At 46.4% G+C, this 60,948-nt stretch overlaps 2 protein-coding genes across 2 annotated transcripts; both read right to left on the bottom strand.

The window, feature by feature from the left end:
• Window positions 1–389: 389 nt before the first annotated feature.
• On the bottom strand, window positions 390–28,911 carry LRP11 (LDL receptor related protein 11; the record flags this gene model as incomplete). The annotated part of the gene is made up of 7 exons (XM_084257841.1): window positions 390–544; window positions 4,509–4,604; window positions 14,000–14,206; window positions 14,881–15,006; window positions 17,792–17,933; window positions 19,475–19,632; window positions 28,299–28,911. 7 exons carry the CDS (start codon window positions 28,909–28,911, stop codon window positions 390–392), a joined length of 1,497 nt encoding a protein of 498 aa, XP_084113967.1.
• A 27,926-nt stretch (window positions 28,912–56,837) lies between these two features.
• On the bottom strand, window positions 56,838–57,901 carry LOC311186686 (retinoic acid early transcript 1E-like; the record flags this gene model as incomplete). The annotated part of the gene is made up of 3 exons (XM_084257829.1): window positions 56,838–57,121; window positions 57,374–57,640; window positions 57,880–57,901. 3 exons carry the CDS (start codon window positions 57,899–57,901, stop codon window positions 56,838–56,840), a joined length of 573 nt encoding a protein of 190 aa, XP_084113955.1.
• Between the last annotated feature and the right edge of the window lie 3,047 nt (window positions 57,902–60,948).

The raw sequence follows: 60,948 nt of genomic DNA, 5'->3' as shown, positions 1-60,948 counted from the left end.
GTGCATTAAATGGACAGGGCTTCTCAGGGCCAACTGTTGGTTTCTAAAAATAAAGGGTTACCTGACTCTCTCATTCCAACATCACCTCTTGAGATAACTGAATTTTCAGCCTGGCTATGCATAAATTTTCAGGAATAGCTTACATAAATCAAAATTTGATTTGTAAAAGCCTTTAATCATGGATGCTTCTAAATTTCAAAATATTTCACATATTTCCCAAGGAAAATAGCTCTACAATAAATAAATACAAGGATTTGGGATTTGCAGGATCTTCTGGGTTTACAGTAGTTTTCTTCGCCCAGTAAAAAACAGAAGCAGTTGTAACTATCAGAACCCAACATATGTATAAATTATAAGTGAAATATGTCCTTGCCCCAGCTGAATGACAATTAGAGATACATCCCATTTATGAGGTAGTCGGATTCCTCAGATGTAATGGGACGAGCTTTTTTAAGTTTCTGTTTTACCAGTCGTAGTCGGCAAGCAACCATGAGAAGCAGCAAAGCAGTGATGGCCAACCCCAGAGCCAGCGGCAGCACTGCGCCTGTGTGAGGTGAGAACCAGGGGGAGGTCAGTGATCGTAACCATGACAGCTGCAGTTCACTACAGGATGCGCTTTGCCTGCACTCCTTTATCTGAAGAACTCCATTAGCAGGGACTAATATAAAGTCACGTTTGCAGATTAGCTGAGGTGCAGAGATTATCTGATTGGCCTAAAGAGCACAGAACTTATTAAGTTGCAGGTCTAGGTCTGTTTTGCAACCATCCCACGTAGGTTCACCGTCAGTTCTTAGCATATAATGGTGTAGTGGGGTAACCAGGTGCAGGGCGGGCAGGGAAGCTGGACGGCCCAGGAGACAACCAAGCGAGCCCCCCAGGCCCCTGGGAATCTTTATGCTTTCTCTGGGCTCTCTCTGGCATCGTCTCGTGGCCTTCCTCTTCTGTAGTCACTCGTCCTCTTGTAGCCGTGCCCCTGTAGCCATCTTTATAACCCTGGCCTCTAGGCTCAGGTGTGCACACTTGCACATGTGCACACGCCCATGCTCAGGTGTCCATAATCAGGCACAAGTGTCCCAAACCCACACGCCTTCTACGTTAACAAGATCAAGGCCTCAGCTGATAGCCACAGAAGCCAATGGCATAAAAAGCCTTATTAACTTCATTTACCCTACAAGGTCTCAAACCCAGACTTCTTTAAAACCAAATTCTGCACCAGGTTCCTACAAAAGGTATATGACGTTTATACAAATGTTGCTGCCAGGTCATGCTTCTATCTAACTCTGCTGACATTCGCACATAGACAACTCTAAAGACATGGTGATCCTAGAACCCACTCACTGCAGTCAAGATGACACGTCTAAATTCACACATGCTTAGTTTCTCAACATAAATATGGACTAATTCCTGACTTCTTGTTTTGGTTAGAACTTTAAGATATTTATTTCCTTTTCTAATTCAGGGAACCTACTCTTCCTCTTTGCCAACAGAACTGTTATGAAAAACCAACTTCAAAACTTACTGATACAATTTTGGCTAAAGGAAAAATTCTCTTTCCTCCTTCCTATTACTTTCCTGTTCGGTTGGTCCCCAGACACCCAGACTAGAAACCCCCCCCCCCCCAAGAGGCCGATAGGACTGGAAGTGACAGGATGTGCTCCAGATTAGTCTGGGTTGTCAAATCCAGCAAGCTCTCAGTCTGATCTACTCTCTAGTCAAGACAGGCTTGAGATATGTGTGAACTATTTTTAGCTGCAGGGGTCTTGCCAAATTATGGAACTACTGCAACTTATGCAACTATTTTCATTGCATAAGTAAATTCTAGGCCATTGTCTTTCACTCACTCATTCTGCATTAAGAGCCTCAAGCCTCACACTGAGCTAAGTGCTTGGCAAACAAAGTTCATAAGTGAATGCTAAAGAGTGCATTGTCCTAAGGGTTTGTGGCTTCCACCATTTAATTCTCACAGCCAGCACATGAGCTGGTACTATTAGTATCCCCATTTTACAAATGAAGTGACTTCTCTCCATTTGTAGGTCAGTGGTGGAGCCAGGATCTGGCTCCAGAGCCACTTGGCACAGAATGATCCGAAAGTTAAATGAGATTGTTTTTAATGACTTGAAGTCTGGGTGGATAAACTTGAATGAGATAAAAATGATGGGGGTGTAGTTTTCGGGAGACAGGCAGGCAGAGGACTAAAGGGTTTTTCCTTAGATGGAGAAAAGGGACTTTTGAAACTACCTGTTCTATCTTTTAAAAGACATAACAGGAGCATTACAATGTTCTCTAAGCTCTTAAAGAGAAGAGGCTCAGGGTAAGTGGGGGTTGCCTGTGGACTTTTTTTTTTTTTTGCATAGAAGAACTGAGGTGTAGGCCAGAGGTGTGGTAAGTGAGAGGATTCACCAGAGACAGAGTGGGGAGCAGAACAGGCAGATCCACTGAAATACACAGCTGAGGGGAACAGTGGGCGAGATAGGAGCGGTCTGCTGCACCATGTGGGTCAGCTCCCTGGCTGGGGATGGAACTCAGGCCGTAGTGGTGATGGTGCTGAGACTTAACCCCTAGGCCACTAGGGAGGCCCTGTGGACATGTATTCAACAATAAAGTAGAAAGATTCAGACAGAAAAAAACAAAAATGAAGAAAACCAACAAAACATTGGGAATTAATAGAAGATATGAAAACATATCTCAGGAGAGCTCTGCTTCTGCTTGTTCAGGCAGGAAGGGGATTAGAGGCTGCCCCTATAGATGTGACTTGTGTAAGACGGGCACAGGTGCTAAAGTGACAGGGAAGGGAGCTGTGGCTGAAAATCCCAACCCCAAGTCTGGGACCAGATGGTACCCATAAAAGGGCCATAGACTGTTGCCAAGTCAGATTGATGTTCATTGCTGAGCTGTCAAATCTGATTGCTGTTTAATGCACTGATGTCAAGGAAAATTAAATCTCCCATAAAGTACTTGCTGGAATCCTGAAAATCATTCTTGACTTTTCAATACTCAGTTGACATTGTCTCTTTAATGTTTTTTTAGTTTTGGTAATCTGAGATTTAAAATTTCCAATCCTGGGACCTCCCTGGTGGCGCAAGGGGTTAAGACGCAACCTATGAAGCTAACTGCAGCCACTGCAGCAAGAGTTCGATCCCCGGCCAGGGAGCTGCCCACATGGTGCAGCAGACCTCTCCTGACTCGCCTGCTGCTCCCCTCAGCAGTGGATTTCAGTCACTCTGCCTGTTCTGTTCCCCAATCTGTCTCTGGTGAATCCTCTTACTCCCTGCACCTCTGGCCTGTATCCCTGTTCTCATATGCATAAATAAATAAATCTTTAAAATAAATAAATAAAATGTCCAATTCCTCATCATGATAGTTTTCTCAGAAACCATCTAAGGGAATGAGTGGACATCATGTCCATACGACTAGAAGTGACATGCAAAATCTGCAACGAGAGAGGGCACCAGCCCGTAGAGCTGAGGCTCTCCGGAATCACTGGGTCATGGGGTCAGGCCTGGTTTCCCTTGTATGTCAGTGGGTGGTAGGGTCCTTTTGATTTAGTTATCTTGGGACAGGGTGTTTGGGTAGCATCCAGGCATTTGACATCTGGATTAGTTTAATCATCTACTATTTAAAAATTATATTTAATCTCATTCAGATAGAGAATACTGCAGAGTAAATGAGTTTCCTCAATGTTTAGATCTACAACTTAAGAATCATATTTTGTTCTCCTACATCTTTTACTAATTAGTTTGTAGAACTTAAGACTAAAACCTGCTTCTACATGATTATGTCAACATGTTTTCCTTCTAGTTAAAAATAACCAAATTTATGGGAAATAACCAAAATTATGGAATTGTGGAAACAATTAATCTTCCACTTATCAAGTAATCACTCCACCTCCTACACCTTTCCTCATTCCTAGTGTCCGTGTTTGTCCCTAGAATGCTTAGAGTGAGAACTGGGTGCTCTAGGATCTTTATTCTTGTTGTGCCATAAATAACCCTAATAACCATCATTTACACGGTTCATTGCCGCATGCTGATTGCTTTCTATTAATTATCCCATTTGTTCTCCCTGACAACTCAGTGAGGCAGGTATGGTTGTTATTTTCATCTTACTAATGAGGATATTAAGATCCAGAGATATAAGATCATCTGTCCAAGGCCAAAGAGTTCACTGGTGGAGCAAGGATATGAAACCTTGGCATCTGATTCTAGAATATGTGTTCCTAACTACAATGTGGTGAGTAATTTCCATAGAGTCACACCGGGAAGAGACTGTGATTATCTAGTCCAATCAAAAAGTCTATGAAAGAGGAAGCAGAGGCCCACAGCTATACTGGTGCTAGCTCAAGAGCCCCAAGACCAAGCATGACCAGGCAGTAAGAATCCAGTTCTTCTGTTCCATAGGTCAAAGCTCTTGTCTTAAGCTCTTACAGCTTCATCTAACATCCTCACCTGGAAGGTACATGGTTCTACAAATGTTTAAACTCTGCAATGAATTTCCAAGGTAGGCGTTACCTGTTTCTGGGGCTGGGTGTTCCCTTCCTCCTTGATTGCTCTTCGACTCAAAAATATATTTGTCCTCTTTTCTGTTCTTCTCTGAAGAGCCACTACCTGCAGAAGACAAATAGAACATATATTGAAGTGCATCAGAAGCTTCAGGAAACAGACATGAAAATACAACTGAAGGGGGCGGGAAGGGCAAGAGCAGGTTTTCTATGATTCTATGCAGACGGGGTAAAGGAGAGAGAGAGTCCTGGAGTCCTCAGTGGATTTTCAGGCTTTTATTGGGATTACCAGGTACACAGTAGGCAGGGGTGCCGGGGGGCCGGGAGGCTGGCAGGCCTCCCAGCCCCCAGCAAGTCTTCACTCTCTCTGGGCTCTCCGGCCTTCTCTGCTTCCCTGCTCTCGTGGTTCTCTCGTGGTTATTCTTCTGGCGTCCCCGCGACGCCGCCCTTATAAGCCCAGTCTCAGCCCAGGTGAATCCCATCTACACATGCCCACACCCCACTCCAGGTGCCCGCCATCAGGCATGCATTCAGGACCGCGAGGATCCATCATCTATCCTGATGGCGGGAGGGCAGTGAAGCCTGATACTTTACTTACTCTACAACAACTTTAATTTTTTTTAGGATGGTCAGGATTTATTTCCTTAGTAAAACAGAGGCCTATGTTTAATACTAAAATGCCAGATAACTAGCGTGACCAATTATTAGAGCAGAGTGTGTGGCTGGTACAAAACCACGGGAAGTGGGGGAACACTGTGCCACCTCCCATCCTGCCCCAGAGAAGGGTAGGAGAGTCGGGGTGGTCTTGGACTTCAGACCGTGGAAAGCACAACAGTCAAGGAAGGTTTGTCTTTAAAAAAACAAGCCTATAAGGCACTCAGGCATGTTCCTTCACTTTCTCACCTCAGCCCCGTTTTCCACGGTGCCCCCCTAAATTCCCCCACTCCTGCCCTCTCCTTGTCCCCACCTCCACGGCCAGGTCTCCATCTCCGCTGTGGAGCACAGCAGGAGCCTCCTTCTCGGCCTTTCTGCTTCCAACATTCCTGCCAGAGCATCTGCAGAGGCTCCTCATCCCACTCACACAGCCACCCCATCCGTGAGGCTCTGGGCCCGGACTCAGCCTCACCTCTCAGAGCAACAGAGAGCACCGTGCCAGCCGGCCTATGGGTGCCAGGACTTCGGGCTGCCTTCATAAACACTGAGCTGATAGAACATCAGAGAGATGCCAAGAGCACAATCTCTTGTTAGCTAGAGAACCACATTTACCTTTCAAGCTGACTTCCATACTGTCCGCCTTGCTGTAGTGCTGCGAGCCCCCACCCTTCCATGGAGTAATGAATTAATCAGGCTTTTTACCACTCTAGCCTCTGTGGCTATCACCTGTGGCCTTGATAATCTTAACGCAAAAGGAGCTTAGGAGCGTGGGCGCGGGGCTTGCATGCCTGAGTGTGGGCACCTGGAGTGTAGGTGTGCGCACCTGAGCCTAGAGGCAGGATGAACGTCATGGCCTTGGCAGTGAGAGGATGAGTGGTGTGACTGCAGAAGAGGCGACACGACAGAGAGAGAGAGAAGAGAGAGCGAGAAGAGAGAGGAGAGAAGAAGAGAGAAGAGAGAAAGAGAGAGGAGAGAAAAGAGAGCTCACAAAAAGGTATTAATTTCTTTTAAAAATAGTGAATACAGGGCCTCGCCGGTGGCGCAGCGGTTGAGCGCTGGGTTGTGAAGCTGCCAGCAGCTTCTGCAGCGCCAGTTCGATCCCCAGCTGCTCCCCGGCCACCACTGGAGGAGGGTCTTGCATGGCGTGCAGACCTCTCCTGCCGCCCGCTGCTCCCCTCAGCAGTGTACTTCGGTCCTTCTGCCTGCTCTGCTCCCCGCTCTGGCTCTGGTGAATTCTCTCACCCTCCCGCGCTTCTGACTGTACCCAGTGCTTGTATAAATAAATAAATAAATCTTAAAAAAAGTGAATATAATGATAATGAATGGCAAATTGAATCCAGTCTGTATTATATTTATCCTACACCAATAGAGTTATATTGAGTGTGTGAGAGTGTGTGTGTGTGTGTGTGTAGGAAGGGACCCATGAAAGTCATAATGGAGGACCAGGTAGCCCTCCAGGGAGCCAAACCCAACTACTCCAGTGCTACTAGATTCCTTCCTCCAGAGCTTCTAATGTCCCAACAGAAAGTACCAAACAAGCAGATTGTAGGGTAAAGAAAATGTCAGGCTTTTCTGCCCTTCCGCCATCAGGATAGATGATGGATCCTTGTCCTGAATGCATGCCTGATGGCGGGCACCTGGAATAGGGTGTGGGCATAGGTAGATGGAATTCAGCTGAGCTAAGACTGTGCTTTTAAGGGCGGCGTCACGGGGGGACGCCAGCAGCCCCAGCCAGCAGCAGCAGAACCTGAAGGAGAAGCCGAAGCAGAAGCAGAGAACGCCAGAGAGCCCAAATAGAGTGAAGACTTGCTGGGGGCTGGGAGGCCTGTCAGCCTCCCAGCCCCCCAGCCAGCACCCCTGCCTGCCATATGCCTGGTGAACCCCAAATAAAAAACCTGCAAAACTACTGAGGACTCTGACTCCTCCTTTACCCGATCTGCATGGGATCAGAAAACCTGCACAGTGCCCAGTCCTGCCCTTACACAGATCTTAGGGGAGCCTTAGATGATGCTCCCTCTTTGCAGCGGAGACAGAAGGCCCCTGAGCACACAGTGAGATTGCCGCATATGCCAACGTTCTGCTGGGGCTGGAGAAAAAGAGAGGCACCTGCTTAAATCCCGGGTGGACAGGAGAGCTGCCGCTCCTGTTTTGCAAAGGGAATAGGTTTGTAAAAAGAAACAAGTGCGGGGCCTCCCTGGTGGCACAAGGGGTTAAGCATCGCACTATGAGCTATCTGCAGCCACTGCAGCACGAGTTCGATCCCCGGCTGGCCAGCGAGTAACCCACATGGCGAAGCAGACCTCTCCTGTTTCACCCGCTGCTCCCCTCAGCAGTGTATTTCAGTCAATCTGCCTGTTCTGTTCCCCACTCTGTCTCTGGTGAATCCTCTCACCCCCCTCCCCCACCGCGTCTCTGGCCTGTACCCCTGTATGCATAAATGAATAAATCTTTAAAAAAAAAAAAAAGAAAGAAACACCCGCATAGTCACAGGCGGGCAGGAGAGCTGTGATCTAAGTTCTTGGCCTGTCTGTTCATCCATAAAATGGGGATAATGATGTCTACACAGTGCACATGACGGGGTGCACGGTGCCAGGCACTCAGTGAGTATCCTCTCCAATCATAAATTGGAAGTGGAACAACATGGCCTACTTTTACAAAATAGTGAGCTGGGAATAAAAGCAAAATGCCCCAAATGACTGATCTCCAGTTCTATCCAGAGGATTAATTGATTAGTCCTTCACTCAGTGAAAAAATATATGGGAACAATACCAAGATGGATACCACAATTTCTTCTCTTATAGAGCTTCTATTTAAGTAGGAGGCAAAAGATTAGCACTAAAATAGCCACAAAATCAAAATATATGCAGAAGAGGTATAGTAACAATGACATTTTAACAGGACAAAGTCCTGTTTGATTTCAGGAAACAATGTGAAGAAATCAGAAACAAAGTTAAAATATATATATACATATATATATATTAGTATTCTTGGAAGTTTATGCTGCCTCCTAATAATTACACCATTAAGAACTGAATTATTAATTATTAATGTAGTTAATAATTGGAATTAAGCTATGATCACTAGTTTAATTTTGTTGAGAGATTATGCTCACCTCACTTAAATGTCATCGTTTTAGCTTGACTTTTAAACTAAAATTTTAGCAAAATATTGTCTTTATAAAATATCCTTTCAAGAGAATCTTGCATCTTGCATTTTTTTGAAATAAAAATGATGTGGTATCCTGTTTCCTTCTGTTTGATCAGCCACAAACTTACACAATTACTCCCAGTGCCCTTGTAATATGCTGTTTAAAAAATATGTACTAAACTCAATGCCTGTTCTTACACACTTGACTGCCTTGGGTGCTAACCTCACCCTATCTTACTCTCCACATCTTTCCCCACTGTGTAATTTGATAAATCAATATAAATGAATTAGCAAAGGAAAGTGGATAAATAAGTAGGAAAAAGTAACTGCATCCCTCCGCCCCCATCCCCGCCTGGGACAAAGTTTCTTAGGGATGCAGTAAGGAAACAGGTTAACTGATCCTGGAAAGGGGACCTTGCCTTGGAGGTGGGTTCATTTGAAAACTCATAAAGTTCCTTTTGAATCTTCAGTTATTGAATTTGAGAAGTACTTTCTTAAAAATGCCCTCAGCCCCTGGGAGAGGAAGCCAGGGCGCGGGAGATGGGAGAGCCAGGTGTCAGGAAGAGGGCGACGTGCTCAGGAGCCTTGAGAGGACAACTGCCAGGGACTCTGCAGTTTCCTGGGTGACTCGCCCTACTCTCTTGGTATCTGAAATGTCAGTTTCTATTTTCTCCGTTTCATGAAAGAATTCGTCGTGATTTCCCAGATTTCCTGACTCACTTTTGCTAGACTTGAGCATATGGAATGCCTTAGAGAAATGCTTCACTTCCACACATCCTGTCACAGGTTCCCCCCAGGGTGGGAGTCAGAACAACATAAGACAATTACATCATCTGCTTTTGCAAATAACGTGTTTTGATCCTTCTAGAAGAGTTAATGTCTTAGGAAGCTACTTTTCTCTTTGGAAAGACTGACTCTGTTATGTTTACCATGAGTAGCTACATATGCAGAGAAGAAACTGAAGCTGGTTGGGGGGTCATTTTATTAATAGTTCCATTTATTAATAGTGGCCATGGAACATGCAGGGGTGTTCTGGAAGGAAGCTGGAAATACCAGCTGGGAAAGCAGCTATCATATGGGCCTGTCTGCCAGAATGCGCTATAGTTTCGTGACCACCTGATAACAGAGACAACAGAACTGTCCTTTCTCACTATTCACTGGCAGACCACACTGCGTTTCTACAAAAGTACATAAGAGGGGGTGCGCTTGAGAAACTGCTCCTGCACGGAACACCCTGAGCAGGTCACAGCCAGCATCTCAGCCTGCGTGTCTGCTTATACTGGCTGTGTTATTTATTTATTAAAGATTTATTTGATTTATTTATGTATACAAGAACTGGGGTACAGGCCAGAGGTGCGGGGGGTGGGGTGAGAGGATTCACCAGAGACAGAGTGGGGAACAGAACAGGTGGACTGACTGAAATACACTGCTGAGGGGAGCAGCAGGCGAGACAGGAGAGGTCTGCTGCACCATGTGGGTAGCTCCCTGGTTGGGGATGGAACTCTGCTGCAGTGGCTGCTGATAGCTTCATAGTGCTGAGACTTAACCCCTTGCGCCACCAGGGAGGCCCACTGGCGATGTTATTTATACCATAAACTCCTCTGTGCTGCAAAACTCACTGACATTCTCTTTGTACATTTTTTTCTATTGTTTATACTAGTCAGCCTTGAAGAAGCCTCTACAACTTTCTAAGGTTAGTTAAAAGGAGTTCTAAATTGGTGAGGACAGGTTAAGAAAAAGATGGCTTTTCTGTATATATTTTTATTTGGTTGTGAGCACAAATTTAATCCTATCAGAATGCTCGAGGTACTCAACTAATTTCCAGACAAAATTAACTGTCCTTTTGTTTCAAACCAAATGTTTCCTTGGGGCTGACCTAAGTGGGCCAGGTTATAAGGCAGAATTGACTCCATAAACCACCTGCAGATCTCAAATAATACAAAATTATGTCATCCCCATTACAGGGCCAAAACTTTCAGATTGAAACCTTGAAGGCAGAGGAGTCCTTTTCCAGGACCAACATTTCTCTAAATGCCCCAGAACAGGGGAGGGTGCTTAAAGGCACTGCCTAGTATAGCTGTATAGACAGCATTTGCCAAAGAAGGAAGCCGTCAAAGTGCGCCTGCTGCCCTCAACACGCGTTCCTGAAGCCACCCTCTGATGGTCTCCACTGTGACCAGTGAATCTCAGTTCACAGGTGCCTCCTTCCAACAGGACAGCTGCCTCCATACGCCTCACCTGAGGCACAAAAGCTGCCATGGAAAGAGAAACCGCCTGCCAGGGCCCTCGCTCACATTTCCAAAGGTCTCTTCTACCTGCCTTTCACCCTGGATTTTTCAAAAATCGTCTTTTTGGTGGATATTTAATAACACATAAAAATGCCTCTAAGTTGAAATATAAAAGTTCTGTAAAAATATCATTCTAAATATGTATATATGTAAATAAAAATAACCCATGGAAACTGCCAGAAATGTTAATGGTACGTTTCGTTAGATGATTTTAATTTTCTTCTTCATATTTTTCTGCATTTTTTAAGTTTTCTGCAGTGAACAGATGACTTTAATCATCAGGAAAAGGCAATCTACTCTCAGTATTAACTGGTTGCTCCCCCTCTGCATCTGTGAAACTCCACTGCTCCTTACGTGGTCATCGCCTAAGTCAAAGTCACCTTCTCAAAAAGGACAAAAACAGAGACAAATACTTTTAAAACTGGTGGTGGCCACCTGGATCATTATTTTCAAAAGGATCCATAATTGGGATCCTCACTCCCCAGGAGAGAAGGCTGGACTCACCCAGCAACATCCAGCATAGAGAAGCGCTGAAGGAGTGCGAGGGGTGTGTGTGTGTCTGTGTGTTTGTGGAGGGGAATATGTGTGTGTGTCTTGAGGTGTGTGTGTGGTGTGTGTTAAGGTATGTGTGGGCTGCTTAGCGTTCCTGAAACAGGTGGTCAGTGTTAGAGGGTGCTTTGTGGTTGTCAGATTAAAATCCCTTATTAAAAAAAATCCCTTATTAAATGATAAGAGAAATGAGGTTGGGGCCTCCCTGGTGGTGCAAGGGGTTGAGCACGGCACTATGAAGCAATCCACAGCCTCTGCAGCGCGAGTTCGATCCCCGGACAGCCAGGGAGAAACCCACATGACGCAGCAGACCTCTGCTGTCTCCCCCGCTGCTCCCCTCAGCAGTGTGTACACACACACACACACACACACACACACACACATCTCTGGCCTGTACCCCAGCTCTTGTGAGAGAGAGAGAAATGAGTCATAGGAAGCAACTTCCTGGAGGCTCCACAGGCAGAGCCGAGACTAAGTCTGACCTCTGGGCTTCACTCGCCTTCGGCTGGTTCGCCCAGGATCTCACGGGCCTCAGCTCCTGCAGCTTCACCTCCCAGGACTCAGTTCTCTGCAACCATTCTTCACCCGCCCTGCCCCAAACACCGGGTCTCCTCTACTCGGTTTCTCAGGTGACTCTTGGTAGAGAAAACCCGGGCCGAGCAACCCAGTCGCCCGTAGGTGGCGGTATCGACCAGGGCTCGCCCCAAATCAGCCTGAAATGGGCGTCCCCAACCTTCCAAAAAGAAAACGCCTTCACTGACTGAAATGCACTGCTGAGCACTCCAGCTCTTGTGTGCATAAATAAACAAATCTTAAAAAAAAAGAAAACGCCTTCATGGAATATTTTAACATATCTGTAAGGCACTGACAACCTACAAAGTGGATAAAGCAAAGATAGGAAGGCAATATTTCAAAATTTTGAAAATTGTGTTTAATAAAGGGTGGCGTCTTAAGCCTTCCCCTTTTTCTTTTGAATTTTTTATTTTTTACATCATTGCTCATTTTTAAACAATATTTGCTTCCCCCCACCCCCTCAGGTGTGGTCCTCATAGAGTTTCCTTCCCCAAGGCGCCCGTGCACCATCCCCTCAGTCCCTTGTGCTCCTCCCTCCCTCCCTCCCTCTGATCCCTCTCCCTAATCCTTTTCTTTTAAGAGCTGCATCTTCTGTTTTCTACAAGGGAGTTGTCCTAGTAAAAGTTATTAAAATAGTGACAAATTATTTCAGTGAAATGTATGCAAAGTTTGAATACAAAAAGATATTAGCAATGAACAATGATGTAAAAAATTAAAAAAATTAATATATAAAAAATTTTTTTAGGGCTTCCCTGGTGGCGCAGCGGGTTGAGCGCAGTGCTGTGAAGCTGTCTGCAGCCTCTGCAGCACAGGTTCAACTCCCAGCTGGCCAGGGAGATTCCCACATGGTGCAGCAGACCTCTTCTGTCTCGCCTGCTGCTCCCCTCAGCAGTGTATTTCCATCCTCTGCCTGTTCTGCTCCACGCTCTGTCTCTGGTAAATCCTCTCACCCTCCTGTGCCTCTGGCCTGTATCCCAGCTCTTGTATAAAAATAAATAAATCTTTAAAAAAATTATTTTAATTAAAAAAATTTAAAAAAAATAAAAAATAAACAATAATTTTCAAAAAAAACAAAAAGATATTTGCAAAAGCATTCAGAAATCTCATTATCTGTATTCGCATGTCATCTAATCATGCAAATATAAATTTGTAAGACAAATTTATGACAAGAGAGTCCTGTAATATCTCTGCAGGGCAAATGTATTTTTAAAATATTATTAGCTTTCTTAAAAACAAAAAAATGATAGATTTAGTTAAACTGGAGGCATAATACTAAATTAGTAGCAGGTGCAACCATTTCAAGATGACACAGTATTTTCTTTGCCTTTTACTTGTTCAGTGTGAAGAGGATTTACATAAATATCTGCTACTTCATTTCAGTACAACCTAAAATTTAAATCTCAGCCACACCCTAGTATGTCATAACTTTTCTAAAAATTCATCAAAACAAAATGTAGGGGCCTCCCTGGTGGCCTAGGGGTTAAGTTTCAGCACTATCACCACTACAGCCAGAGTATCATCCCATACAGTGCATATGACCCATATGGCGCAGCAGACCTCTCCTGTCTTGCCTGCTGTGAGACAAAATTTTGAAATACTGCCTTCCAATCTATTTCAGTAGATCCACCTGTTCTGCTCCCCACTCTGTCTCTGGTGAATCCTCTCACCTCCCGCACCTCTGGCCTGCACCCCAGTTCTTCTATGCAAAAAACCCTATAAAGGGCCTCCCCTGGTGGCGCAGGCGGTTGAGTGCCGCGCTGTGAAACTGTCTGCAGCCTCTGCAGCGCCGGTTGGATCCTGGCCGGCTGGCGAGGGTCCCACATGGCACAGCAGACCTCTTCTGTCGCGCCTGCTGCTCCCCTCAGCAGTGTATTTCTTCAGTCTGCCTGTTCTGTTCCCCGCTCTGTCTCTGGTGAATCCTCTCACCCTCCCGCACATCTAGCCTGTACACCGGTTCTTGTATAATAAATAAATAAATCTTAAAAAAAAAAAACCCTAAAAAACAAATGCATTAGTTTTCTTAATATGGGTATTTAAACTTCCTGATTTATTTACTGCTGCATGTATCGGTATCTCTGGAGTATGTATACAGGTGTGACTGCATTAGTAAGTAGGTGTTCCTTACCATAAATAATCAGTGCAACTTCAGGTGCTTTTTTCTCTTTGGCCAAATTTTAACTCCCTTCTTTTAAGTTATTCCTTTAACATCCTGCTAATATAATCTTAATTTTGAGCCGGGTTTTGCTTAGAAAATGAAGCTCTTTGTAGAGAATCTGCTTCAAGTCCTTACCTGACATGATGGGATCACTTAGTTGCTCTGGCGCCCAAAAAGCAGAATGATTCCTATTCTCTGTGTTTGATGACACAGGTGGCTGCTTCAAGGCAGTGATTTTCTGGGGCTTTTCCGACAAGAAGCTCCTTCCTGCATCTTTGCTTGGACCTGTGGTTTTCGGCTGGGTAGTGGCTGTGTGGGTCACCAGCTTCCGCTCGAGATTCACTGAGGCATGGAAGAGCTATATTAGTTGTGGAATTTCTTTTGTAAACTTTAACTAAAACCACTAAATTTGTGGTAGACTTAAATTCATGCACGTTTGGGGATAACAGCCCATCTGTCTCAGACAGGTCAGAGCCCCAGGGAAAGCTTTCACTCTAGTTTTCTGTTCTCTCTTCTTCCAAGAATGATCTTTCTAAAAGTGACACATAAAGTGACTGAGTCAAAACTTCAATGTCATGTTGTGAAATTCTGCATCTTCAAGGCAGTACTTCCAGCCCTTCCTCTTTCCTGGGGTGCATGTTTTTGACATTATAAAACGACTTTGCAGATAGGACTTAGCCGCACATAGTGTGTCATAATTTCTCTAAAACTCATCAAAACAAAATGCAAACTCACTTCAGTTTTTAAAAAAGCAAATGCTATATAGCATTTTTAGGATGGGAAAGAAACTTTTGGAAAGCTAGAAGTAATTTCTTAAAAACAGCAATATAAAAAATTCGACATCTGCAATTTGAACTACAAGCTCACAGTAAATTTTCTTTTAAGTCACAGCTCATTCATGTAGAGTTACACCTGGCATGAGAGGGAACAGGAACGATATCGAGTTTGCATTTTATTACTAGATTAGGGACATTCCTTCTACCCCTTTACTTGAAAATGCAATGCGGCTGACTCACGATTCTGACAGAAAGTTTCATCAGAGCCGTCAGGACACTGCTCCACTCCATCACAAGCCAGCGTGATGTCAATGCAACAGCCATCGTCACAAAAGAAGTGGTAGCGTGAGCAAGTGTTGGAGCATCCTATTTATAAAGAAGTCTCAAGTCACAGGAGAGCAGGGGGTTAAGGCTCAGCCCGGTGGAATGAGCAGACTAAATCTATGATGAAGACTCTTGGGTAAAGAGATGCAAACCATCTGCAAACAGCTGGGAGTCTGAGCTGGAGCAATAGGTTCTGGGAGGGTTAGGGTATCTCTTCTTCACCCTCCTGACTTCACTCTTAGGAATGGATTTTGGTCACAGGGTCAAGCTGATGCGGCTAAGAGGTGGAGACAGAAAATACAGCAGCTCTGGTCTTGCCCTTCCAGACCTGAGTTTCCTCCCTCAGGGGTCTCATCCCACCTTCATCCCATTCATTCCTCAGCAGGCCCCCTACTGCTATTACACCCCCTGCATGACCATGTTTGATTTTTTTTTATTAAAGAATTATTTATTTATGCATACAAGAACTGGGGTGTAGGCCAGAGGTGTAGGGTGTGAGGATTCCCCAGAGATAGAGGGAGCAGACCATGCGGATCTACTGAAATCCACTGCTGAGGGGAGCAGCAAGCGAGACAGGAGCGGTCTGCTGCGCCATGTGGGTAGCTCCCTGGCCAGGGATCAAACTCATGTTGCAGTGGCGGGAGATAGCTTGATAGTGCTGTGTCTTTAACCCCTGCACCACCAGGGAGGCCCATGACTGTGTTTTATTAGAGACATTTTATACATGCTGTGTTTTGAATTCTTGATTCCTTAATAAACATTTGTACTGGGATTAACTTTGTACAACTGGACCCTATTTGTGGACCACCAAACATACTTGGTGGTGCTATAAAAAATTAACAGAATCTTTAGCTAATATCTGGTATAGGTTTATTTCTTCAAATAAAGAAATTCTCTCCCTTTCAGATCTCTTGGGAATTTTAAATCCACAAAGCTACATGTGTTTTCTTGAAATGCATCACCCTCTCACTCCAGGTTAAGCCAACTTCACAGACTTGGCTACTTAACATCTGAGTCACCTTCTGGCACTGGTGACTCAGAGGTAAGGCATCAGGCTGGAAGTAGGTTATAAAAATTTATAGGGACAGAATGGACTGGGCAATTCTCTCAGGGCATGGGGAGTGGTCAATGAAGACTTTCACTGAGACAAGTGGCTGGTGTGGTACACGTGCCCAGAGAGATCCTGGAAGGAAAGGAGTCCCATGTGAAGCTCTCTTGATCCAGGAGGAGGAAGAAAGTAAAGAAAAATGGTAGAAGTTGCTGAGAAAGAAGAGGAAGAAGGAAGCCATACTCTGAGAAAGAAGGAAGGAAGCTGCAGAAAGGAGAATTAGGGGGAAGGAAGGAATTAGGGGGAAAGTGAAAGGAGAACACAAGTTCACAGTTATTGTGCAGGTTTCTTAGATACATAACATGAAAACACCAGACCTCCCAACATCTTATGGCTTGGTAGTTTGGAGATAGATTAATATTTGTAACAAATCCATCGTGTCTGGATGAGTGATCTCCAGGCGTTTTAGACTATACATCCTGATCAATAACATTAGTGAACATCCATCTCCAATCTGAAAATAATATGCATGCACTATTGTACCAAACCATTGTGAACATTGTAAAATATACTGAAACATTCAAAGAGGAGATTAAAATAAAAACCTAAGTGTCTGACTACCCCTCACTACCTCTGGGGGATTCTCTTTGGAGACCACTGATCTAGAACATACTGGAAGAATTTGATGGTTTATTTGAATAGATTATTTTTCCCAGTGTTTGAAAACATGCAAGCCTCTACATCTAAAGCTGAGCCAAGTTACTGTCACATATGCAGGGTTTACATGCTTGAGTGTTTATCCCAGAAGGTGCTGCCCTTAGTTCCCAAAACAGCTGAGTCATTATCTGCAAAAGCAAAATATATAAGAGGACACACACCTGGCCTCCTTGCCTCCAGTTTCAACGTCTCTATGTGGTGTCTGATTGACTTTAATATCCCAGTCTAACCAGTGAGTGATTCCCAGCGGCAGTTAGTACTAGAGCCATTCTTCTTATTGTCTATATAGACTTATGTCCAAAAGACCTTTAACCCAAGTGGACTTTCAGTAATCACGTGACTCACTCACTCCCTGCCATTTCAAATGCATGTTATTGTTACCTTGGACAAGGCCAGACACACACAACTGGCAATTTATCTCTGGAGTTCTGGAAAACTGACCTGAAAAACTGACCTAACCAACCAGGGCAAACAGCGGCTGGAGAGGTGAGAGCCACTTGCTTCAGCACAGGCGCTGCTCTCTCCCAGGCACCTGGGTGGTACTAAAACAGTCCTTCCCTAATTTCTGTAGGGGATGGCGGGGTGTCTGGCTTGGACTGGCACCCGGGACTTGGGGAACACACAGAGGAGAGACATGGAAGGAGACATGTAGAAACACTCAGATGAGACACTTGCAGAGGCCAACAGCAGCAGTTACCTTGATTTGTACTTTGATTTTGCTCCTTCTGTAAGACTTGCCTGCCCCTTCTGTCCCTTTCATGTGGCTCCCGCCAGAAGGTGTCTTAGACTTCTGGCGAGCTTTCCAGCCTCAGCGGCTCCACTTTGGGCCAAACCTGTCTGGCTGGGCATTCACCCACGAGGGAATGGGTAACTTTGGGTGTTTCATTGGGAAACCATATCCTGTCTCTCTTTATGTGCAGTAATCCTATTAAAGTTCTTTTCTATTGAAGGTCTTACAAAAAGATAAACAAAAAACATGACGCAGACCCAAGGCCATCCTCCCATAAGCAGCCAGGTTTCTGTTGGGCCCCATGAATGGCGTGGGCAGGGCTTTCTGCTCACCTCCCAGCGAGAAGGCCGTGGGAAGCACCGTCACCGAGACGTTGTCGGAGCTCCTCTGCCCGGCCGAGTCCGTCACCGTCAGCTGGAAGGTGTAGGTTCCTTCTTGGAGGTGGGACAGCTTCACGGTTCCTGACCGAGGCACCTGTCGCCGAGATGGGAGATGGGCAGCATCACATTTCATGAAGAGTCCAGGACCCCGAAGCCGGCACCACGTCCCACGACAGCCTCGCAGGCCGCCCTTTGAATTCACATTTCTAACTTTAGGAGCCAATCCCAGGACTGACAATCCTTCCCTCATCCTTAGCAGCATCTGTTCCAACCATGTCCAGTCTCCCTACGCTCCACACCTGACATGTGCCCCCGCCCCCCCTTCAGGCGACCTCACCTACCTGGGGAGAAAATGAGGATGGTAGAGTCCTCACTCTGCACCATCACCCCATCCTGGCACTGTGCTTGCGTCTCTGTTCCTCAATTGTAGTAAAAACTCTTTCGACAACAATCAAAAATAAAATGGGAGAGCCCTTTCCTGCAGCCCCAAGCTGAGGGGCGCCTCTTGCCACCCCCAAACCTAGCCCTTGACTTTGGCTCCTTCTATTAATTACTTCCTCTTTAGTCAGTTCTGGTATTAATAGCTCTGCTCAAATTTCTCTTGCCCTAAAAAACAAAACAACAACATAAAAACAACCTAACCTCCCAGATCTTCTCTAATCACAGTTTTATTTCCTTCCCATTTCAACTTAACTTCTTGAAAGTGTTGTCTGTGCTGGTTTGCTGTTCCCACGGGCTCATTTTCCAATTATCCTCTACCCACCATCCCCTAGGACTGTGCTGGAAAATGCACTAACTGGCCTAGCAAAGGTCACTTACTCTCAAGGTCAACAACTCTTATTAGTCTTCTCTCTCTCTCTTTTTAATCTTAGACTTCCAGCCTCCAGAACTGTGAGAAAATAAATTTTTGTTGTTTAAGCCACCCAGTCTTTAGTACTACATTACGGCCACTAGCACAAACCAAAACAGATTTTGCCCACCTCTCTACTGAAGTGTTTGGATGACGTTAATTTGCCTAAGCCAAAAAATAATCCTACTTAGAGGGAGTCCGGAAAAGGTCAATAAAGAGCCATTTGCCTCCTGCAAGAGTCACTGTTTGTATGGGGCTGTTGGACCCGTGAGCTGATTAAGTCCAGCTTCAGCCCAGCTAAGGCTGATGGAAAGCAGCATGGACCTCCTAACCTCCTAAGGTCCTCACTCAGGGACTCAAAGATCTTGGGCAGCCTCCCTGTAGATTAGCACGTTGCCTTCTGGCTCATGTGAAGAATGAGTTCATTCTATTATTATCTTCCTCTTCGTATTTTTCATATTTCTAAAATTGAAAACAATCTGAATCATTAAAACAAAGCATGTATCCTTTTCCTCGAGGTGTTTTAATATCTGGAGAAGTCAATAAAAAGCAGGCAGAACAAGGGAAAGCTTCAAATCAAAGGATCAGTGTCAGTGTTTACTCAATGATTTTCAACAATCAGTGGAATACTATGTATAACAATCAGTGGAATACTATGTACACCTCGTTACCCACTGTATACCTCTTCTGCGAGCTTATGGACATTTTGGGAACAAAAATCTGGTCATTACCAAAGACCATGTCACTGAAACATTAGCTTTCGTTACAATGACAACATGAGTTACCTTCATGTCCACCGAGGGGTCACCTTGCAGCAGTGTCCACTCATATCGGACGATGGCGTGGTCATCTGTGCTTCCTCGCCCATCCAAAATCACCCTGTCTGTGGGCAGATGCAAAACCACATCCTGCCCAGCCTTGCTAAGTGGAGGCTCATCATTTGCTGTGAAAGGAGATAAATAATTTGTAAGAGAGACAAATCCTGATTTTTTCTAATTTATTAAAAGAGGCAGCTTGTTTGCTGGAATAGTCCAGTAAAGAATTGCTGAGCGAATGCCTAGTAACTGAAAGTGATTTTTTTAATTGATTTTTATTGTATTCTCTTAATAAATCAATAAAATAGCAACATATTATGACTATGGACTCTAGCTATCACCTGGGGAGGAGGAAGTGTGGAGTGTCAGCCACGAGCAATAGCTCAGAGTGGAGGGAACAGGAGAGTAGCAGGCCCTCCCCTATGAACATCCGGAGAAGCATTTTAATTCTCTAGAATGAAAATTTTTATTAACTTACAAACAACTTAAGTTTAATATTCTATTAAATGGATTTTTAAAAAAAGATTTATTTATTTATTTATACATGCACTGGGCACAGTCAGAAGCGCGGGAGGGTGAGAGAATTCACCAGAGCCAGAGCAGGGAGCAGAACAGGCAGAAGGACCAAAGTACACTGCTGAGGGGAGCAGCGGGCGGCAGGAGAGGTCTGCGCGCCATGTGGGACCCTCCTCCGGTGGCCGGGGAGCAGCCGGGGATTGAACCGGCGCTGCAGAGGCTGCGGGCAGCTTCGCAACCCAGCGCTCAACTGCTGTGCCACCGGGGAGGCCCCCCACATAAGTATTAATATTTAACAGCTGCTTCACTAATGGCTGATGGGAGAAGCTGTATACAGAAAACATTTCTAAGGGTTGTGAATATTTTAATTGCTTTAAGCTTCTCACTTTGAAATGTACCCAAATGCGCATATATTTTAAGGAAACAGTAATATAACTGGGGAAAAACCTCTACAGGTTCTTGTAATACTTTGTTTTTCTGTGTGTGCTGTTTCCTTCCTCCTCTGGTGCCAGAGCTCTAGCCCAGATGGCAGCCTGGACTTACTCCTTAATGCTGCCGCTGCTGCCACGCAACGGCCTCTCCTTGGCTCCCTGCCAATTGCTTATCTCTGTATCAACTGTATGAGTCAGTTTCTGCTGTCCCTGTCAGTGCCTGAAGTCTGGGGCCAGCTGTTATCCTGATAGTGTCCTCATTAGGCAACAAAAGTTGTTCACTCTTAATATATGGCAAGATAAAACAATTCTTCTAGATGCTAATCTGATGGGATCATTCCCCTGGTTAAGAAAAATTCTTCAGCCAGTTACTTTCACTTTTCGATAAGTTACCATGAACTAGTCAGAGACCCACCGAGCCAGTCCAGCCACCTTCCTCATCTGCCTCAGCCTCTCAAGGCCCACCTACGGCAAATGCAGAACTTGTAGCTCTTAGAGCTGTGGCTTTTCTCAGTAAGAACGCTGCTGGCAGCCTCGGAGGAAGAGGACTGTTCTCTGAGGGCACACGTGTCTAGTGTAAAGGTGAATCTCATTTCTAGAGTCATTTAAAACAATGAGGACTAGTAAATATGAATTAAATAAGCAACACCCTGCCTAAAAAGAACTGTTTCCTGCTTCTTCCCTCTGAGCAAAGATCCAGTGCCTGCTATCTGTATTCTGCTTCTCCCAGGACCATTGCTTTACTAAATAGGCTCTTTTTTTTTTTTTTTTTTTTTGTGGGACCCTTGCCAGTGGCCAGGGATCGAACCAGCACTGCAGAGGCTGTGGGCAGCCTCGCAACCCAGCGCTCAATTGCTGCGCCACCAGGGGAAGCTCTAAATAGGCTCTTATATAGAACTCTCTTTCGGTTCTGGAAGGTTCATCGCTTTCCACAAAATGGTATATTATTTTGTGATTCTGGAAAGCATCTCATACTTCAGTAGTAACCCATTAGAGTTATCATCCAATTGCATTAAAACATATTATAAAATGCTTTTTTTAAGTAAACAAAAAAATATAACTATATGCTATAAACAGCAATGAATGCTAACAGTTTTTTTAAGCCTTCAAAAATTTAACCCCAAATACTTAAGATGGAAGAATCAGAAAATTGCTGAAATATCCCACATATTATAAAACTTATTCCTCTTGCTTCTCTTGGAAAACAACAACAACAACAACAAAACACAGCTTATCCTTTAGGTAGGTGACTTTTAAAATATAATGTGTGAGGGGCCTCCCCGGTGGCGCAGTGGTTGAGCGCTGGGTTGCGAAGCTGCCCGCGGCCTCTGCGGCGCCGGTTCGATCCCCGGCTGCTCCCCGGCCACCGGAGGAGGGTCCCACACGGCGCGCAGACCTCTCCTGCCTCCCGCTGCTCCCCTCAGCAGTGTACTTCGGTCCTTCTGCCTGCTCTGCTCCCCGCTCTGGCTCTGGTGAATTCTCTCACCCTCCCGCGCTTCTGACTGTACCCAGTGCATGCATAAACAAAACAAACAAACAAACAAATAAATAAATAAAACATGCCTCTATTAAAAAAATAATAATAAAATAAAATATAATGTGTGAACACAGTGAAACCCTCATATCCTCTAAACTGATTACTGTTGTATTTTTTTTTTCAAGGCTAACTATTCCACTTTAATGTAAAAATTTAATTACAACATCACACTTGTAAATAAAACTAATTCTGAGCTTTCAGTACACATGCAATAGAATCAAAATCAAGGACAGTTTCCCTGTCCTTGTACTTTGATTACACAGGGGAAACTAACTTTATAAACCTTAGAGTGAATATAACTTCACCACAAAATTCTATGTGCTTACAATGTGTCCTTTAATACCCTTGTGAATGCAAACTGATGATGATTCTAAATAACAGTTGTGCTTCATGTAGTATGTATAAAGATGTTTGCTAAGCATTTTTACAATTTTTTTTATATTCCCCATACAATTGCAACCCCCCCCCATTCTGACCCCAATCCCTCCCCTCCCGCCCCCCACCCCCCAAAAAGTGTCTCTGGTTCATAGTTTTTTGTTGATTTTGATTTTCACTTTCTTATAGTTATTCATTTTCCTGGTCCCTTATTTAAGGTTTCTAGATTCCTGCTATGAGTGAGACCATCCGGTATTTTTCTTTTTCTTTTTGGCTTATTTTGCTGAGCATGATCCCTTCCAGTGCCATCCATGTTGCTGTAAATTGCATGTGTTTATCTTTTTTGAATGCTGATACTGTTGTATTTGAATAACAATTTAAGTCCTCAGTTTAAGTCCAGGCAAATGACAATGTATAATGTGTTTAAGGTGAATCTGAATTTACCTACCTAGAAACAGGCCTTAAAATTAACAATGACACAGGAAGAGAAAGAATGTGCTATCACTAAAAATATTTGACATGCTCATGAAGAAAACATGTAATTTTGAACTTCTGCCACAGAAACATAACAAACCAATGTTATATACTAGAAACAGATTTTTTTTGAAAACTAAACGTACTTGGTAAGCTCTACAGAGGTGAAAAAGACTCGTACTGACTTGTTGAAGCCTATCAAGGTAGCATTTATCCAGAAAAGAATGTTAGTGTTAACTAATTTGGTTTACAACACACTGCTGTGAATAGAGCCTTAAAGACAAGGAAGAAGTTCTGGGATCTGGGTCTGTACTGCCAGGACACAAACCACATGGGGGTGGCTGGTGGTCAGAGGGCCCCAGAGAACAGGATACAGAGGTGGGGTCATGTGACAGTCAAGCCCATTGTGGTTCTGTAACAGGGTGGTTTGGTTGTGGCTTTCGATAGCAACACTTTTTAGAAAAAATTACTCATAGGAAGGCCAGTTTTTTTTTTCACCGCTATAAACAATGCTGTGATAAGCATTTTTCTGTTCATACTTTCTCTTTAGTATAAACATTTTCCTAATAGCTATTCCAGAAGAATGAATGACTATTTTTAGCTACATATATCCTGTTTGATTTCCAAAAGATGGTACCAATTTACACTTCCAGGACCAATAAGATTGTAAGTTTTCTCCCTGGTGGCACAAGGGGTTAAGCACCACACTGTGAAGCAACCTACAGTCTCTGCAGCACAAATTTGATTCCCAGCTGGCCAAGGAGCAACCCACATGGCGCAGCAGACCTCTCCTGACCCACCCGCTGCTCCCCTCAGCAGTGCATTTCAGTCAGTCTGCCTGTTCTGTTCCCCACTCTGTCTCTGGTGAATCCTCTCACCCCCGGCATCTCTGGCCTTTGCCCCAGTTCTTGTATGCATAGATAAATAAATCTTAAAAAAAAAATAAAAAATTACTTATAATCACAATATGAGAATCAGCATTTTGGGTATATATTGTGTTAGCCCTTCTCCAATGCTACTGCTGCGCTAATGATTTCTGTGTACCAAGCACTATGCTAAGTGCTTCTGAAGCATAATTTCACTTACCTTTCAAAGGCCTCCAAGGTAGGTATTATTATCTGCATCATGCTTTGAGAAAACTGTGATCAGAGATGGTAACTTAGTTGCCTCAGGTCACACAAGTGATATATTTGTCAGCCCCAGATCTTTCCTACGGAAAGGCTCTGTCCTTCCCACTGTGCCTTGAGGCAGGGAGGTGTATTCTTGTTACAATAAATATAAATTTACACCCCTAATTTAATTTACCAACTTATTAATACATTCAATTTGTTGTATTTATTCATATACCCTAGCATTGCCCATATTATTACATAAACTTCACAATTGCCATTTAATTTAACCTCATGTTAATTAATTTATTTTTTTCCTCATGTTAATTTAAAATAACCTCTATTATAGGGCACTTACCTTGCTGCCAGTTTTTTTCACCACTATAAGCAATGCTGTGCTAAGCATTTTTTTGTTCATACTTTCTCTTTAGTATAAACATTTTCCTAACAGCTATTCCAGAAGAATGAATGACTTTTTAATGATCTTTGCTCCATATATCCTGTTTGATTTCCAAAAGATGGTACCAATTTATACTTCCAGGACCAATAAGATTATATTAAGTTTTCCATATGCATGCCAGTATTAGTAAACTTATTTTTGTCAATTCATTTGCCTTTTTGTGAATAATTCTAAGGTTGAACATTTTCCCCATGTTTATCAATTCTATCTCTTCTTCTGGAAACTGTTAATATTCTTTGCTCATGTATTTTTTGCTTTTTTTACTGATTGACATGAGCTCCTTCTATTAACATGACCAATTTTACTCATATTTTTCAACTCATTTACAATTCCCTTTGTTTCTTGACATAAGGAAGTTTCTTGGGCAGTTCTTTCTGCCCACTTGTGTCTATGCCCACTTGTGTCCTTTATTCTTCTGTCCCTTTCCCTAATAAACCTGCCTTATTTTTTTTAAAGATTTATTTATTTTTACAAGCACTGGGTACAGTCAGAAGTGCAGGACGGTGAGAAAATTCACCAGAGACAGAGCGGCAGAACAGGCAGACTGACGAAATACACTGCTGAAGGGAGCAGCGGGCGCGTCAGGAGAGGTCTGCGCACCATGTGGGACCCTCCCTGGCCGGCTGGCTGGGCATCGAACCGGTGCTGCAGAGGCTGCGGGCAGCTTCACAGCCCAGCGCTCAACCACTGCGCCACTGGGGAGGCCTGAAACCTGCTTTTTTAAATATATAAAAAAAAAAACAAAAAACATGAATATGATCTATGCTTTTTCTTTTTTTTTAAGATTTATTTATTCATTTATACAAGCACTGGGTACAGTCAGAAGCGCGGGTGGGCGAGAGAATTCACCAGAGCCAGAGCAGGGAGCAGAGCAGGCAGAAGGACCGAAGTACACTGCTGAGGGGAGCAGCGGGCAGCAGGAGAGGTCCGCGCGCCATGTGGGACCCTCCGCCGATGGCCGGGGAGCAGCCGGGGATCGAACCAACTCTGTGGAAGCTGCGGGAAGCTTCGCAACCCAGCGCTCAACTGTTGCGCCACCGGGGAGGCCCTATGCTTTTTCTTTGTGACCTCTTTAATATATTAGATAAAGTTATCTTCTCTCCAGATTGATAACAGCAAGTTTATTTTCTTCAAGTCTTATGTATGGAGTAACTTGTGTCTTACTTTAAAAAAATATTTAATTCAATTTGGAAATTATTTGAGTGTGGCCGGAGTTACAGGTCTAGTGTATTTCCCCCAACATTCCCAAATAGTTTTCTCAATATTATTTATTAAATATAATAGCCTCTCTTTTGTGATGTTTCTCTACAGTACAAAATGGAGGGGCTTAAATTTTGAGAAAGATCTCTGGAGGTGATTGGTCAGACACTGGTGAGGGATTAACTTTGAACTGGAAGGTCAGCTCCTTCCTTTGCATTTGGAGAGGGAAGGAGAGGGAGGGAGAGAGTCTGTGTCTGTTTGAGGCTTGCAGAGATACACAGGAAAAGAGGGTCTGATTCCCCAAACTCACACAACATAACTCCACAATCCACACAGCTCAGCTCCACACCCACATGACACAGCTGCATAACCCACATGACACAGTTGCACAACCCACACAACTCACAGGTTGAAACCCTTAGGCAAGTTACTTTCTCTCACCAAGCCTTCCGGTACACTAGGGATTAGAACTGAACTACATCTTGGGTGTGATGAGGACAGAGTGAGCTCAGGTGTCTAAGGTGCTTGTAACAGTGCCCAGCACCAAATTCAATAAACTTCAGCCACCAATAAGATGACGGGTTCCAGTACAAATTTGTTCTATCTCCTCCAACCTGGCCCTTCACCATGATCTTTTCTTTCCCCTCAAATGGACCCATAACACATTCTCTGCAGATCTTCTAAGCCATTTCGCCATTTCACACATGGGAATCAGAAAAACAAACAAATCAGAAGGACAAACCTAGTAGTTTCGGAAGCATAAAGAGCTTCCACAGGTGAAGCATCTGGCTGGGGGAACGGGGTATTTAGGTAGAGTAACTCTCCCTACAGCGAGCAGAATGAGGGCACCTCCAGGACTGAGCTGCCTCCTTCCTTCCACGTTCCCAAGCTGCTGGGGCCCCAGGAAGTGTGAGCAGGACAGTGCTCTCCAAGTATTTGACTCCTAAACAGCTACAAAATCGAATCCCTAAACAAAACCCCCAGCTAGGAAAGAGTAAAGGAGGAAGTAGAAGAAAAAATAGCTCACAATTTTACTAGAAAAATATCATTTTTCCCCAGCAGCATGTTCATTCCATGTTTATTTTCCTTTGGCCTCCCTGGCTTTCAGGAAAGTTCCCCTTGTGATGGCAGATTCCTGCAGCTATGTAGTGAGAACAAGGAATAGGGATGTTGTTTCTTTGCTGCTAGGCCTTTTGGGTCCACATTTGGACAAAGAAAGGGTATGTGTGTAATAGTCTTGGGGAGGTCCGGGATGCTGGTGGGGATCCCTTTGCTCCTCCTTAAGGGAAAATAAATTTGGGGTTCTTCCTAGTGTCTCCCTCCAAGTTGATTAGGGCCTTCTAGGTGAACTTTAGTGTCTGCCTCCCCCCTAAGAATTCTGAGCCTCCTCTTTAGAGGAGATAGGGAGGCTCAGGTAGGTAGGGGATTCTGGGCCTGTGGACACAAATTCATTGGAGTGAAAGGTCATGAAGATCCCAGATTTCCAAAGTGGCTGAGATTTCCCTCTCTAATCTTGCTATAGTATCACCCTTGTGTTATTATAAAACAAACATTAACAGAAGGAAATCAAACACACCAAATCAACCACAAGCCAACCCAATCAAGATTTCAATTTCCTCCATGACCTGAGCCTCCAGTTGCTATCTATAATTTTATCTGCATCCTGTAATATCTTGATTTTCTCTCTGAGAATTTGTAGAAAGTAAAATCATTGGGCCTCCCTGGTGGCACAGTGGTTGAGCGCTGGGTTGCGAAGCTGCCCGCAGCCTCTGCAGCGCTGGTTCGATCTCCGGCCACCGGGTGAGCGTCCCACATGGTGCACAGACCTCTCCTGCCACCCCGCTGCTCTCCTCAGCAGTGTATTTCCTCACTCTGCCTGCTCTGCCCTCCCCTCTGGCTCTGGTGAATTCTCTCACCCTCCCACGCTTCTGACGGTACCCAGTGCTTGTATAAATAAATAAATAAATCTTAAAAAAAAAAAGAAAGTAAAACCATTAAGTGAAAAGCATAATTTTACCCTGGTGTCTCAAGGGGTTAAGCACAGCTCTGTGAAGCAATTAGCAGTCTCTGCACCCCAAGTTCAATCACCAGCCAGGGAGCTACCCACATGGCACAGCAGACCTCTCCTGTCTCGCCTGCTGCTCCCCTCAGCAGTGTATTTCAGTAGATCAGCCTGTTCTGCTCCCCACTCTCTCTCTGGTGAATCCTCTCACTCCCCGCCTCTCTGGCCCCAGCTCTTGTATGCATAAATAAATAAATTTAAAAAAAAAAGAAAAGGAAATGAATAGGGTGTGGTGTGTTATGAGCAATCTGGCACCTAATTAAATTTTACTCTTCGAATTACTTGACACAAACCATGCCTTATAAAACCTCTAAAACTGAAACAAACCTTTTCTTATCTCTGAGCTTTTCTCCTTTAAATCGTGAATACTCTCAGACCAGCTACTAGAAAAATATCTAGGAAAATTCCTGCAGCAGCCCACGGTGCTGGGATTTTTCAGAAACCACCCAAAAGACTGAAAAAATCAAAGTCACTCTTCTGGAAGCCTGCAGCTGGGATAACTGCAAACGAGGGTGTTTCATTTCTAACTTGGCTAAAGAAAGCCCAGCGGTCTTGCCGAGGCCACCCAAGAGGTGAAAGGTCAGCAGCACCCAAGCGGCCTGGCCCCACCTCCCTCAGTGGGGTGCTTACCCAGCCGAGAGGAGGCCTGGGCGGTGGCCGGGGCGCCGGCTTCCAGGCCTTGCAGACCGCCTTCCGGGGCGCGGCTGAGGCTGTAGGTGCTGTAGCCGCGGTGCAGGGCGAACTTGCAGACGCTGCGGCCGTGCGAGGTGCAGTTGAAGAGGTAGCAGCCCAGCTCCGCGGCCGGGGGCGCGGGCCGCCAGGGCCGCTCCACCACCGCCACGGAGCAGCGCGGGTCGGAGCAGCAGGCCGCCAGGCACTGCCGCCAGTCCCGCACGGCCGCCGGCGCGCTCAGGAAGCTGGCCCCCGCGGCGATGGAGTCCTTGGTGCGGATGATGGCGTCCAGCAGCGCGCTGTAGCCGCCGCCGCCCGGGCTCGGGCAGCCCTCCCGGGGGCCGCCGCCGGCGCGCAGCTCCAGCTCCAGCTCCTCCTGGGGCCGCTCCTGCTGCAGCTGGCGGCGGAAATCCTCCAGCAGCTGCTCCACGCCCGAGAGCTGCGCGTGCAGCTCGGACAGCGGAGCCGGGGGCGGCCCGGCCGCGCGGCCGCTCGGGAGCCACAGACAGAGCAGCAGCAGCCCGCGCAGCGCCCGAAGCCGCGGGGGGCTCTCCGGGGCCGCGGGCGCCATGGCGGCGGCCGCAGGAGGCGCGCGGAGGCGGGGCGGGGCCCGCGGAGGCGAGCGCGGCCGGGGCTCCTCCTGCGAGAGGCCCAGGCGCTAGGCCCGGCCTCAGAGCGCGGCCTCCTCGGGGCCCGACTGCGCCCTGGGGGCCGCGGGCTCGCGGGCGCCGGCGAGAGCCTCGGCCGCGGCGGGCATAGCGGGCAGCGGGCGCCGCTCCCGGGCCCTTCCCGCGGCTTCGCGGCCGCTGCGCTGTCCCCGGGGCCAGGGGCGCCGCCGCGGGTACCAGGAGAAGCCGCGAGATTCAGCACCAGGAACAGCGACCGGGCCCGCCCCGCCCCGCGTTGCGCGACCCGGCTCCGCCCTCCGCGCTGCGAAAAGTGGCGGGAAAGCCGGCGCCCGGGGTGGCGCTGGCCGAGGTGCTGAACCGCCGAGCTCGGGCTCGGGACAGGGTTCAAACCCCGGGACAGGGAGACTTAGCGCCAGCCAGGCCCGTTTGGAAGGGGAGCCGGCTGTTTTATTTGCGAGGGAAGCAACATTGTTACTCTAGAGACTGAGGTTAGTTTTGCCAATAATTTATTTAACAAAAGTTCACCGTGGGATATAGAATTTTTTTCTAATTTTTAAAACTTATTTTTATTTTTAAAAGATTTATTTATGTATGCATACAAAAACTGGGATACAGGTCAGAGGTGTGGGGGGTGAGAGGGATTCACCAGAGACAGAGTGAGGAACAGAACAGGCAGATTGACAGAATTACATTGCTGAGGGGAGCAGTGGGCGAGTCGGGAGAGGTCTGCTGCGCCATGTGGGTGTCTCCCTGCCCGGGGATTGAACTCATGCTGCGGTGGCTGCGCCCTAACCCCTTGCAGATAGATTCATAGGTTGCATCTTAACCCCCTGCGCCACCAGGGAGGCCCGGGATCTAGAATTTATAATATTATTTTACAATGTCACAGATGTGAGTTTAACAAGCCAATAGGATTCAGGAGCATGTCTCTCAAATCAATACAGAAATAACATATGCCAAAACACTGATGGGCTTTTTATGCAATTGTTGGGGGCAAAAAGAGATGAAAGCAATAAAGTCCCAATAAGGTGTATTTGCAGCTGGTGCTCGGTGGAGTCAGTCCTTCCAGCTGAAAGCAGTGTATCAGCTGCTGGCCTGGATCCCTCGCAGGCTGAGCCACCTGCTGGCTGAGGACTGCCTAGGGCCCGCAGCCAGGCGGCTCCTCCAAAGGTTTTACTGCAGGGTCTGCCTGGCGTGTGAGCCTGTCTGTGAGGAGCAGCCTCACCGGGCAGAAGGCAGATCACATGCTCCGAGACTGCTGCGGGGTTTAGCAGCCTGCCCACAAGGTGCTTCCACGCAGAAGCACGAGCTTCAAGTCTTCGGAGAGCTTAGATCAGCAGAGTCGCCATGCCCAGACCAGCTCCCTCAGAGAGGCCTCACGCACTTGTGGTGTTTAGAGTTAAATATCCATCATATGACAGCACCACTGTCCTTACTGTGGGTCAGTGAGGTGACAGTCCCTGAGTGGCCACACTGAGAAGCACTAGGTACTGGGACTACCTTACAGACACTTTCCAGCCATGTTCGTGTTGTTGAGAAAGTCCTAGTATCCGACTTTAAAGCAGTCTTCTTGGAGCAAGTTAGGTTCAAACCACAACTTTGTCTGAAATAAGCTTTGCGAACAGACAAGTCAGTGGCCAGGGCTTTCCACAGGCCTTGGGCCCTCAGGGCTGCCGCAGATGGGCAGATTCATCAGACACACAGCAGCGCCATCTTGTGTCCTTCACCTCCACCGCCCTGATTGTTCACCTCAGGCGGATGTGTGTGGGGGTGGAGGAGCAGAAGAAGGGCAGTGCTGTCAGAAAATACAACAATCAGGAGTCCCGAAGTTACTCAGATTTCCACCAACGTAGCTAGAAATCTCAACGCAGCCAATCATGGTGGCTGAGTCTGAATTCGCCTGTGGAAAGCCCCAGCAGAGGTCGTGGAGGGGCAGGAGGGTCTGCTTGAGCGACAGGTGGGGCAGTGAGAGTGTCCCTCCCCTGGGGCTTCACCTGAGAGATCCAGCTCTAAGCAGCTCCTCAGCTCTATTTCTCAGTTTCTGATGATTCAGTTTCCTCCTGAATACGGATCACATCCTCTTGCTTTGACCTGCCCAGGAGTGTTTTGATTGGACACTGAATTGTACATTACTAAGCATTTTTAGGAGGCCCAGTGTACCTGGTTGCCTAGGAAAACAGCAATCTCTGCCGTGATATTTACTTCTCTGGGCTCACGTTTTGGAGTCCAGTGTTTCAGGCCAGAGCAGAGCACAATGGACAACTAGGAGGGAGTGAGAGAAGAGAAAGGGAAGGCGGAAAGAGGAGGGGGAGAGGAGGGGAAGGGAGGGGAGAGGAGGGGAGGGGTGGGGGAGGGGAGGAATTAGCCCATGTGCCTTGTCCTTCATGGAGAGGAGATTATGCTTCAGTTTTGCCCGGTGCGCATTTGAACAACTTCGAGGCTGAAAACAGTGGCCTCTTGGCCCTGCAGGCTGTGTCTGGAGTGGCCCAGTGGGGCCCGAGGCTCTTCCGTGTGAGAGCCTGACCCCGCAGCCCTGGTCACTTTAAGACACCCTGAAGCAACAGAAGGATTCCCTTAGGCCTCAGAGAGCCTGAGTAGGCTTCTTATGAGAAAATTTTATCTGTGACAAAAATGGCCCCTGAAGGTATCATTAAATCATGTGAAGACTATTTATAATAAATCTTAATGTTAACTACATTGCAATATGATATGATGCTAAGTAACAATTGTGCGCGGGATTTCAAAGTTTGCCAAAGCTTTCATCACACGATTTCCCCTGAGCGCAAGCACTCAGGACTAAGAAAGCATTCCCCTTTCTGTCTCCTTCTCTTTCTCTCCAACTGAGGTAATATTGGGATACCCCCTCAGGCATTGCCACAACAGTGCACCCACTACCAATCCACCTGTATTCCACCACCAGAAACACATAATTTCTGTGAGGAAGTGAATCAGGTGATGGGGCTTGGGGAGACCCGTGATATCTCTCCCAAGTCCTGACCAGCCTGTGTCCTCCCAAAGACCCAGAGGCCAGCCTGCTGCCACCTCCAGTGGCGCCTGATCGCCTGCAGTTCACAGCAATGAAAATGATCATTAAGACTGAGTTGATGATGAATTCTGCCATGATTGTAACCCATCTTAGCCAGATTGGTGAAGACTGCTACGTATCTGCGAGCAATGATTATACCAAAAAAAAAAAATACACCAAAAGCGCTCTCAAAACTGCTTCACCCAGGTAGCACATCACCGCCAGAATTAATGACTATCCTGTTCTTTTCATGCTGCTAAGGAGGAGGGCCCTCTGTCCATTGATGCCGAGCTCCCAGGATGCACCAGTGCCTCCTTGTGCTTCACCCTGACGAGACAGCTTGGCCTGCAGGGTGAGGCACCTGCCATCCGCACAAACACCTGGTCTCACTGTGGTAGAAGGTCCAGGGGGTGGAGGGTCCAGGGGGTGGAGGGCCCAGGCGGAAGAGGGACCCCGTTGTCCGGGCTTTGCCTTGGAGTTTCTGGCGCCCCCTACCGACGCTTCTGGCGTCGTCACTTTTTGTGTCTGCTGGTGTCTGCCCTGTGGGGTGGGCGGGGCGTGTGGCAGCACCTGGAGGCTTCACAGCTCTGCTCAGTCAGGTTCGGACTTTTCCCCAACACGGAGGCGGCTTGCCCGCGGCTCGCGCCTTGTGGGGTGACTGTGTGGGCCTATTTGCATTTGCTGGCAGTGGGCACGGTCGCCCGTCTGCTGTGGCTAGAGGGGGGTGTCTTCCCTGACAAGTGACCTCAGCCCCTCTGCCCACGGCGTCTTCGGGGGGCACAAGCTGCTCCTGGGTGTGTGTGTGTGAGCGGAGGGTAGAGGTGAGCCTCTGCTCCCCGGAGAGCATTGGCCAGGGCCAGGGGATGCTAAGAGCTTTCAGCAAGTCCTGGTGATGCAGCAGCTGGAGATCCGGGGAGGCCGGGCGGGTTGCATGCGCCCTGCTCTGCTTGGAGCCCCCCCTGGCGTCTCAGGGTCGAAGCCAGGAGGGTCCTTGAGCGGCCCTGCTTCAGCTGGGGGCGGTCAGGCTGAGAAGCCCTGGCCTGGGGCGGGGCAGGAGCCGGCGGGCAGCCGCTGCCCGCGCAGGGAGGTAGCTGGGGGTCAGTAGCCGCGGCACCGTCCGGGGTCAGGAGGACGCCGCCCTGAGCTCGGTCTCTCCATCATGATCCCAAGGGCGGCCCCATCTCTCCTACAGCTCAGGTCGTGCTCAGCTTCACCATGAGAACTGGGGACCATTTCAGGTCATGTTCATGGTTCTCCCGGGGGACTGGGGGGGTACAGAGGGAGATCTCCAGCCCTGGCCAGCCCCTGCAGGACAAGTCCCACCCGCGCCGTCCAGGAGCAGCCCACAGGGCTCAGCAGACCTCCCCGGTCTCCCCGCTGCCCCTCAGCCGTGGATTTCAGTCCATCTGCAAGTTCTGCTCCCCACTCTGCGTATGGTGACTCCTCTCGCACCCTGGCACCTCTGGCCTGTACTCCAGTTCTTTTATGCATAAAGAAATAAATCTAAAAACATCAAGGAGGAGAGGTGTGACTCAAGAAGCGTTTTATTATGAATCTGAGGTTTTGGTTGGAGCTGCTGCAGCGCCTCTGATGCAGGGACCAGGGACCGGTCCCTCAGGGAGGAATGAACCAGTTGGCCTCCCCCATCTCTCGCAATTCCCCCCTTGTTTGACAGCTTTGTCTTCTCCACTTTCAAAGAGTTGAGAAAAGCAGACTGGAGCAACCCCATCTCACCCAGACCCTTCCCCCTCCCCTTTGTGGACCCTCCCTCAGCTTCCCCCTTTTTCCCCCTTTGCATCAAGACCCCTGCCCTCTGCCCCAGAGCAGGACGGGGTCTGTCCGACATGAGTCAGCTGCCCTCCTGGTTTGTCCACCAATTCAACCCCTTTCCTTTTCCTCAAACTCGGTTTCCTTTCATCGGCTGAGGGAAACTGAGGCCGGCGTCAGGACCAATGGGGCGGCCAGAGCCAGGAGCTGGATGCCATTTGGGCTCTGCCAGCCCCAACTCTGACTCCCCGGGGATGGAGCAGTTGCCCGCCCCAAAGGCGGTGGCGTCCTGAGCCACCCCCCCAACACACACATACACACACACACACACACACACACACACACACACCCCGCTGCTCAGAGGGAGCGCCCTCTCTCCAAGGGGAGGGAGAGTCCCAGCAGCTGTGAGGTTTCTCCTCCTGGGAACATGCCAAATCCTCCCTGGGAGAGGCCCAGCTCTTCTCTGCCCCCTGGATTCACCTTGGAGGACATGGAACCCCAGGTGGAAAACCGGGTCCCCTGGCCTTTGGTGTCAGTTCCCCGGGGTGACCTCCCAGCCCCTGGCCTGCACACATTTGGGAGGAATCGGAGTCCCCATCAGGGAGGCAGTCCAGTTCCCCTCAGTTTGGGAGGGAGTCTGTGAATCTCCCTCAATTTGGGGCTCCTGTGGTATGTCAGGCCTGAGGGAGTGAGAATTGGGAAACATTGGGTATTTTCATTGGTTTCTGGTATTTTGAGTTTCCTGTTCATTTCTGGAAACCAGGGATGTGGTTAAAATGGTGAGAGGTGCCTTATTTGTTTCATCTGCAAGCCCCTTGGGGACAGTGTTAACTGAGTTGGGGACCTGTAGCTGCCAACCCATGTCTAGGAAGCAGCTCCTGTCACTGTTTCCCTGCAGGAGCCCAGGAGCAGCTGACAGTGGGGAACAGACAGGTGCTTTCCTAACACGAAAGCCAGGCAGAAAGCGCTCCTTGTCCACACTGGCTGGCTCAGGCCTGAGTTCCTTGTGAGGATCCTCTTCTACACTCTCCCCCTGACATCCAGGGTCAGTTCCGGTGTTTTGGCTCTAGGCAACCTGGGATAACCCTGACTTGGTGAACACTGGCAGGTGCTGGAAGGGCTGGATTGTCCCAAGGAGAGCAGTGGTCCTGGACCGGGGTTTCTACTTCCCTTACCTGGTCCTCACTTTGTGCCAATAGCTCTGTGAATCTGAATGTTGTGCCTGTGTAAGGAATTCAAGCAAGTATCTGGAATCAGGTCTTGGTTATTTAAAACTTTGGTATTTTTCTTATTTTTATGTGTTTAGTCAGACAGCTCATTCAGCGTCTCCCAGTCACTGTGAAAATGGGATGTCAAGTGAGCTGAAGAGAGTGTTCTCCACTTGAAGGAGGCCTTTTCTTCCTCATTTGCGGGCCTCTTCGGATCACACTTGGGACTTCTGGGATCAGGCTCAGTTGGTTTTGTCAAAATGACTTTGGACTTTCTAGTCAACTATAAAGGAAGCTTGCCAGATGGTTGGAAAATGTCTAAACTTCTTCTTGGCCATTAAAAGTGACAGGTTTGGGTCTCCCTGGTGGCGCAGCGGTTGAGCGCTAGGTTGCAAAGCTGGCCGCAGCCTCTGCAGCGCCGGTTCGATCCCCGGCTGCTCCCCAGCCACCAGAGGAGGGTCCCACATGGCGCGCATGGGTCCTCTCCTGCCGCCCGCTGCTCCCCTCAGCAGTGTACTTCGGTCCTTCTGTCTGTTCTGCTCCCTGCTCTGGCTCTGGTGAATTCTCTCATCCTCCTGCGCTTCTGACTGTACCCAGTGCTTGTATAAATAAATAAATAAATAAATCTTAAAAAAAAAAGGTGACAGGTTTCATTAAAAATCAAGTTTCTTATTTAAAATAGTCAATTTATTATCAAAAACTATATAGTAGGTTTCTGTAAACTATATTCCTTGTCAAATTTCTGATAAGACTCTAAGAACAAACAAACTGCAAAATAAAATCTTAATCTGTCTCTTCTCCTATCCTTCTCTCGCCCCAGGTAGAGGGTATCTTTTATCTTTCCTAGGGCCAGGCCCCCTCTCTGAGGTCAAACAGAAACCAGGACTTTGCAAAGCAATTTGAATTTTCTATGCTTGTCTTTAAGATCCTTCCAATCCAGGGGGTAGAGGGTCCAGGGAGTAGAGGGTCCAGGGGGTAGAGGGTCCACCATCTCCCCCAAAAGGGGGGTCAGTGTTTCTGCACAGTTAGGGGCTGGGTTCATCTCTCCAGATATTGCCCCTTTTTGCCCATCACGTTCATGTATCTCTAAGGTGGGACAATGTTCAGGTTATCACACAAAGCCCCTCCCCACCTGGGCTGCTCCTCACACTGGAGACAGGAGGCCCCTGTCTCCAGCTCCTCAGCCCTTCTCACAATCACCCCTGGTCACAGTTTTTCTCCAGTGTGATGTCAGTCAGGATCATCCTGAGCTCTCTCCCCACTTCTCCCAGTGTCTGGGTCAAGTCTGTCCATGACTTGATGGCAATTACCTTCTCCCCCAGGGGACCCAAAGGCATGACCTTGTTGCTGTCACAGTCATACTGAAGGAAAGGGTTTCCATCCACTGTGCCCTGGGCTGCACCCCAGGGCAGTCCGGGTCTGGACTGAGAGTTGACAGTGAGGCTGAGGCAAAGAGAGTGAGCATCTGTGAGAAAAATTCAGGTGAGGTCCAGGGGACCCCTGGACAGGGCATGCTGTGGGGGGAGGAGTCTCTCTCCAGCACCTCTAGTGTCTCAGCTTGGACTGTCTGGGGCTTAGTCAGGTACTGTGAAGCCACCATGGACCCTGGGGTGCAATAATGTGGCCAGAAGTTTGCTCTTTGGTTCAGGCCTGGTTTGGGGCTTGGGGGGGAATAGTTTCCTACTATCCTACTGTCTCTGGGCAAACTCTCTGAGGAGCTAAACCCAGCTCAGTCATGATGGGCATGGGTGCTGCCTGCTTAGCAAGTGCAAACTGTGCAAATCCAGTGACACTACCTGGCAGATTCCATACTTCAGCCCCCACAAGTCAAGAGAAGAGGTCATCATGCAGCCTCTCTAGCAGCTTTCCCTACCTGTTACACAATGGTCCACATTTCATTCTGGAACCTGAGTGACACAGTCTTCCCCAGCACACACGTCCCCCTCACCTCACACTATCACCCTCACTGACGCCATCTCCATGCTCTGTCCCCATCCATCCAGGGGGTTCACTTTCTCCACATCCTCCCTATACTGTGTACTGTCTTTTTTTTTAATTTTAATGGTAAGCAACCTAGTTGGCATGAAGTGGTATCTTTTTGTGGATCTGATTTGCATTTCCCTGACGGGACGATTGATTGAGGGTCTTTTCGTGTACTTACTGGCCATTTGTCTAGTCCTTTGGAAAAATGTCTATTGGAATCCTTGGCTCCTTTCTTTTTTTTTTTTTAAGATTTATTTTATTTATACAAGAACTGGGGTACAGACCAGATGCGTGGGAGGGTGAGAAGATTCACCAGAGACAGAGAGGGGAGCAGAACAGGCGTATCTACTGAAATACACTGTTGAGGGGCGCAGCGGGCGAGACAGGAGAGGTCTGCTGTGCCATGTGTGTCAGCTCCGTGACCAGGCATCGAACTTATGCAGTGGCTGGCGATAGCTTAATAGTGCTGACTTTAACCCCTGCGCCACCAGGGAGGCCTCATTTGAAGCATTTTTAACTTAAATGAAGCCAACACACATTCTGTAGACCTATAGAATTTGGACTAGTAGCCCAATATGAGCACCATGTGCTATAGCTAATTTAGGCATACACATTGATGGTTTCAAACACATTTAATTTTTAATTTTTTATTGTATTTACATTTTTTAAAATAGTACTTTTTCTTATATCGTTTTTAATTTTTGGATAACATATGATTTTTCCCTTCAGGTCTCATCACCATAGTTCTCCTACCACCAAAGCACCCATAGTCCGTCACCACAGTTCCTTGGACTCAAAATTCTTGGGGGATTAATTAGTGGAAACCAGACAAAAACCCTTTGGGATCTGTAAAAATTCACTTCACATGGTTATTATTTCAGACCTGAAACATACATATCTTATTTTCTTTTATACAATTTCTCTTTTCATTTCCATTATTTTAATTGTGTGTTAATTAGAATTCTTATTAATAGAAACAAATATTCTTAGTTCTGTTGTAATAAGAATCTAAAAGCAAATATCAATGAGTTTCCATTATTTAACTTAGCAAAAAGTCTGAGCATATAAATTACCAAAAAAAAAAAAAGTTTGGAAACTATTTTTAATACCATAAACATAATTATTGCTGAAAAGTTTACCTAGAGACTAAATAGCTCATCTATTCAAATCTTACATTAACATTGCTGAGTTTTTTAAAAATAGAGATAACATAACTTATTTGACCTTTAGAAGCCTAAGTAGAATAAAGTATTAAGCTATCGATATTTATGAAGAGGACATTTAAGAATTTTCATTAGCCCAATTCCCAAATTATTCCTTCTCCCTAAAATTTGCATTTAATGGGATAGCTCAGATAAGGATTTCTTAAGACCAGGTAGAATCAACTTAAAAGGAGAGATTTTGAACTGCTTTTAAAGATGCATTTTCTGGCCTTGCAAAGGTTTGTAAACTCAAATTCCTTTCGGATTCTGAGTAGTGGTTTCTATTTTGGCCAAATTTCTTCATTTTCTAGTCCATGATTTTCATGTTTGGAATACAAAATTATAATTTTTGGAAGCTCGAAGTAACCCCAAACTGTAATTTTATTTTTTTAAGATTTATATATTTATACATATAGGAATTGGGGTACAGGCCAGAGGTATGTGGGGGGAGAGGATTCACCAGAGACAGAGTGGAGAACAGAACAGGCAGACTGACTGAAATACACTGCTGAGGGGAGTAGCGGGAGAGTCAGCAGAGGTCTGCTGCGCCATGTGGGTCTCTCCCTGCTGTGGATGGAACTTGTGCTGAGTGGCTGCGGCCACCTTAATAGGTTGCGTCTTAACCTCTTGTGCCACCAGGGAGGCCCCAAACTGTAATTTTAAATTATCTCTAGTAGAGTTTACCCACTGGGATAAAAATTTGCAAAATGAGGGACAGGACGTGTGAAAAAGAGAATGATGATAGGACCTCCCTGGTGGCGCAAGGGGTTAAGACACAATGTATGAGGCTATCTGCAGTCACTGCAGCACAATTTTGATCCCCAGCCAGGGAAGAGACACACATGGTGCATCAGACCTCTCCTGATTTGCCCGCTGCTCTCCTCAGCAGCGCATTTCAGTAGATCTGCCTGTTCTGTTCCCTACTCTGTCTCTGGTGAATCCTCTCACGCCCTCCCCAACACACCTCTGGCTTGTACCCCAGTTCTTGTATGCATAAATAAATATTTAATTAAAAAAAAAGAAAATGAAGATAGCTTGAGTCCCTTAGAGTACTCCCCCGAAACCTGAGTTCTAGTCCCTGAGCAGTTCTGGTTACTGAGCAGGGAAATGCGCCTGCATCTAGATGCCAGCCCTGAATGCTCACCAAGAAATTCTTGTGCTGGAGCACTTGTTATGAGTTCCAGCTTTAGGCCAGCCTTGAAACAACTTGTTTCTCCAGTCTGATCCCACAGAAAAACGAATCTCAACTGATAGGAGGGAAATCCCCGCCTGCAAGGACTCACTGAAACAGTCAATGGGCTCAGGAAGTGGTCAAGCAAGAGGGCTCAAGTGGATACCTCATCTATGTCCAGGGGACACTGGTCTGTGAAGGTGAGCTCCCTTCAGAGCCCATTTCTTTTTTTTGGAGATTTTTTAAGATTTATTTTATTTATTTTTGTGTAGAAGAACTGGGGTGTAGGCCAGAGGTTCAGGGCAGTGAGAGGATTCACCAGAGACAGAGTGGGGAGCAGAAAAGGTGGATCCACTGAAATACAGTGCTGAGGGGAGCAGGGGATGTGGGTCAGCTCCCTGGCCAGAGATTTGAATTCAGGCCACACTGGCTGGAGATAGCTTCATAGCACTGAGACTTAACCCCTGCACCACCAGGGGTTAAGGTGGGGCCCCCGATCCCATTTCTGACATTGTATCTTGCCTAAAAATTCAGGAAGAAATACAAATGTCAAAACATATTTATTTTGAGTAAAAGAATTGCAATTTGGAGTACACAAATTCAATTGCAAAGTTAAAATGTACGGTAAGGAGGATAACATTTTTTGCGAGTTCAAGAGTTTAATACGCATTTGGATTCACACTGTGCAACAAGGTGGAGATGGGCACTTGGTGGCTCCTGGGGCCACCACCCACCAGAAGAAGGCACCACCCCCGTGTCTGCTCCAGGTGAGGGTGACAAGCCCTGACATGCCTGCTTAGTATCCAGAACCACCTTAAGCTGAAGTCACAGAGCCAGTGTCAGCATCACCAACTCACAGTACCCAGGGGCCAGAACCCCAGACACCCTGGGGCTGGGAGCAGGTGGAGGCTGGAACACCCTTTATTGTGCTGAGAATTTAGGAGTGAAGGAGCACCATGGTCCTTGGGTTGTGGGCAGAGGCCTCTGGGTGCAGGGCAAGACAACAGGAAGGAGTCAGCTGAAAGGAACTGCTTACCAGGCCGGGCCCTACAAGTGCTGCTGGCCTAAGGGTCTGCTCAGCAGGTGCGTTCCCAAAGGGCTGCAGACTTAGGAAACTGGCCTCTGTTCCCTGAACTGGTCAGAAGTTTAGGGAGATTTAGGGAACTGGCCTCTTAGAAGAGGTCAGGGCCTCATGACAAGATCCCCCTGCAGGGAGCCTGCCAGTCCTCCCATCAGGCAGCAATAAGGAGCTCCAGAGTCTAGATCGGTGGCGTTGTGGACCACTGGCATCTATCGCCCCACCCAAGCAAGGGTACCACGGGGGAACAGTAAGAGATCAGAGGCTTTGTTAGAGGACTTCCTGTTCTGGGGGATACCCCTCTCCTCCCCCACCCGAGGGCACCCTACCTAACAGGCATTCCTTGGCCAGCACTGCCCTGAGCAGGCTGCTGGCTTCCGGGAGGAGACTCCTTCGGTCAAATTTTCATTTTAAAACAGCACAGCTATTAATAGATTCAGTTCTACCACTTGACAATGTTGGTCAAAATCTAAAAAAAAATAGTTTTTGGTACCGACACTGTTCTGAGCTTCCTGCACAGGCGCCCAGAGGTCAGCGAAGGTGCCTCAGCCCTCCCTGGCCACTCAGCCAACCCACTGCCAGGCCGGGTCTCCTGGGTTTCAATGAGAGACAACTGAGGTTTTGCTGTTTAGAGAACTGCACAGAGTGTGCCAGGCATGGCAGCCCTGGGCACCTAAAAAGGACAAACACTCAATTGTGACATCAGAGTATTTTCAAGGAAACTCAGGGTGGTTGGTGGTGAGGGCACCCAATGGGCAGGATGTCACCACCAGGAGCAGCCCAGCTCCACTGCCCCCTGCAGGTGAGGCGATGCATAGCCAAAGAGGCTCAGCCCCAGCTCAGGCCACTGAAACTAGAAAGTCTGTCACACACCTCAGGTATCTTCTGGTGGGGAACCCCAAGAAAGGAGCTAGGTCTCAGAGCTGGGACAGGAGAGACTCAAAATTCATACTATATCACATCAAGACAACGGCTGCCATTGTCTCCGCCAAGGACCAGAAGCAGCCCGCCCCACGGGCCTCTTCCAAGTGTCTCTGCATGTATCTCTTGCACATGCCTTCTTCCACGAGTCTTCCCTGGGCTGACCTCCCTCTCTAGATTCACCTTGCTCCTGCCCAGCTGCACCCCCATACTCCCTCAGGAAGGTTCATGTCCTGCTGGGAGTGGTAGTTCTCAGTGCTTAAGAGTCTGTAAAAAATGTTGGGGCGTGAATTGCTTCTCTAACAACAGAGCACTTAAGTGATCATTCCATGAAAAGCCACCACCTGGGCCTCCCCTGGTGGCACAGCAGTTGAGCGCTGGGCTGTGAGACTGCTCGCAGCCTCTGCAGTGCTGGTTCATTCCCCTGCTGGCTGCCGGGAGGGTCCCACAAAAAAAAAAAAAAAGCCACCACCTTCATGAAGACACTGATGAGCAGACATGCAAAAGGCAAGGACAGAAAAAAAATCTAGCTGCCCTGAGAAAGTATGCTTAAATTACACTTAGCAGGTGGTCCTGATAATATGTCTTTGAAACATGTATGGCACCAAATTTGAGGCAATTTGAGGCATCTATGACTCTACTCCCCTCGTCCTGAAGCTTTCTCTAGGTTTTGACAAGAGCCCCTACCGGGGGGCTCTCCCCTCACTGCTGTGGGTGGCTGCCAGGAGGCTCCAGGCCAGGATCCAGACCAGACTGCCCTGCCAGTCTCCGAAGCTCTGAGATGTGTAACTTTCCCCTTTTCTGCCAATTGAGTTATGTGCTTGCATTGTAATATGGATTCTTCCCCCCACACACAATTAATTCATATGTGGTTATGATGTGGTTTTTGGAGTTTGGAGTGCGCGGGGTCCTGGGGTTCACTCTGGGGAAGGTGTCACCAGAGCTCCTGTAAGGGCAGGAATGACACAGTGCAGATTTTCTGATCCAGCAGACTGGGGTAAAGGAGTAGCGAGTCCTGGAGACCTCAGTGGCTTTTGCAGGCTTTTATTGGGATTTACCGGGTACATGGAGGGAGGGGTGCTGGGGGGCCAGGAGGTTGGCAGGCCTCCCAGCCCCCAGCAAGTCTTCACTCTATCTGGGCTCTCTGGCCTTCTCTCACGTTCTCTCTGCTCTCTCATGGTTCTGCTTCTGCTTCTCTGCTTCTTTTCTGTTCGTTCTCGGCTTCTGCTGGTGTCCCCGTGACGCCGCCCTTAAAAAAAAAATCCCAGTCTCAGCCCAGGTGAATCCCATCTACCCACGCCCACACCCTACTCCAGGAGTCTGTCATCAGCCATGCATTCAGGACCACAGGGTTCCGTCATCTATCCTAGTGGCGGGAGGGCAGAAAAGCCTGATACTTTTTGCTGAGAGCCAGCCTCGGCAATCTGGGTGTCAGGGGTTCCTGAAGGATGGGACAGCGTCGGTGCAATTGAATAATGAGGCAGACACACGCAATGTCTTGTGTTAGAATCTCTCTCCGAGGGTTTCAGCAAGTCTTTATACACTAAGGTAAGCAGTGAGATGACATCATCATATGCATGGAAGCAAAGCAAAAGCAATCGGTGTATTTTTTTCCATAGACTTTTGGCTACTACGTGCTCTCAGCAACAAGATAACCTTCAAGGTTAATAGATAAAAAACTAACCCTTACACTAAGACTCATTATTTCAGCTAGACATTACACTAAGACTCATTATTTCAGCTAGACAATTACCCAAGACAGTTGATAGCCGTAGGTACACTCCTATCAGTTAAAGTCTAAGCATCAAAAGATTCTTCTTATTCGCATGGCCTTCAGCCGGAGACCAGCTGCTTTCTGGTTATTAGCTAACAGGGTTTTCTACCTAGAACTTCTTAACACAATTAACTTCATTTGAAAACTTTCCTAAGAAACTTCTAAAAAGCAAAAGAAGGACTTAACTATAATTGTTGTCCTGGATTGCTTGTCAGGCATGTATAACATTATTTCCCATTGTCAAGTGGACCAAATTGTTTAGTGATTGATTTTTAAGCAGGTAATTTTCCGTGCCATGTGCTTACAATATTCTTAAACATATACTTTATTGCCCAATGTATTTTCTGAGAGGTTTTTCTCTTTTTATGACCAAGAACAAAAAACAAAGGGATGCTTATAGGTAATAGATTAATCTTAAGTCCCACAGAGTGAGGCACAAGGAATCTTCAGCCCCACGGTGTGAGCCTCTTTGAAAATCTTCGGCCCCACAGTGTGAGGCCCTTTTCCTAACTGCTTGCCAGCGTCTCCCCTTTCAGCGGCTCGCAGGGAGTTTCCCAGGTGAGTTTCTCCACGAGACAGAGATGGTAGTTACACTTAAAGAGCAAGTTTATTAGCAAAAGGGACAGAAAAGTAAAGACACTTGCATAGACACCAGAGGGCAGAAGAGCTGCCCCAAAAGGGACAGGTTTGCTGAGAGGCCTGCGTGGTTGCAGGTGGGCAGAATTGAGGAGAGCAGCCTCTGCTGTGAGAGGTCAGTGAGAAGAAGCCCCAACATGGTACAGGTCATGGGCAGGCAGGAAGTCCGCTGCCCTGCAGAGGGACAGAGTTGGTGAAAAGAAGCACCCGCATAGTCACAGGTGGGTAGAGTGCTGCCCAGTGCCAGTGCAGAGACTGCACTGATAGTTTTATTCTGTTTGGGAGGCTCACTCCTTTGTGGAGTGGCCTGTTTGTTGCTGATTTTGAATAACAATGAGAATTGGAAAGGGACTGGACATTCCAGGATGGGCCTAATCTCTACATCTTTACCCTCAGGCCTGTGTTCCAGACACTTCCTACAGCAGTTTGATACCTGCTTGGGCCTTATGCCTTGTGATAAGGCACTGGCGCCTAAGGATCTTGGCTTCTATTGTTGGCTTAATGGTCACGTTAGTCCCCTCCACCCCCACCTCCTTGTGTGAATCAGGTTTCAGTCTTGTGATGTCTCCTTTAGGTTTTCTATTCTCTCCTCCATCAGTTATGTGCCTTTGGTTTCCGTTTTAAGTAAAAGTCTTCTGCTTCATGGAAGTTAGTGCTCTGGAGATCCTGAAACTGATAAAACACCAAGCCTAGGCCTAAGACTTAAGTCTTAAGTTGTTCCTTGATACACTGAGGACATAAGGAGCACTGGTAAAGGTAACTGCATAAACATGACTGAAGGTACAAATGTGCTTTTCTTTGTAAAACTCATTTCCTGATTTTCCTTTGTGTATAACTGACATACAACGTTACATGAACTTCATTATAATCTAGTGATTCATATTTGTACATTGCCTTTCTCACTTGAAAGATAATTGCATAAGCAGTAATCATAAACCTGTTTGATGGGCTTAAAATACAAAGGTATAATTTGCATGTAATTTGTATGATAATAATAGCACAGTGAGGTGAAGGGACAGATTTGGGTTGTTAGAAACACAACAGGCTCAAGATGGGGCCATGCTTGGTTCCCCCAAGACCAAAACCTAACCTAAATGCAGTTTCTGCCTCCCCCAAAAGTGGAATTCTAAACTAAGCATGGTGAGGTCATCTGCATGATAAGAAACCCCTGTCTCCACTTGAGGAAGGTGACTTTGCCTGAGATAATCTTTCTTTTTCTTTATTGATACTATTGTCCCACCTTATTTCTGATACAGTTAACAAGTTTGTCTTTCCCCCGTTTCTTGCAATTCCCCCTTATCTAGCATTAACAGGATTAATAGCTTTTCTTTCCCCATTTGTTGCAGCTTCCCCCTCCCCTTAAGAAGCAAAACAAGCTGGAGCCCGTCGCCCATCAGTTTCTGTGCAGACACTTTCCCCCTCCCCCTAATGAAAACAGACTGAGGATCACCCATCTCTGTGCTGACCCCTTCCACTTCCCTTAAGATGGATGAGCTGACACCCATCAGTCTCTGTGAAGACCCCTCCCCTTACCCATCTTGTCTCCGTGCTGACCCTCTCCCCCTCCCCTTAATGAAAACCAGCTGGTACCCATCCATCTCTATGTTGAGTTGTCGCCCATTTGTCTGCTGCCCTCCTCATTTGTCGACAAATAAAACCACTTTCCTTTTCCTCAAACTCGGTTTCCTTTTATTGGCTGAGGGAAACTGAGGCTGGCATTCGGTAACGTTTCTGACTAGAAAAACCATCCATTTGTGCAACCTCTCTGGGAGACTTTCTGCTTGCTAGGTGGGTGCCGCCGGACTAATGAGTCACTTAATAGAGCCGATTAGATTTCTAAATACTCAAGTGACTTCTGTTTTTAACGAGGCTAAGATGGTAATTGTTATATGGAGGGAAACATTAAGAAAATAATTCAAGGGGGTGAAGGCGAGAGGGGCGGAGCAACAAACATGGCGGCGAGGAGACGCTGCGAGTAAGATCTCCCAGTAAAAAAAGTTAATAGGGAGGAAAAGCGGCAGGTCCCAGTGAGAACTGGGACAGATAAGATAAACGGAGGACTCCTGCAAACTACCCGAAGAAGAAAGTTGCCATAAAAGAGGACCAGAAGGGAGGAAAGCGCAGAACCCTGCTCCCCTCCCCCGCCCACAGAGTCGGCACTCTCCGACCAACAGAGAGGAGGGAAACAACAAACTAAAATGACCAACAAGAACAAACTACGCAGCCAGCGGGACTGTGAGTGGAAAGGAACTATTGAAGCCACCACACCCCGTGAACGGGAGCTGCGGAGAACCCTGAAGGATTCGCCGCGGAGGTGAGCTCCGGGTGCCATTAAACAGAGACCGCCCCACCCCCCAGGAGGAGACAGGCACCAGCACACAGCCCTGGGCCACCTGGTAAGCTTGCACGGAAAAGCGGCGCGCTGGAAAAGCAAACGTGGATCGGGATCGGGATCAGGATCGCGCGGAAAAGCAGTGCGGTTGAAAAGCAAACGCGGATCGGAATCGCGGCTGCCCAGGTCCCCGCGCCTGCGACCTAGGCGTGTGGGGAGACGCGCGCGAAGACCCTCACTGAGGTGAAAGTCCCTCATTGAGTAAACAGGAACCAGGCACCCAGGCACTGGAGCGGGGTGCAAAAGACTCCATTCTGTGGACACTGAACTGGGCTACAGCCCACGTCCTGGACCTGAGGGCTTTGGAACTGAGACCAGGGCACGAAATTCGGGGCGTGGGTTCTCCACGACGGTGGGGCACAAGGCAGACACAGCACCCCAAAGCCGTTGAGGTTTACCCTACCATTCCCGCTCTGTTCCCTGTCCCACGGGGTGGAAAAATCAGCTCCCCAAGGGCTCTAGGAGAGATCTCTGGCGCCACCTAGCGACTTGAAACCAGCAGAGGCTCCTGGAGGAGCCAGTGGCCAGCTGGGGAGTTAGCCCACGCCGGGCCACTTCCGACCAGTAGTCTGAGCCCACAGGGGGAGCGAGTACCCACAGCTGGGGCAGACCAGGCGCGCAGAAGAGTGTGCCTGAGACCGGACGCACAGGGAGTGTGTCCCGCATCGCCATTCTAGAACAGGGACATTTCTTCAGTAAAGACTACCTGCAGAAGGCTCCCTCAGGAGCCAGAGGTGAGCGGGGGAAGTTCGCCCATGCCAGACCCCCTCTGGCCTGCAGTCCAAGCCCAGAGGGGGAGCAGGAACCCACCGCCAGGGCAGACCAGGCGCACAGGGGAGTGTGTCCCCACATCGGCATTTCAGAACAGGGGCCTTTCTCCAGTAAAGACTGCTTGAAACTGACAGATGGCTCCCGGAGGAGCCAGAGGGGAGCAGAGAAGCTCACCCAAGATGCCGGCCAGTCCCAGCAACACAGTGTCCCAATGCATTCGGCAAATTAGAAAACAGACAGTAGGGAGTAGAAGAACCACACGCAACCTAGCAACTCCTCAGGGAAAAAGCACACCACAAAAAGAAAACCAGCCCCCAGACTGCAACGACAGTAACTTGGAAGAACTTCTGAGCCTTCCAGAAAGAGAATTTAAAATTGCTGTGATTAAAAAACTGACAGAAGTCATAAAGGAAAACAATGATAAGGGAAAAATAATCAACGATCAGAAGAATGAAATTGAGTCCCTAAAGAGGGAAGTAAAAGAAATGCAGGAGATCAAAGAATTAATGGAAGAACTAAAGAATGCTGGGAAAAGCAATGAAAGCAGAATAGATGAAATGGAAGAACGAGTAAGTTCTCTTGAAGACACAGAAATAAAAAGAACCAAAACAGAAAAGGAAAGAGAAGTACAAAGGAAAAAGAACGAAGAAAGACTTCGGGAACTATCTGACTCCATGAGGAAAGTAAATATAAGAGTTATAGGAATACCAGAAGGAGAGGAGAGAGATGTAGGAACAGAGAAAATATTCAAAGAGATAATTGAAGAGAACTTCCCAAATGTGAAGAAGGAGCTGAAAATTGATATACAAGAAGCAAGAAGAACACCAAACTTCCACGACGAAAGGAAAAATACAGCAAGACACATAATAGTAAAGCTCCCAAGAATCCAGGACAAGGAAAAAATAATGAAGCTGGCAAGAGGGAAGAAACAGATAACATTCAAAGGAAAGCCAATCAGGCTGACATCAGACTTCTCCGAAGAAACACTACGGGCAAGGAGAGAGTGGAAGGACATAGTCAACAGACTCCAAGAAAACAGATGCCAACCAAGAATACTCTATCCCGCAAAGCTCTCCTTCCTCTATGAAGGAAGAATAAGGACCTTCCCAGACAAACAGAAACTCCGGAATTTCATTACTACTAAACCCCCACTCCAAAAAATACTACAAGGAGTCCTAAAGCCAGAACCTCAGAGGGACGAATAACAACGAAAGAAGGCCAAAAAAAAAAAGTTATTAAAAGAATAAATAAATAAAATCAAAGGAAAGACAAACACAATGGCAAATACAGATGCTAACATATCAATATTAACTCTAAATGTAAATGGACTAAACTCTTCAATAAAAAGACACAGAGTTGCAGCCTGGATTAAGAAACAAAACCCAACCTTTTGCTGTCTCCAGGAAACACATTTAGCTACAAAAGATAAAAATAGACTCAAAGTTAAAGGATGGAAAACAATCCTACAAGCAAATGGACCAAAAAAGAAAGCAGGAACAGCTATACTTATATCAGATAAAACAGACTTCAAACTCAAAAAAATAAAAAAGAGACCCCAATGATCACTACATTATGATCAAGGGGACAATACTTCAAGAAGAAATAACACTCATTAACATATACTCACCAAACGAAGGAGCACCAAAATATATCAGACAACTGTTGTCCTCTCTGAAAACAGACATCAGAGAAAACACATACGTAGTGGGAGACTTCAACACACCACTATCAACAATGGATAGATCAACAAGACAAAAAATAAGTAAAGAAACCAAAGCTCTAAATAAGGACCTAGAGCATTTGGGTTTAACAGACATCTATAGGACACTAAACCCCAAAAAAACGGAGTACACATTTTTCTCAAGCGCACACGGATCATTCTCCAGGATCGATCACATACTGGGGCACAAGACAAACATCAACAGATACACCAAGATTGAAATCATACCAACCATCTTTTCTGACCATGAAGGCATCAAACTAGAAATAAACCATAAAAAGAAGGCAAGGAACTTTACTACCTCATGGAGATTAAAAACCACACTACTGGAAGACCACTGGACTAATGAGGAGATCAAAGAAGAAATTAAAAAATTCTTTGAATTGAATGACAAGGAGGACACCAATATCCTAAATGTATGGGATGCAGCAAAAGCAGTAATAAGAGGGAAATATATAGCAATAGAAGCTCACATCAAGAAACAAGAAAGAACTCAAAGAAACAACCTAATCTTGAAGCTCAAAGATCTTGAAAAAGAACAACAAAAAAACCCCAAAACCAGTAGAAGAAAAGAAATAATAAAAACCAAAGCAGAAATAAATGAAATTGAAACTAAAAAAACAATCCAAAAGATCAATGAAACCAAGAGCTGGTTCTTTGAAAAAATCAATAAAATAGACAAACCCCTAGCCAGGCTCACAAAGGAAAAAAGGGAGAAAGCACAAATAAACAGGATCATCAATGAAAGAGGAGAAATCACAACGGACACAGCAGAAATCAAAAGAATAATCAGTAACTACTATGAACAGTTATATGGAAACAAGTTCAACAATCTAGAGGAGATGGACAAATTCCTACAACTCTACAATCACCCAAAGCTAGATAAAGAAGAAATAGAACACCTAAACAGACCAATTACAAGCAGCGAAATTGAAATGGTAATCAAAAACCTCCCCAAAAACAAAAGCCCAGGACCTGATGGATTTACAAATGAATTCTACCAAACATTCAGAGACGAATTAGTGCCTATCCTTCACAAACTCTTTCAAAAAATTGAGAAGGAAGGGACAATACCAAACACGTTCTATGAAGCCAACATTACACTAATACCAAAACCGAACAAGGACAACACAAAAAAGGAAAACTACAGGCCAATCTCCCTAATGAACACTGATGCAAAAATCCTCAATAAAATTTTAGCTATCAGAATCCAACAATGTATCCATAAGATAATTCACCATGACCAAGTAGGATTCATTCCAGGGACACAAGGATGGTTTAACATCCGAAAATCAATCAACGTAATCCAACACATCAACAAAAAGAAATATAAAAACCATATGATAATATCAATAGATGCTGAGAAAGCTTTCAACAAAGTCCAACACACATTCATGATAAAAGCCCTTGAAATTCTTGGGACACAAGGAACATACCTCAACATCATAAAGGCCATCTATGACAAGCCAACAGCCAGTATCATTCTCAACAGTGAAAAGCTGAAAGCAATTCCATTAAGATCTGGAACAAGACAAGGATGTCCACTCTCACCACTGCTTTTCAATATAATACTGGCAGTCCTAGCCAGAGCAATAAGACAAGAGAAAGACATCCAAGGAATCCAAATAGGAAAAGAAGAAGTCAAACTATCACTATTTGCAGATGATATGATAATATACATAGAGAACCCCAAAAACTCCACAGAAAAACTAATTCAACTCATCAATCAGTTCAGTAAAGTGGCAGGATACAAAATCAACATGCAAAAGTCAGTAGCCTTCCTATACACAAACAATAAATCTGAAGAAGAAGAAATTAAAAAAACCATCCCTTTTATTATTGAAACAAAAAAAATCAAATATTTGGTAATAAATCTAACAAAAGAGGTAAAGGACCTATACAAAGAAAACTATAAAACACTGTTAAAAGAAATAGAAGAAGACACAAAGAAATGGAAACACATCCCCTGCTCATGGATTGGAAGAATAAACATTATTAAAATGGCCATCCTACCAAAAGCAATATACAGATTCAATGCTATTCCAATCAAAATTTCAATGTCATTCTTCAAAGAAATAGAACAATTATTGATGAAATTCATATGGAATCACAAAAAACCCCGAATAGCCAAAGCTCTCCTGAAAAAAAAAAGAAGGGAATGGAAGCATCACACGCCCAGACTTCAAACTATACTACAAAGCCATAATCATCAAAACTGCATGGTATTTGAACAAGAACAGACATACAGACCAATGGAATCGAATAGAAAATCCAGAAATAAACCCACAGATTTATGGTCAACTAATCTTTAACAAAGGAGCAAAGACTATGCATTGGAGCAAAGAAAGTTTGTTCAATAAATGGTGCTGGGAAAACTGGGTCGCTACATGCAAAAGAATGAAGCTTGACCACTACCTCACACCATACACAAAAATCAACTCAAAATGGATTAAAGAACTAGACATAAGACCTGAAACCATAAAATACATAGAAGGAAATATAGGCGAAACACTACGGGATTTGCACATCAAAGACATCTTTACAGACACATCACCCAAAGCAGTGATAGTGAAGGCAAAGATCAACAGCTGGGACTACATCAAATTAAAGAGCTTCTGCACAGCAAAAGAGACAATAACAAAAACAAAGAGAAACCCCACCAACTGGGAGAACATTTTCGCACCCAACACTAATGATAAAGGACTGATCACAAAAATCTGCAAAGAGCTGATGAGACTCAACAACAACAAAGAAAATAATCCAGTCCAAAAATGGGCAGAAGAGCTAAAAAGAAACTTCTCTGAAGAGGAAATGCAAATGGCCAACAGGCATATGAAAAAATGTTCAACATCACTTGTAATCAGGGAAATGCAAATCAAAACTACCATGAGATACCATCTTACACCAGTGAGAATGGCACATATTAAAAAAACTAGCAACAACAAATGTTGGTGAGGGTGTGGAGAAAAAGGAACTCTCCTGCACTGTTGGTGGGAGTGCAAACTGGTCCAACCACTATGGAAAGCTGTGTGGAGATTTCTGGACCTACTAAACATAGAGCTTCCATATGATCCAGCAATTCCACTCCTAGGTATTTACCCAAAGGACACAGAAACATTAATTCCAAAGAGCACCTGCACCCCTATGTTTATAGCAGCACTGTTTACAATAGCTAAGCTTTGGAAACAGCCCAAATGCCCAAAAATAGATGACTGGATCAAGAAGATGTGGTACATATATACCATGGAATATTACTCAGCATTCAAAAAAGATAAACACATGCAATTTGCAGCAACATGGATGGCGCTGGAAGGGATCATGCTCAGCGAAATAAGCCAAAAAGAAAAAGAAAAATACGGGATGGTCTCACTCATAGCAGGAATCTAGAAAACTTAAATAAGGGACCAGGAAAATGAATAACTATAAGAAAGTGAAAATCAAAATCAACAAAAAACTATGAACCAGAGACACTTTTTGGGGGGTGGGGGGCGGGAGGGGAGGGATTGGGTCAGAATGGGGGGGCTGCAATTGTATGGGGAATATAAAATAAAATTTATTATTTAAAAAAAAAAAAGAAAATAATTCAAGGGGACTCCCTGGTGGCCTAGGGGTTGAATCTCAGTACTATCACCAAGAGGGCCTGAGTTCCATTCTAGGGCAGGGAGCTAACCCACATATGGCGCAGCAGACCTCTCCTGTCTCATCTGCTTCTCTCCTTAGCAGTGTGTTCAATACACCTGGCTGTTCTGCTTCCCACTCTGTCTCTGGTGAATCCTCTCAACCCCACCCACGCACCTCTGGCCTACACCCCAGTTCTTCCACACAAAATAAATAAGCAAAATCTTAAAAATTTTTTTTTTCAAAATAATAGAAACAATTCAAAAGAAAAAAGAAATAAGGACATGAAAACAGTTCAGACCTAAGTGGTGTTTCATGTGTGAATCCTGAGAGAGGTAAAGGATCAGGAGAGCGGGTGGCCAAGGGAAGCTTTAGCTCTTGTGCAGATTTGGATACAGTGTTCAAAAGGCAAACTCCAAAACAGAAATGGACACTGTAGGGTAAGGAAAAAGTATCAGGCTTTTCTGCCCTCCCGCCATTAGGATAGATGAGGGAATCCTGTGGTCCTGAATGCATGCCTGATGGCGGGCACCTGGAGTGGGTGCACCTGGGCTGAGAGACTGAGTTTATAAGGGCAGCGCCACAGGGATGCCAGCAGAAGCCGAGAACAAACGGAAGCCGAGAGAAGAAGAGAAGCAGAGAGAAGGCCAGAGAGAGCCCAGATAGAGTGAAGACTTGTTGGGGGCTGGGAGGACTGCCAGCCTCCCGGACCCCAGCACCCCTGCCTGCTGTGTACCTGGTAAATTTAAATAAAAAGCCTGCAAAAGCCACTGAGGACTCTGACTCCTCCTTTACCCGGTCTGCATGGGATCAGAAAACCTGCCCAGTGTCCTGTCCTGCCCTTTACAGACACGCTTGATTAATTATCTACAAGGCATAATTCTTGTATTGTTTAATTGCGATTTAGTATGTATAAAGTCTACTTGTATGTAATTATAATGTGTGCATTAGATTTTCTCACTCTCAAATAGTCGGAAATTTACAGAATGACTGCCTAGAAATCACAGCCTAACACAAATGATTTACAGGTAACTAAATATTTTGCTTTTGTTTTACTTTTTTTATTGAAGAAAAGCATACATAGGATAAAAATGTGTCAAAAACAAGAATCTTAAACTTTGGCTTGAAAAAATTTAACATGTCTTAGTGTTGTAGAGCAACCCCGATACAAAACGGGGTGCCTGACTGTGGGTCCTCACCCGCGCGCTTAAAAGGACTTATCAATGCTCTACTGCAGGCACATGCAAAAGGTTAATAAAAGGTTTATTTACAAGGGAAGGGAAATGAGGAAATATACAGCTCTGGGAGAAAAGTGGGAGACAAAGTTTTCAATGAGTCCTACCAGATCCGCCGATCAGGAATCCCAAATGGCGCTCTGAGAGCTGCCCGTGAGCCAGGAGCCGCGAAGCCAGGAGGCGAGCGAGAGAGCGAGCCACCCCAAGGCCCTTGTGTTTGGTTTTTATATCCAACCTGGCTGCCCAACTCCACCCTCAGGTCCCAGCCATCTTCCCTTTGGTGGTGATGGGATTTGTCTTTCCCAATGTCCTGATGGCTTTGGTCTCGAGTGGGGGTGGCGTCCACAAAGCCTGTATGGGATTAACTCAGGACATCATTTCCCCCTAACAATTGGACTAAAAATTTCAATATCAAAATTTAAAATATTCTTCCAAATTTTACAACAAACACTGAACTTAAGATCTAGGCTTTGTAAATGTTCAAAAAATTAGCCTTTATGTTTTAAGAGCGTCAGATCATTCCTATGCCCTGTCACTGGTGCCATTCAAATTACACGTCAATAAATATGTTTCATAAAAGCCCTAGAGCTGGCATCACAACCAGGAAAACTGTCTCCAAAAAAGACCCTAAGACTTTTCAGCAGGTGGTCTGTAGACTTCCTGTATCAAAATCTGCCATAAATATGACAAACACGTTGACCATTTCACCCCCACAATCTACTTCAGAACCTTTGGAGGTGGATTTAGAACAGATGCCTGAGGAAAGCCTGGAAGAGATGTTTTTAAAAAACACCCCTTCCTGGGGTGGAAATTGCTTCAGAATTAGAAACTGAAACTCCACATGACCTGACAATACCTGCTCCTCATCCCTGACCGTCCACATTTCACTCTAGAACCTCCAGGGTCACAGACAAACAGGTCTTCCCCAGCACACACACCCTCACCTCACACTGTCTGTCACCCTTCTCACTGACTCCATCTCCATAATGCTCTCCCAGACACCCAGGGGTTCACTCTTTCCACATCGGCCCTACACTGGGCACTGCCTGTCTTTTGTCTTTTCACTAAGTATCTCAGATACATTTCATGACAGTGAAAGCACAAGGGATGACATGTTGGAAGCTGACCCATGCTTAGGAAGGAATACGACTCTTTGCTAATGCGTAGGAAAAATGCCTTTTCCGTATTATGTATGATACAGAAGTGAAGCATAGTTTAAACTTTGGACAGGTTTTGAACCAAGAAAACACTTTGATTCCCAATGCTTCTAGTCTAAGTTGCATGTAGTAAATGTTAATCCACAGCTTTCTCACATCCCTGCATAACCGGTAATAAGAGAATTTCAAATATTTTTTTGTTTGTTTTAAAGACTATTTATGCATACAAGAGCTGGGGCACAGGCCAGAGGCGCGGGGGTGGGAGGACCCACCGGAGACAGAGTGGGGAACAGAATAGGTGGATGGACTGAAACACACTGCTGAGGGGAGCAGCGGGTCAGACAGGAGAGGTCTGCCTCGCTATGTGGTCCTCTTTCCGGCAGGCAGGGGATTGAACTCCTGCCACAGAGGCTGCAGACCACTCCACAGTGCGGTGCTCAACCCCCTGTGCCACCAGGGAGGCCCAAGAGAGTCTCAAATATTTTGTATTGTGTTTTTGGTGCCACCCACTCCGGAGCATGGGGAGCATCTCACTGAGGGGTGTGATCTGCATTTCCCTGGAGGCCAATGATGCCCAGCACCTTTTCATAGGCTTATTTGCACAGTGGACCGTGGGTTCTGCACAGCGATAACTACCTTCACATGGAGGGACTGTGAATATATAAATGCTAATATCTGCACATTGTTACTACATTATACATATCTCAACACAATATATAAGAAAATATTCCTAACTGGTCTTCACTTCATCTACTAACAAACATAGCAGCAGCCGCTCCAGCTCCCCATTCGCAGAGGCAGACCCAGTGGGAGAAGCGTCAGGTACAGCAGCTGACCTGTCTGGTGAGAGGCAAAGGTCTCACTTTTGCACATTTTCAAAAGGACCAAGTCACAGAAGTCCACACAGGGGGCTCTCCAAGGGCCCAGGAGGGGTTCCTGCAAGTGAGGGGCTGGTCTGAAGATTAAACTTCATTAGTTTCAAAACCAAAAAATTTCATAGCCCCTTATATAGCCATCTCTGCAGGAGATTGCAGACTTCTATTTCAAACTTCATTTTTTATCTTCAGGGGTTTGTCATTTACATTCTCATGGTCTAGAGAGGAAACACCAAAAATGGACCAAATGTTACATCAGTAAGAAAACTGTTGCGCTAAATCACACTATGGTTACAGAACAAAGAATTTTTCTCATTTAAGGTCTGCGGGTATCCTGGATAGATGGAAACAGCACCTACCCCAGGCCTTGGAGACCTGCTCCTGCCCCACACATCAGTGGAGACTCTGCCTCTCCCGTCCCCTGCTAAGCTGTCCTACTCTTAGTACCAGCCTCCTCCCCCCAACAGCAGGAGGGGGCCCAGCCCCAATCTGAAAGCACAGGGTTCTGCGAGGAGGTATCAGATCAGGGGACAGGGCTTAGGTGATACCCGGGACATCTCTCCTGAGTCCTGACCAGACTGTGCAGGTCCCAAGACCCAGAGGTCCCTGCTGCTCGCCTCCAGGGCGTCTGATCTCCTCCTACATGACTTCATCTTGATCCAGCTGATGCTGCCAATGATGACGATGACAAATTGGAGAAAGACGGAGATCAAAATCATCATCCAGTTGGACTGACCGGTCTCTGGGGTCTTTGTTAGTGGCAGTAAAAGAAACCAGAAGAAAATACCAAAGCCCTGTCAAATATGAAAATGTACCCCCTCAACACCTGTGTTCCCGGGCAGCATGAGTCTCCCCTACATTCTTGACTCATGTGACAGCCACTCTACAGGTCCTGGGGTGTGACGATCAGTAGGGGTTGTGCCCTGTCCTCTGGAGCTCAGATTTCACCTGAGGGAGACAGCAAATGTCCACGTGATCCTCACAGCTTGACATGTTTACTGGGGGTTGACCTTTTTGAGGTCAACAGGGTTTGGGGGTGTTCAATTCTGTCTGGGGAAGATGGTGAAGGCTTCATGAGAAGAGACTTCTGAGCTGGTTAAAGGAAAACTAAAATAGAAGAGAGAAAGCCTTGGTGGAGGGGGGAAGGGCACCTTTGCTGAGGGAGGTGGGGGATGGACAGGAGGAAGTGGGATCCTATGGGGTCTCTGACTCTGCAGACAGGAGTCCACCAAGAAATCAGATGTTCCATCCATCACAATTTTAATCACACACTCACACCCCACCCCCAAGAAGGTTCAGAGCTTTATAGGAAGTTCTCACATCCTCCCATCCCGCTCAGTTACCTGCGGGCTCCAGCATTTCTTCCCAGTGTGGTAGGAATTCCCGAAGCCAGTGACTGCAGTCTCCCCTGGAGATCTTCCTCAAATACTCTGTCAGCTGCTGGTTGTTCTCCCACTCCTCCCTGACCCCGCTGGCTCCTGGACCAATGGCCGACCACTTTCTGCTCAACCCATCAAAGAGGAGGGCCCTCTGTCCATTGATGCTGAACTCCCAGGATGCACCAGTGCCTCCTTGGGCTTCAAGCTGACAAGACACCTTGGCCTGCAGGGTGGGGGGACCTGCCATCCACACACAAACACCTGGCTTCACCGTGGCTGCCCCTTCTCCCCCAGTAGTGGGGTGAGGCGGGGTCAGTGTCTCTGCACAGTTAGGGGCCTGGGTTCTCTCCAGGTCTTGCCCCTCCTTGCCCATCAGGTTCACTTGTGTCTAAGGTGGGACAGTGTTCAGTTTTCACACAAAGCCCCTCCCCCTTGGGCTGCTCCCTCCCCTCTTGGCCCCTGTCTCCAGCCCCTGCACCTCCCCACACTCACCCCTGGTAGTGTTTTTCTCCAGTTTGATATCAGGTAGGATCATCCTGAGCTCTCTCCCCACTTCTCCCAGTGTATGGGTCAAGTCTGTCCATGACTTGGTGGCCTTTACCTTCTCCCCCAGGGTATCCAGAGGTGTGACCTTGTGGCTGTCACAGTCATACTGAAGGAAAGGGTTTCCATCCACTGAGCCCTGGGCTGCACCCCAGGGCTGTCCAGGTCTGGACTGAGATGTGACAGTGAGGTTGAGGCAAAGGGAATGAGCAGCATCTGTGAGAGAAAAACTCAGGTGAAGCCTTGGGGACCCCTGTGTGGGGCCTGCTGCAGAGGGAGGAGTCCCTCTCCAGCCCCTCACCATCTCTGTGCTGCTCCACCTTGAACTCTCTGGGGGTTAAATACTCCGAAACCACCACGGACCCTCCTGTACCCAGGAGGATTCTGCTGATAACTATCTTCAATGACATATACTGTTGCTGAGAGGACTTTTCACAGAAAGGAGGAAAAGATACCACAGAACATGAGGAACTTCATGATGGTACCAGGTCTCAGGAAAGTGCAGCAGCCTCTCCCGCTGAGCGCCAGTGAACATGATGAATGAGGGCGGCTTTCACTCTGATACACAGAAAGTCAGAGTAAATAAGACCCCCTTCCCCTGTGCGCTGGACTGGACAGTCAATGATGGGTAAGATCGGGGGCAGACTGAAGAAGGCACTGGCCAGACGCATGTCTGCGACTCCTGACGACCTAAGACAGGCGCAGTCCCCGAGGGGATTCATCATAATAAACTTTGACGTTCACATTAAGCAAGGCTTATTCTAAGCACTGAACTCACAGTAAAAATCCTCCTTTTTGTGGCATAAGAAAATGGCTGCGGTAAATTGGTGCCATTAACAACCAGCAAACACTGCTTGAAAATGCTGAGACACACACCTCTAATCTTTAACTTTCAATTCAATTGCTTTGTGCTTCACTGCCCAGCTGCATACCTTAAACTGGTTTAGCTACTTTTAAGAAATGCTTAAGAATGTAACCGAGAAAAGTAGTGGGCATGATTTTATAGTAGTGACTAATAATAAAACAACAAAAATCAATAGTTATTGGTAATGGTAATTAAATACTAATATTGTAAATAATAAAATATAATGAACAAAGGAATTTTGCAACTTAATCAATGTTTAAACTGAGGTTAATGAAAAAGGCCAAAAGATCAAAATTGGCTTTGGCTGACAGGAACTTTTTTGAAGAGATTACAAAATGTACTTGATTTATTGATGATTGTACTTGATTGAAATTTTGGTAGATATAATCTGAAAATGGTGTGTATTGTTTTTTGCTATGTCCCACTGCACATAATGATTTGATGTATGGTTAACCACAAACTGTAAAAAATAATCTTATGTAATGGTAAAAAAATGTATAAAAAGAAAAGGTTAATTCCAGCAAATTACACTCAGATTTTCACTCTCTTGAAGTGTGTGTGTCATTTCTTTCGCCCGAATCCTTCGACCACCTCGTGCTCACTCTTGCTCAATCCCTGAGATTGTCTCGATCTCCCGCCGCCACTGGGCTGGTCCGCGGCAGGAAAGGCTCCTGGAGGAGAAGGTGGGACTGGGCAGGCAGGAGAGTGAGCTGCCTCCTGTGAGCCCACGGGGACAGAAGGTGCCTTAGGCTGAGTTTGGAGACCTGGGTGTAATATCCCGGGGAGCCTGTCTGGGCAAACCACACCCTGGCTCTCTCTCAGAGAAGGAAACAGGCACCCCCTGCTGAGACCTGCCCCAAGTCCCTCTGCTCAGATCCTCCCTCTACCCTCCTCCCCAGGAGACCCCAGGACACTCACAGCCCACAGTCTTCCAGGCTTGTCCCGGCTGCAGCAGCAAAAGAAAACACAGGGTGTGAGATGCCAGGGCCATTCCTGCTGAGTGGGGTGAGAGAGCAACTGGTAAGAGTTATCTGTGCCTGTAGCTATACTTAGGTGTAGAATTCATAAATAACTAGAGTGGAAAATATTCATTCTTCCTCCCAATTACTAAGGACTTTTAGGGGGAAAGAATGTCCTGAGCAAATTCCATATAGGCTTTGTGGATGCCACCCCCACTCCATCAAAACACTGGGAACTACAAATCCCATGATCCCCAAAGGGAAGTTGTGAGGATCTAAGGGCAGAGTTAAACAGCCATTTTCTCAGTTTGTAAATAAAACCAGCCATCTTAGTGGGGTCTGGGCTCATTTGGCTGGAGCTCTTGGCCAGGCAGGCTTGGTCTCAGAGGGCAGGTCACTTGGGATTCCAGGTCGTCTGAACGGGTAGGACACATTTTAGAATATATCTCCCTCTTTTCTCCCTGAGTTGTGCATTTCCTCATTTCCCTTTCTCTTGTAAATAAACCTTTAACCTTTTGTGTGTGCCTGCAATTTAAGTCCCCTTTAAGCACATGGGTGAGGACCCACAGTCAGGCAACCTGTTTGAGTGCAGGGTTGCCCTGTAACAGTTTGGCACCCCACATGGTTTCCAGGTTACACCGGTGGTACACCAGATCAGAGCAACTCCTTGCGTTGCCCACCTTACATGCACTAGGTCTATAGGACACTGGTAAAAGTCTTTGTCCCAAGTCTTGAATGTTTTTTTTTCCTTGCATACAGCTCTGTCTGGTCTTTCAACCATGAGCTTAAGCAGTCTAATCCCTAGCTTAAATTCTTTCAGTTTTATTCCAGTCTTGACTTTAGTCTTTTTCCGTTAAACATCCCCACCAGTTTTATAAACAAATAATTTGGTGAAGCTGGGGCTGTGGTGCATGTTTTTGCTTTTCTATATTTAAGTGGGTGGTTTGCAAGCCATCCCGGCTTTGCAATATGTGCTTCTGGCTGTTTTTCTGATAGTGTGTGTGAGCACCATTGGCTATATTGTTGCTTCTCTGAGAGCTAGATGCTGCACTCCACCTATTGAGACAATGAAGCAACAAATTCAGGCTGTCAATTTAGCTGTGCAGAGTATGAGGGAGGAAAATCTCACAGTTCTTAAAAGTGTGCAGGCTGTCCTCGAAAAATTGGGTGTGGGGGAGGCTCGGCTAATGGTGCAGAGAAGGAATAAAACTGCCCCTTCTCATGAGGACTGCAAGAGGGAAGAATTAGAAGAGAAGGATTATCATTTGTTGCAGTCCTTAAACACACCAGGACAGAATCCTCCTCAGTTTAGCAATGTTCCCCCTATGCAGACTGCTGAGGCTTCACAGGCCCCACTGCCCTCCAGGAAAGAAACTAAAATGGCGTCTCCTCCCCACACTAAAGGCAGCACCCACTTTGGCAGGAAGGGTCACTCTGAGGCAGGACAGTTAACACTCTGATAGATACCGATGGGTGGCTTGAATGAACATGGGCGACCTGCTGGGTCCTTTTGGTTACACCATCCCTTAGCACCACGAACCTCCTAAATTGAAGGCGCACTGTTCCCTCATACCAGCAGGCTCCTAAGAGGATGGCAAACTTGTTTGCCTCTATCTTTCTCTCCCACAGCCCTAGTTGGGCAGATACACAGTCCATGCTTCAAACTTCGCTGACTATAAAATATAATGAACAAAGAACAA

The sequence above is a fragment of the Talpa europaea genome, assembly GCF_964194135.1.
Source record: "Talpa europaea genome assembly, chromosome: 2".
Lineage (NCBI taxonomy): Eukaryota > Metazoa > Chordata > Mammalia > Eulipotyphla > Talpidae > Talpa > Talpa europaea.
This window is presented reverse-complemented; position numbering and strand designations above follow the sequence as displayed.